The sequence below is a fragment of the Bos taurus genome, chromosome 29 (genome assembly GCF_002263795.3).
Source record: "Bos taurus isolate L1 Dominette 01449 registration number 42190680 breed Hereford chromosome 29, ARS-UCD2.0, whole genome shotgun sequence".
In the NCBI taxonomy this organism is placed as follows: domain Eukaryota; kingdom Metazoa; phylum Chordata; class Mammalia; order Artiodactyla; family Bovidae; genus Bos; species Bos taurus.
The window spans coordinates 13,103,183-13,175,271 of NC_037356.1; positions in this window are offsets into that span (position 1 = coordinate 13,103,183).

Genomic DNA, 72,089 nt, shown 5'->3' on the forward strand with positions numbered 1-72,089 from the left:
AATATATTACAATTTTGAAAAAGTTCACAAAATCAGGCATGAATTTTTTCTGATGATATAACATGTAAAAAAAGAAGGAAGTCTTGCAGTATGTGATGACAAGGGCGAACCTGTAGTGCATTATACTAAATGAAATAAGCAGTCATAGAAGGGGGTCTCAAAGAGTTGGACGCAACTGGGCATGCATGCGTGCATGTGCAGAGATGGACAAACAGTGCGTGTTTCCAATTTCTATGAGGTTTCTAAAATCGTCAAACTCACAGAAGCAGAAAGTAGAATGATGGTTGCCAGGGGCTGGAGGGAGGGAGCAATGGGGTCTTATCGTTTAAATGGTACAAACTTTCAGTTATGCAAGATGAATAAGTTCTAAAGATCTACCCGTACAACAGGTAGGTTGTCTACAATAATGTATTGTGTATACAATAATGTATTGCACACTCAAAATTTTGTTACACAGGTGGATCTCATGTTAAGTGTTCTTACCACAATTAAAAAAGAAAAAGAATGACTGTATCTTCAGTTGGTACTTGTCTTACTCCTTTCAGTAATTAGTGGATGGAATGTCTCAGTATTTGGTAGACAGAATAAACAGAAGTGAAATCTATATCTTTTGTTATTGAAATGGATAAATTATCCAGCTGAAGGTAGGAAATTAAATCATTTCAAGCAGAAAAATAGATGATCTTCTTTCCCTGATGAAATGGTAGGTAGAGCATACGATATACTTGGGAGATGGGTTCATGCTACATCATGGTTTGAGATTTCAGCACCAGTTGTAAAGAGCTCGGTGGGAACGCTTGCATTTCATGCCTCAGTTTTGAGTGGCATCGAAGCTTATTCAAATCAGCATATTGAGTAGGAGAGGGACTAAAGACACTGGGAAAGAGAAAAATCAGGTAGCTGAAGCTACTTCTGTTTTAATTGCTTTAGGAACTGCTGATATTTTTTGGAACAAGGGAAATACAGAGTTACAGAATTGTGTGGCTAGAGAATCTAAAAAATTATTCAATTCAGTTTTCTACCTCACACTTACACCTACCTTCCTGAAACAATTTTGCTTTTCATCTAATCCTTAACTTTTAAAATGACATGACTTCTATGTGTGTGTCTAAGTCACTTCAGTTGTGTCTGACTCTGCTCCTCTGTCCCTGGAATTCTCCAGGCAAGAATACTGGAGTGGTTTGCTATGCCCTCCTCCAGGGAATCTTGCGATCCAGGAATCAAACCCAAGTCTCTTACATCTCCTGCCTTGGCAGGAAGGTCATTTACCACTAGCACTGCCTGGGAAGCCCCAAACACATGAGTCTTTTCAGTAAGAAACTGATCAAGAGTTTTCTCAGCCCTTCCTTTTATATCTCCAGTGATAGGGATTCTACTGCACTTGTGAAATGTTGTTTCAAACTTTTTCTTTCTATTAAGCTTGGGCTTCCCTTGTGGCTCAGCTGGTAAAGAATCTGCCTGCAGTGTGGGAGGCCTGGGTTTGATCCCTGAGTTGGGAAAATCCCCTGGAGAAGGAAAAGGCTACCCATTCCAGTATTCTGGCCTGGAGAATTCCATGGACTGTATAGTCCATGGGGTCTCAAAGAGTCGGACATGACTGAGTGTCAAAGTTTTTCTATTAAGCATATACTATTATGGTGGAGAATATGCATTTGAGACTCCAGCAATCCTAGGTTACTATCCACTGCTCATCAGTCATAAATTATTTAATTCATTATTTAACTTCTCTAAGCCTCTGTTTGGAGAAGGCAATGGCACCCCACTCCAGTACTCTTGCCTGGAAAATCCGGTGGATGGAGGAGCCTGGTGGGCTGCAGTCCATGAGGTCGCTAAGAGTCGGGCACCACTGAGCGACTTCACTTTCACTTTTCACTTTCCTGCATTAGAGAAGGAAATGGCAACCCACTCCAGTGTTCTTTCCTGGAGAATCCCAGGGACCGGGGAGCCTGGTGGGCTGCCTTCTATGGGGTCGCACAGTGTTGTACACGACTGAAGCGACTTAGCAGCAAGCCTCTGTTTCCTCAGCTGTGCAAGGAGCCCTACACGTGCATTGTCAGGATTAAATGAGATGGATCACATAAAGTACTTAATACAGTGCTGGCTAGATAATAAAAGCTTAATAAATATTATCTTATTATTATTGTTAAGAAAATTATTCTCATTATACATTCTAGACCACTAGAGTCTTAGCCACATGGAACAAATCTAATTCATCATTTGTCATAAAGACTTTCATGTATTTGGAGATGATTATCATATTTTTTACGTAGGTAGAGGTAAAGAGGATGAAGTAGATCATTAGAAAATTAATGTTATACAATGGGATTTGATATTCTAACGTTTCCCATTCTTGATATTTATCATAGTCACTATAGTGTATATGTATTTATTGATGTGCCCTGAATATATGTTAATGTCTTCCTTCTTTGCATCATGAAACAGTGATCTGATTCTCAAGAGTAAAAATTTATAGTTAAATGTTTAAGCAGATTGATTTGCCTGAAATTTTAACTAATCCTTTTCTATTATTGGTAGACCATTTTGTTTTTTTTTAAATTGAAGTGTAGTTGATTGATAATGTTGTGTTAGTTTCAGGTGTATAGCAACATGATTCAGTTGTTCATGTATGTGTATGTGTATTCTTTTTAAGACATTTTCTTATAGTTAATTTGCAATGTTGTGTTTAATTTTGCTGTACAGCAAAATGTCTCAGCTATATATATATATACATATATATATATATATTCATTTTCACATATGTATGTATTCTTTTCCATTAGAGGTTATTACCAGATAGCAAATATAGTTCCCTGTGCTATACAGTCAGAGAAGGCAATGGCACCCCACTCCAGTACTCTTGCCTGGAAAATCCCATGGATGGAGGAGCCTGGTAGGCTGCAGTCCATGGGGTCGCTAAGAGTCAGATACGACTGAGCGACTTCACTTTCACTTTTCACTTTCATGCATTGGAGAAGGAACTGGCAACCCACTCCAGTGTTCTTGCCTGGAGAATCCCAGGACAGAGGAGCCTGGTGGGCTTCTGTCTATGGGGTCGCACAGAGTTGGACATGACTGATGCGACTTAGCAGCAGCAGCAGCAGCAGCAGCAGCAGCAGCAGTGCTATACCGTAGATCTATGTTGTTTATTTTATATATAGTAGTGTGTATCTGTTAATTCCAAACTCCTAATTTATGCTCTTTCCCTTTCCCTTTTGGTAACCTTAAGTTTATTTTCTATGTGAGTCTATTCTCTTCTGTAAGTTCATTTGTATCATTTTTAAAGGTTCCACATATAAGTGATATCATAGGATATTTATTTTTCACTGACTGACTTCACTTAGTATGAAAGACCATCCATATTGCTGCAAGTGGTATTATTTCATTGTTTTCTTATGGCTGAGTAATATCCCATTGTATATATGCACCACATCTTTATCCATTCATCTGTCAACAGGCGTTTAGGTGGATACCATGTCTTTGTTGTTCAGTTGCTCAGTTGTGTCCAACTCTTTGCGACACCATGAACAGCAGCATGCCAGGCTTCCCTGTCCTCCATTATCTCTCAGAGTTTGCTCAAACTCATGTCCACTGAGTCACTGATGGTATCCAACTATCTCATCCTCTGTCGCCCCCTTCTCCTCTTGCCCTCAATCTTTCCCAGCATTGGGTTTTTCTCCAGTGAGTTGTCTCTTTGCATCAGGTATCCAAAGTATTGGACTTAGAGCTTCAGCATCAGTCTTTCCAGTGAATATTCAGGGTTGATATCCTTTAGGATTGACTGGTTTGATCTCCTTGCTGTCCAAGGGACTCTCAAGAGTCTTCTCCAGCACCACAGTTCGAAAGCATCAATTCTTTGGTGCTCAGCCTTCTTTATGGTCCAACTCTCATCCATACATGACTACTGGAAAAACCATAGCTTTGACTATACAGACCTTTGTCAGCAAAGTGATGTCTCTGCTTTTTAATACACTGTCTAGATTTGTCATAGCTTTTCCTTCAATGTCTTAGTTATTGAAAACAGTGCTTCTATGAACACTGAGATGCATGTATCTTTTCAAATTAGAGTTTTCATCTTTTCTGGATATATGCCCAGGGGTGGGATTGCTGGATTGTATAGTAACTCTATTTTTAGTTTTTTAAGAAACCCGCATACTGTTCTCCATAGTGGCTGCACCAATTTACATTCCCACCAACAGTGTAGAATGGTTTCCTCTTTTCCACACCCTCTCCAGCATTTATTTGTAGACTTTTTGATGATAGTCATTCTGACTGGTGTGAGGTTATATCTCATTGTGGTTTTGATTTGCATTTCTCTAATAAGTAGTAATGTTGAGTATCTTTTCATGCTGGACAGTTCTTAATAATAACAATGTCCATCTTCACATTTTCCCATTTATGGTATATAGTGCTTGTCTTTTGGATTAGAGAAATTCAGCCTTTTTAGTAGTCTGATATAGCATATTTCAGATATACACAGTCTTTACAATTAGACAGGCATATGGTCTATAACCACTCTGCAGCATATAACCTTGGGCAACTCACCCTTTTAGTTTAGATCTTTACTTTTCCTATTTATAAAATGAGGAGAAAGATCTGTCACACGGTATTTGTGAGATATTATGAGATAATATTTATAGCTGCTGCTGCTAAGTCGCTTCAGTCGTGTCCGACTCTGTGCGACCCCATAGACGGCAGTCCACAGGCTCCCCCGTCCCTGGGATTCTCCAGGCAAGAACACTGGAGTGGGTTGCCATTTCCTTCTCCAATGCATGAAAGTGAAAAGTGAAAGTGAAGTCGCTCAGTCCTGTCCAACTCTTAGCAACCCTGTGGACTGCAGCCCACCAGGCTCCGTCCATGGGATTTTCCAGGCAAGAGTACTGGAGTGGGGTGCCATTGCCTTCTCCATAGTCATAGCTACCCTTTATTAACCACCTATTATATGCTAGATATTATGCATACATATATATTATATTGATCATTCTGAGTTCTACTAATTATTTTGCAAGGTAGGAACTACATTTTCTAAATATGTAATGACCATAGCAGTCAAAGCATTATTTTCCATTGTCTTGCCTTGTTGAAGATTTTTGTAAGAGTTTTTCAGTTTCATGATGTAAAAAGCATCAGTATGGTAGACGGGTTAAGAACAGAAACTCTGTTTCAGACAGTTTGGGTATACAATCTAGCCCTACTATATCTTAGCTGTATAAGCTTGGTCAAATTATTTAACCTTTCTAAGCTTCAACTTGCTTATTTGTAAAGTGGGAATAATAACATTGATACCTCATAGGATTTTATGAGATTAAATTAGATAAGCTATTATAATGCCTGGCACATAGCAAGTTCCATATAATAATAAAAGCTAATACTTTAATTGTATTTACTATGTAACAGATAATATTTGAATTAATCCAAATATATTAAATAATACATTTCTTAATACAGTCTTACTAGGTAGTGTATTACTCAGGGTTCTCGAGAGAGAAACAAAACCCATATGATAGATAGCTAGATAGACATAGAGAAAGAGATAGAAATATATAGAAAGAGATTTATTATGAGGAGTTGGCTCATGTGGTTATGGAGGATGAGTAGTCCCTTGATCTGTTATCCATAAGCTGGAGGCCTAGGAAAGCCAGTGTAATTTTAGTCTAAACCTGAAGGCCTGAGGTGTCAGGAGAACCAATGGTACAAGTCCCAGTCTGAATCTGAAAGCCTGAGAACCAGGAGTACTAATGTCTGAGGGTGGGAGAAGATGGATGTTTCAGCTCAAGCAGGGAGCGATTCAGGCCCTCAGTGGATTGAATCACTGCCGACCCACATTGGTCAGGGTGACTTTCTTACATGGTGCATTGATTCACATGCTCGTCTCTTCCAGAAGCGCCCTCACAGGCACGCCCAGGAATAATGTTTACTAGCTTTTTGGGTATCACTTAGCTCAGTCAAGTCAGCCCATAAAATTAATCAGGCAGGTAACATATTTCCCTTTTTTTATAGAGTGAAAAACAAAGGCACAGATAGATTATATTTCTTGTATCAGATATAAGAGATAGACAAAAAAGGGACTGTATCAAGAATGTGACAGAGAAGGCAATGGCACCCCACTCCAGTACTCTTGCCTGGAAAACCCCATGAATGGAAGAGCCTGGTAGGCTACAGTCCCTGGGGTCGTGAAGAGTTGGACACGACTGAGCGACTTCACTTTCACTTTTCACTTTCATGCATTGGAGAAGGAAATGGCAACCCACTCCAGTGTTCTTGCCTGGAGAATCCCAGGGACGGGGGAGCCTGGTGGGCTGCTGTCTATGGGGTTGCACAGAGTCGGACACGACTGGAGTGACTTAGCAGCAGCAGCAGCGGCAAGAATATGGTGTGTGTGTGTGTGCAGCACTCTATGAATCAGTAAAGAAAGCACAAATAACTTAATAGAAAAAGTGAAATCAGGGAAACAGTAATCCCACATACTGGAGAATATGGAGAAACAAGCTCTCTTAGATGTTGCTATTATATATGTAAACTGGGTCAACCACGTTGGGAAACAGTTTGGTTTTATCTACTTGATTTAAATATTCATGTGCCTTATGATCCAGCAAATCCACGCTGACACATAAATACTCAAGGGAAACTCTTGCATGTGTATAACAGGAGTTCTGCAAGAATGTTTATAGCAACTTTTTTCACAATAGCAAAAATCAAATGGCTCAAATAATCATCAGAAGGAAAATAAGAGAATCTATGGGGGTCTATTCCTTGAATGGACTATTATAGAGCAATCAAAGTGGATGGACTACAGTGACATGCAAAAAGATGGGTGAATATTAACAAATATAATATTAAGTAAAAAAGTGAATCTCAAAATTACTTATAAGCTGGTACATTTAAATTACCTATGAATTTGAAAACAACTAAATAAAATATTTTTTAAAATACATGCAGTTGTAATAAACTTAAAAAAAGAAAGCCAAAGGAGTAGTGTGACACAATGAATTATGACAATTGTCTTGAGTGTGGCAGATATGGAATGTGAATGGTCAAAGTTAGAGGTAGGCTAGTGTCAAGACCCTAACTTTTGTTTTGAGAAGTGAGTTCATCAGGTTCTATGACATTATTAGAAATTAAGTGAATAAACAAGCCATACATGGAGCAATAAGAATGTGTCATCAATGTAGGAATATGATGAATCCATTTTTGTTCATCCAAAAAGAGAGAAAAAAAATCCCAGCTCATTTGGCTCTATAGTCCATAGTCTATGCTATAGACTGCTATGACTTTATTATTGTTATTACTATATTCTAAAATGAAATAGGTTTCTATAGGTTGTTTAAATAATCCAGGTATCAAATATGGTTCTGAGTTCTGAGAATACAGATATAAACAAGACAAACATCATCTCTCATTGAGTTTACATTTTTCAAATTGCATGTGAGCCCGGCAAAGCCACTCAGGTGAAACAGGGTGTCTGATGAAGGGCTTCTGGAAAGGACTTTCCTCCTTTTAATAACAGACAAGAATGGTGTAGTTGTGCTTATTTGGGAAACTGGAAACAGAGAAGCATTTTTCAGTCATTAGAGGAGTTTCTTTGAGAATAAAGCTTACACATTGAGGATGAAAGAACCAAGGTCCACGATAATGTTCAGTAACTGAGTTGACCACTGCAGGAGCCACCTTATTTAGGATTTACAGTAATGCTTCTATGGGATGATAAATTTTCCTTATTGCTTAAGTTATTCAGAGTTGGGCTTTCCATTGATTGCAACCCAAAGGACCCTAGCTGAAAACTAATTTGGTGCTAGGAATGAGATATTCCAAGGAACAGACCCTAAAAGTTTGGAGTTGTTAGGGATAGCTAGAGAATCGTGACTTCCCAATGTCCATAAATATCCCCTTAAAGGGCTTTCATTCTTCCAGAATAGTGATATGAACTTCAAATATAAAATGATGTGGCACAGCCTAAAATTAAGCTTATCGGTTACAGAAAGATGTTACTTTACATGATTAATATAACTGGTGATCATGAGCCCCTGTCAGAAAAGTTGTGATGAGACAAGCTCTAACTGCTCCACTCTGCTGCCTCCCTTTGGCTTCCTTTGCTAAATAAATAAGGAAATGTGTGTTTCTTTTGGTGTTTGTTCATACTCTACCACTCACCAGCTCACCTTGTACTTGGTGCCATGAAAACCACAAAAATGGTAAAAAGACACAGGATCTACAAGTAACTCATACAAAGCTGGGACAATCTGAGTGACCCATAACTGGTGCTCTCAAAATACAATGGAGATTCTGAAGCATGAGAAATCCCATTTGGATGGTAGGAAAGAAAAGGCTTAAGGTTGCACAGCATTTACTTCTCCAAGTTAAACCTCTTGGACATGCTTTCCATACAGTTACAGTTCTCGCTTCAGAGGCAATCCCTGGGAATGAAAAGATCATGCATTTGTAAGTCTGGATAGCTCAATTCTGATTTTCAGTAGTTGTGCTCCAAATTTGCATTATACTTGGATAACCTTTGGAAACTCACTTTGCTTTTCTAAACGTCAGTGTTCTCATGTGAAATGGAAATTTTATATGTATCCTAAAGGCTGGATACCAAAACTAAGTGCTTGGCCCATAGTCGGTTAGGCAACCCTCCCCCCACCTTTACAATGTATTTTTCCTCCATCTTTTTCTGGTTTTACTTGTCTCCCATACTTTCCTCAGATTTTTGTTTTGGCCTTTGAGGCATTCAAGGTTATACATTTCATATTGCTACTAATTTTGCAATCAGTGTGTCCTAACCTCCAGCGTTTCCCACTTGGTTTATTGTAATCTAATCGTAAGCACTTCTGATGCATCCATTCTCAATCAGCTTTTCCCTCTGGTCTTGACATTTCCCTATTGATTGAGAACATCTTTGAGAACATTCCAACTCTTCCAGGTCTAATATGTAGAGAGGATTAGCACCTCACCCACTGAATACTTTCTGCTTCTTCGTCATAGTTCCTTCCCTCTGCGTTGAGCTGGATTTAACACAGGTTTCCAAGGATTCTCTTTGTTGGGAATTGACATTAGATATTTTGCTACACACACACACACACACACACACACACACACACGTATATATATATTTCATGTTTCTAGTCCAGTATTATATGCATCAGACAAATGGGTTGTCTCATTCCTATATTGATCATTATGGGATGGTACTCAAGGAAATAGGTTCAATTTTACCTTTAACAGCTACTCAATTTGTGACCTTATACAAGCTACTTAGCTTCTCTGTAAAATGGAAATGATGATAGCATCTTCTTTAAGGAATTATTGAAAAGGTTAAATGAGTTAACTTTACAGCCTGGCAAAGTGGGTGCTTAAAAAGTATTAGCTATTTTTACTCATCTCTGGTGCATGGGGAACTTTACTAATATGCAATTTTAAAAATTTACTATAAAAAGAGAAGCTAGCATTTATTCAAAAACACGATGTGAAGATCCTGAACAATAACAGTAGCAGCCAGCATTGCTGATCTATACAGTGTATCAGGGGTGTGCTGGGTGCTTTACCTAAATGAACTCAAGTGAGCCGTTTAAAACCCTGAACCAAGGTCATAATTAGCTGGGTACAGATAGCTCACAGTCTAAAATCCTTTAATAACTTTGGGGTCCACCATTCCCATTGTAACTAAGACTTCATCACCACCCAAAAATGTGGATCCAGCTTTAGTGCATGTTTGGTATTATCTGTTCTCTCCTATGCTGTGTCTCCCCAACATAGACTCACAGAGCTTGCTTCCTCCCTAGACTTCAGATTCTTCGTATTAGAAACTCTTTTTAGCATCCTAACTATGCACAGGTGTTTCTCCCATTATTGCTTATGAGTTAAACCTGGTGTTCCACTAGACAAAACGCTTTCCTTGGCATTTTCCTAGTGGATTTGCTCATGGATGGATGCCTCCCTCCAGCAGTCTGGATGGGATGCCAGCAGGGTCCAGCTTCACAAAGGTATGTCCTGACGGTTACTCCTCTGTTCTTGGGGAAAATATTATCTCTGACCTTAGGAGACAGAGGTATGTGGAGAGTGCTGGAGAAACAGAGAGGAGGGTGATGTAGAGGGTGGTCATTTTTGGTCATGGAGTCAGATGGATTTGGAGGGAAACTCTAGTCATCTTTTCTACTAAACTTTATGACCTTGGGTCAGTGAACCTTTTTAAGCTTCAGATACATAATCTATAAAAGTGGTAAAAAGTTAATACCTATTTCACTGGGTTATTGTAAGAGCAAACAGATAATCTGCTTACAGTGCTAAGGACTGTGCTCCCACTTGAGAACACTTCAGTGTCAGTTGCAATTATTATTTTTGTTAGTGTTTTATTACCAATACTATCATTTATTGAGCATCTGACATAAATTAGGCATGGCTAAAGTTGCTTTGTTCGTGACTCTCATTTAAATGTGGCATATATCATGTTTTAATGTTTTTGAGTTTTGCTGTGCAGAAAAATGGGACAGTAGAGGGGATTTGGAAGCTAAGAGAATTTTTTTTTTTTATTTAGTATGGGGGATGTGATAATTTTTATGATGTCAAAATAAACAAGAAGTGAGACAAAAGATACAAGGGAGAAAAGGATAACTGGGGCCACGAGAGAGTGAAATTCAGAGCATATGTAAAGGATAGAGAGAGAGACTGTTGTTAGTAGAAGGAACATTTCATGTTTAAAACAGGGAAGGAGGAAAGGCTGCAGATTAGGTATTTTGGAAGATTAAAAGTGTGGCAGCTCCTGTCAGGTGGCTTCTCTTTTTCTTCCCATGTAAAATAACAAGCAATATGGGTAAAGGATAGGCCTCCCACTCCAGTACTCTTGGGCTTCCCTGGTGGCTCAGGTGGTAAAGAATCCGCCTGCAACATGGGAGACCTGGGTTCGATCCCTGGGTTGGGAAGATCCCCTGGAGAAGGGAGTGGCAATCCACTCCAGTATTCTTGCCTGGCAAATCCCATGGGCAGAGGAGCCTGGTGGGCTATAGTCCATGGGATTGCAGAGAGTTGGAGATGACTGAGTGACTTTTAATTTCTTTGCCGGGCAGTGTTGAGTTTGGGCTTGTTGATCATGAGTGAATGTAGGCTGAAAGCAATTTTCCTGATTAAGTGATACCTTTCAGCAAACTCAGCTATGTGAATGAGGTAGTGAGTGAGAAGGCAGAAGGTCAGGCTCATTCGGGGTTGGTGTGAAGATGATTGAGGTAGATATGGACAAAGGAGTTAGGGATGCTAATATGACCTTCATAATAATAACCATGGGCCATGGTTCTAGCCTGGGGTCTGTGTGATAGAAGGCTGGTGATTAGATAAAAAATGGAGGGGTCAGGGCTTCCCTGGTGTCTCCGTGGTAAAGAATGTAAAGAATGTGCCTGCCAATGCAGAAGACAAGGGTTCGATCCCTGGGTCAGGAAGATCCCACACGCTGTGCGGCAACCAAGCCTGTTCACTACAGCCATTGAGCCTGTGCTCTAGGGCCCTTGCTCTGCAATGAGAGAAGCCGCTGCAATGAGCAGCCCAGGCTTACTGCAGCTATAGAAAGCCCACGCAGCAACGAAGAGCCAGTACAGCCAAAAATAGATGAACAAATAATGAACAAAGCTATACATATATATTAAGTGGAGGGGTCAGTGGACTGGGGATCTCAAATGAGGCTGAAGAATAACTGATGTGGAGGTGCTAGGCCAAATAGGCTGGGAAAGTGGTAGGAGTTTATAGTTGGTGAGTAGGAGATTGAATTTATAATTTTAGAGGTGATACAGTTTCCGGCAATGTCATAGTCCAGACCACATGCAAGGTGAGTGAGGTATAAGCCTTTGTTGTTGGGAGATTGAGCGCTGTTTGTCAGAGCAACAAAGCTGATTAATATGGGGGAGTACAGTGACTTGGACTTCCCCCACCCAAGGAGCCCCTGAGGCTTCAAGGTTCACTGCTCGACAGGCAATGATCCAGGCAAAGCTCCTCACTGGGTAATGAAGTCTCAGTTTCAGGTGTTTTCATTTCTACCAGATACTGGCTTTAAAATGCAGACAATGTCTTTCAGGGAAGTTGTCTTCTGCTTTGTTAACCAGTTCTCTTTTTTCTGCATAAACCCCTAGCACTTAAGAGCAACAGACAACAGACACCATGCCATACGTTTCAACTTAAATAGACTTGAAATCAAATGCTACCTTTTCCATTTACTAGCTGTTTGACTTTAGGCCAGTTAACCTCTCTGTTTCAGCTTTAAAAAAATTTATTGAAGTAGAGTTGATTTACAATATTCTGTTTCTGTTGCACAGCAAAATATTTCAGATATATATACACTTTACTTTTCATATTCTTTTCCACTATGAAACTGAAGCTGCTCAGTTGTGTCCGACTCTTTGCGACCCCATGGACTGTAGCCTACCAGGCTCCTCTGTCCATGTGATTTTCCAGGCAATAATACTGGAGTGGGTTGCCATTTCCTTCTCCAGGAGATCTTCCCGACCCAGGGATTGAACCTGGGTCTCCTGCATTGTAGGCAGACGCTATACCACTACGGTTTCCTATAAACTATTGAATATAGTTTCTTGTGCTATACAGTAATACCTTATTGTTTTTCTATTTTATATATAGTAGTTTGTATCTGCTAATCCTAAACTCCTAATTTATTCTTCTCTGACCCCCTTTCAGATAAAGGAGGCAAAAGAGAAAAGGAAAGATATAAGCCTCTGAATGCAGTTCACTTCAGTTGCTCAGTCGTGTTCCACTCTGCAACCTTGTGGACTGCAGCACTCCAGGCCTCCCTGTCCATCACCAACTCCCAGAGTTTACTCAAACTCATGTCCATTGAGTTGGTGATGCCATCCAACCATCTCATCCTCTGTCGTCTCCTTCTCCTCCTCCCTTCAATATTTCCCAGCATCAGGGTCCTTTCCAATGAGTCAGTTCTTCCCATCAGGTGGCCAAAGTACTGGAGCTTCAGCTGCAGCATCAGTCCTTCCAATGAATATTCAGGACTGATTTCCTTTAGGATGGACTGGTTGGATCTCCTTGCAGTTCAAGGGAGTCTCAAGAGTCTTCTCCAACACCATAGTTCAAAAGCATCAATTCTTCAGCGCTCAGCTTTCTTTTTTTAAAAATTTTATTTTATTTTTAAACTTTACGTAATTGTATTAGTTTTGCCAAATATCAAAATGAATCCGCCACAGGTATACATGTGTTCCCCATCCTGAACCCTCCACCCTCCTCCCTCCCCATACCATCCCTCTGGGTCGTCCCAGTGCTCTAGCCCCAAGCATCCAGTATTGTGCATCGATCCTGGACTGGCATCTCGTTTCATACATGATATTTTACATGTTTCAATGCTATTCTCCCAAATCTTCCCACCTTCTCCCTCTCCCACAGAGTCCATAAGACTGTTCTATACATCAGTGTCTCTTTTGCTGTCTCGTACACAGGGTTATTGTTATCATCTTTCTAAATTCCATATATATGCGTTAGTATACAGTATTGGTGTTTTTCCTTCTGGCTTACTTCACTCTGTATAATAGGCTCCAGTTTCATCCACCTCATTAGAACTGATTCAAATGTTTTCTTTTTAATGGCTGAGTAATACTCAGCTTTCTTTATAATCCAACTCTCACATCCATATATGACTATTGGAAAAAACCATAACTTTGACTAGATGGACCTTTGTTGGCAAAGTAATGTCTCTGCTTTTTAATATGCTGTCTAGGTTGGTCATAGCTTTTCTTCCAAGGAGCAAGCGTCTTTTGATTTCATGGCTGCAGTCACCATCTGCAGTGATTTTGGAGCCCCCCAAAATAAAGTCACTGTTTCCATTGTGTCCCCCTCCATTTGCCATGAAGTGATGGGACCAGATGCCATGATCTTAGTTTTCTGAATGTTGAGTTTCAGGCCAACTTTTTCACTCTGTTCTTTCACTTTCATCAAGAGGCTTTTTAGTTCTTTGCTTTCTGCCATAAGTGTGGTGTCATCTGCGTATCTGAGGTTATGGATACTTCTCCCAGCAGTCTTCCAGTTTGTGCTTCATCCAGTCCAGGATTTCTCATGATGTACTCTGCATATAAGTTAAATAAGCAGGGTGACAATATATAGCCTTGACATACTCCTTTCCTGATTTGGAACAAGTCTGTTGTTCCATGTCCAGTTCTAACTGTTGCTTCCTGACCTGCATATAGGTTTCTCAGGAGGCAGGTCAGGTGGTCTGGTATTCCCATCTCTTAAAGAATTTTCCACAGTTTGTTGTGATCCCCACAGTCAAAGGCTTTGGCATAGTCAATAAAGTAGAAGTAGATGTTTTTCTGGAACTCGCTTGCTTTTTTGATGATCCAGCAGATGTTGGCAATTTGATCTCTGGTTCCTCTGCCTTTTCTAAATCCAGATTGAACATATGAAAGTTCATGGTTCATGTACTGTTGAAGCCTGGCTTGGAGAATTTTGAGCATTACTTTACTAGTGTGTGAGATGAGTGCAATTGTGTGGTAGTTTGAGCATTCTTTGGCATTGCCTTTCTTTGGGATTAGAATAAACACTGATCTTTTCCAGTCCTGTGGCCACTGCTGAGTTTTCCAAATTTGCTGGCATATTTATTGCAACACTTCCACAGCATCATCTTTTAGGATTTGAAGTAGCTCAACTGGAATTCTATTACCTCCACTAGCTTTGTTTATAGTGATGCTTCCTAAGGCTCACTTGGCTTGGGATTCCAGGATGTCTGGCCTAGGTGAGTGATCACACCATCGTGGTTATCTGGATCATGAAGATCTCTTTTGTACAGTTCTTCTGTGTATTCTTGCCATGTCTTCTTAGTATCTTCTCCTTCTGTTAGGTCCATACCATTTCTGTCCTTTATTGAGCCCATCTTTGCATGAAATGTTCCCTTGGTATCTCTAATTTTCTTGAAGAGATCTCTAGTCTTTCCCATTCTGTTGTTTTCCTCTATTTCTTTGCACTGATCACTGAGGAAGGCTTTCTTGTTTCTCCTTGCTATTCTTTGAAACTCTACATTCAAATGGGTATATCTTTTCTTTTCTGAATGCAGAGTTCCCTTGAGTGGATTATACTAAGTGAAATAAGTCAGACAGAGAAAGTCAAACACTGTATGATATCACTTGTAGAATCTGAAAAAGCCAAATTTGTAGAAACAGAATAGAATGAACTCTAGGCCTTTGGGCTGGGTGAAATGGGGCAATGTTGGTCAAAGAGGAGAAACTTCCAGTTAGAAGCTGAGGAAGTTCTGGAAGTGCAACACTTACCTATCCCATGAATAAATGAAGAAAGAATGAAGGTCATAGAAATGGCAGCCACAGTATCATAGTCTTAATTCATATTATGGTCCTAAGGGTAACAAGAGCTTCTGTATCAGGTGCCTGATGGCTATACAAGGTTGATGGTTGTTGTTTTGGTGTCTTTGGTTTAAATGGACAATGCAACTAGGTAGAAATCATGACGGATTATGATCGGCATAGATGCAACCAAGCTTCTTTTGATCTGACACCCTGCTGAGTTCACTCATTTAGGTTAACGGCAGACATTTGACTTTGTGATTCAGGATCTAATCCAATCCTCTATTTTATAATGAGCAAGTTTAAGACTTAGTGTCCACTAAGGGCTTCCCTGGTGGCCCAGGGGTAAAGAATCCACCTGCCAATACGGGAGCCATGGGTTCGATCCCTGGGTCAGGAAGATCCCCTGGAGAAGGAAATGGCAACCCACTCCAGTATTCTTGCCTGGAGAATCCCATGGACAGAGGAGACTGGTGGGCTACAGTCCATGTGGTCACAAAAGAGTCAGTAGAAACTGAGTGTTAGCTGGTCAGCGTGTTCTTGTTTTGTTTTGTTTTTTAAATACAGAAAATGATTTAGATGGGGAACAACACAATTATACAGAAAATCAATGACACAAAATTGTTAAGAAAACTAAGGATTATTCTGGTACCATTCCTTGTTATATTAATTATTAAGCTCTTCATTTAGTCAATACATTGATTCTTCAAATGTTTTAGTGTTTGAATCCCAGTTTAAATAGACCAAAGATAAATAAGACATAGCTTTTCTTAAGGAACATGTCTAACAAAGAAAATAGTGCTAAAATGTCAGATTGACACGGAATAGGTTTTACAATTTAAGGCTGTACAAAGAGCAGTGGATGCCCAATGATGAGTGATAAACTGTAATCACCATGGGAAGCTTCATGAAAGAACCACACTTAATCTAGGTTTTGAGGAATGACTAGTTGGGGAGGGGTGTTGGGGTATGTGTGTGTTGCAATCTATGTGTGACTGACAGGTAGGCTGCAGAATGGGAACTGGAAGTATTTTAATATGGCTGAAACATAAGGATTAAGAAACATATTTAAGAATATAAACATTAAGGGAGGGAGAGTAGTAAGGAAGGAAGAAGCCAGAACATGGAGATCTTATATTCCATGCTTAAGATTTGCACATGATCAAGTGATGGACAGGAGCCCTGGCATGCTGCAGTCCATGGGGTCGCAAAGAGTCAGACAGGACTGAGCAACTGAACTGAAAGTAGGTCTGAGTTTTTAAGCAGGTGAATAACCTGTTTATATTTCTATTTTGGAGCCACACCTTTGAAATCAGTGTGGAGTGTGTCTGGGAAGAGGGAAAGACAGGAGACAGAGCCCAAGCAGCCAAGAGGAAAAGCTGTCAAGTACAAGAGCTGATGAGGCTTTAGTTAAGACAGTGTCAGAGAGCATAGCTGAGAGTAGGTAGAATAGAGTAGGTCACCCAGAGTAGGTCAGAACTGCATTTCTGGACACTGGAGCCTTTCCCAAAATACTAGTGACAGTCCTGTGGTGCTATGGATGGGGCATTGGCGAGTCTGAGAAACTGTGATGAGACCCAGATGGGCAGGGAATGAAAAATCCTGTCTTCATAGGGTTGAGAGAACACTGGTGTCAAGAAATCTCATGTAGGCTGTGAGCCTGAGTTGGGGCTGTGAAAAGGACTCCCCACTTGTTCATAGTTGATGCCACCCCTCCTAAAGCCTCAGTATAGTAGAAAGAACAAGAACTTTGGAATCAGATGGACATGGATTAAAATCTTAGTTTCGCCACTGGTTTTCTGTGGAATCTTAGGTTTACTAATTAATCCTGTTGAACCTCAGATTTTCTTGGATACAAGATAGGTATAAAAAAATTCTTCCTGGCATGATGCTAAGTGAAATGAGTCAGAGAAAGACAAATACCATATGATCTCACTTTTATGTAGAATCCAAAAAAAAAAAAGAACCCCCAAACTGAACTCATAGATAAAAAAAAAAATGGTGATTGCCTAAAGTGAGGCGTCAGGCGTAGTCAAAATGGATAGAGATTGTCAGAAGCTACAAACTTCCAGTTAGAAGATGAGTCTTGGGGATGTAATGTGCAGCATGTTGACTATTGTTAACAATTCTGTATTATATATTTGAAAATTATTCAGAAAGTGTTTTTTTTTTTAATAAAGCTTGTTTGTATTAGAGTGTAACCAATTAACAATATTATGTAAGTTTCAGGTGCAGGACAGAATGACTCAGCCACATGTATACAAATATCCATTCTTTCCCAAGCCCCCTCCCATCCAGGCTCCACATAACACTGAGCAGAGTTCACTGTGCTCTACAGTAGATCCTTGTTGGTTATCCATTTTAAATATAGCAGTGTGTGCATGTCCATCCTAAACTCCCAAACTATCCATTCCTCACATTCTTCCCCCCGATAAGCCATAAGTTCCTTCTCCAAGTCTGTGAGTTTGTTTCCAGTTTGTAAATAAGTTCATTTGTACCATTTCTTTTCAGATTCCACATATAAGGGGTATCATATGATATCTCTTCAGAAAGTAGATCTTAAAAGTTCTTGAGATCAGTCGCTCAGTCATGTCCGACTCTTTGCGACCCCATGAATCGCAGCGTGGCAGGCCTCCCTGTCCATCACCAACTCCCGGAGTTCACTGAGACTCATGTCCATCGAGTCAGTGATGCCATCCAGCCATCTCATCCTCTGTCGTCCCCTTCTCCTCCTGCCCCCAATCCCTCCCAGCATCAGAGTCTTTTCCAATGAGTCAACTCTTCGCATGAGGTGGCCAAAGTACTGGAGTTTCAGCTTTAGCATCATTCCCTCCAAAGAAATCCCAGGGCTGATCTCCTTCAGAATGGACTGGTTGGATCTCCTTGCAGTCCAAGTTCTTACCACAAGAAAAAAAAACCTTACTATGTGTGTTGATGAATATTAACAGATAGTAATCAAACTTTTGGAGAAGGAAATGGCAATCCACTCCAGTGTTCTTGCCTAGAGAATCCCAGGGATGGCAGAGCTTGGTGGGCTGCATTTATGGGGTCTCACAGAGTCGGACATGACTGAAGTGATTTAGCAGTAATCAAACTTTTTGTGATTATTTCACAACATAAACATATCATGCTAGTATTTCTACCTAAAACGAACACAATGTTATATGTCAATTATATGCCAATTAATTTTTCCTCAAAGACTTATTGAAAAGATTAAATAACATTAGATTGTATATAAATTGCTTGTCAGGTTGGTGGGCCTGTAGTGAAGAAGTCTCAAAACATTCACTTAGTTTCTTTTGCCTTGAAAAAAAAAAAAGACACACAACCGGAGAGTTGTGAGTTTAAGTTTTATTCAGGGTCTCACTTAGGACTACAGGCCAGAGCTGGCTCTGAGGAACTGTTCTGAAGAGGTAGAGGGGAACCTGTATATATGTAATGTTTTTAGCTGTGGAATATATGTAGTGAAGAGTACTTCTTGGTGAAAGATTACTGCTAAGCACAAAGGACAGATATCTCAAGGTAATGAGTTTAGTGCTTTTCTATATGTGAGAAGATGCACGAACCTGGAGTCATTGAAATCGTTGTTCCTGAGATGTGTATCTTACTATCTGGGGGTTTATTTATCCAAACACAGAGTGCCTCATCCTGTTTTTCATCCTGAATTCCTCTCAGGGTGCACTTTTGGATGGTGGGTTGAGATTAAATCCATGTAGAACTAGATGGTTTGCAACGCTTTTTTTTTTTTTTTTCTTTCTTTTTCTGCTTCACATTTAATTCTATGATTCCCAGCAGTCAGGAAAGGAGAGAGTAGAGGAGGAAGTTGGTTGAGTGTCTGAGAAGCCTCCGAATTTCAGGCCATGGAGTATGATGATAAAAGCCCTGAGTTGGAAAGGATAAAGCCTGGGGACCAGTCTTGTCCTCCTAACATAGCCTCCTCCTTTCAGTTTAATTGTGGCAGCCACCCTGATCTTCCTGGGTGTCTGAAGGACAATTTGGTCATTTTCAAGGCAAAGTTTAGGTAGCAGTGATGGTACTAAATTTTGTTCCCAGGGCCACTGCATCTTGAGGACACTTAAATGCCTAGTCTAAGAATAGAGGTAGCTCCTAAGAAAAGGAAAAACATGAAAGACATCCTGTGTTTGACAAGGTTTTCCCATGTGAATTTTCAGTTCAGTGGAGTAAAACTTAACTGCACAACTGTGTGTTAGGTGCTGAGAGCCTAACAAAGGATGGCAACACACAGTCCTTGTTCTAGAGAGAAGATTACAGTTCAGAAGCATGCGCTTAGGTCTTAATTCCATAAGCCATTGACTCGGCTCTCCTTTTGCTTCAGCGTGGAAATCAGCTGCTGAGTTACAGCCCTCGGGCTGAGGGTGTTGATTTTGCAGTCTACTGACTACACATTATTCTGACAAAAGCAAGAGGAAAGTGAATTTTCTAGAACTGAATTTCTTAGACTGATGCTGGATTTTCTTTATATATAGGTGTGTGTGTGTATATATATATATATATATGTAAATTTATTTGTTTTTGGCTGCTCTGGGTCTTTGTTGCTGCATGGGCTTTTCTCTAGCTGTGGTGAGTGGAAGCTACCTTCTTGTTGGGGTGTGTGGCTTCTCATTGCACAGCATGGGCTCTAAAGTGAGTTGGCTTCAGTAGTTGCGGTTCCTGGGCTCTAGAGCACAGGCTCAATAGTTGTGATGCACGGGCTTAGTTGCTCCATGGCATGTGGGATCTTCCCAGGTCAGGGGTGAACCCGTCTCCCAAACTGGCAGGTGGATTCTTTACCATTGAGCCACCAGGAAAGCCCGATGCTGGATTATCAAGACCCACGCTCTTTGAGAACAGATGTGACCAGCTCTTTCTGTAGGGCTCCTTCTTGGCTATTAGGGAGTCCCAGTCTCACACATGCCAGTTCTTTTTTCTTTTTGCTGTGAGCTTTACTTACTCTTCTGATGATAAAAATGCCAGGATGGATACATTTCAAGGAAATGAACAGTTTAAAATGTTGCCTGTTTAAAAATTAAAATTAATTTGCCTTGTGAGTTGTGAGTCTCATTTTAATAGCGCCCTGAATAATGCAGGAGCTGCCGAGTTTTTTTGGGGCTTGTGCTCCGCTTTTGGCTGTCTTGCTTGGGAAGCAGCCAGTGCAAAAATGTTTAGCCTGTAAGGCATGAATTCTCCTGGGGTCTGCAGAGCAGGGAATATTAGCGGTATGGGTGTAGAAGGTGCAGTTTAGGAGATTTTCAAGAACAAACTGGAAAAGGTAGGCAGACAGATCCCAAATTGGAGGTTTATCTGAGGCAGACAAGCTGGTCCAAGATGTGGTTGAAGGAGGAGTTTTTTATGGATCATCCATGTCCACTTAAACCTTTTTGTCTCCCTTGAGATCCACAGGATAATGGCTAAACTCCTTAGCATGAAACCCAAGGCCCCTGGGTTCTGGCTCCTGCCCTCTTTCCCATATTCAACTTAGGCACTGCTGCTGCTAAGTCACTTCAGTTGTGTCCGAGTCTGTGCAACCCCATAGACGGCAGCCCACCAGGCTCCCCCGTCCCTGGGATTCTCCAGGCAAGAACACTGGAGTGGGTTGCCATTTCCTTCTCCAGTGCATGAAAGTGAAAAGTGAAAGTGAAGTCGCTCAGTCGTGTCTGACTCTTAGCGACCCCAAGGACAACAGACTTCCAGGCTCCTCCGTCCATGGGATTCTCCAGGCAAGAGTACTGGAGTGGGGTGCCATTGCCTTCTCCAAACTTAGGCACTACTTCTTTGCAATGTGGACCTTGTGCTTTAGCGTCACTGAGCACCTCCAAGTTTCTGAAGGCATCCTGCTCATTTGACCTTCTAAGCCTTTCTGAGTCTGGAAGATAATCCCACCCACCCTTTTCCTTCTGTAAGACCTTTTCCCTTGTCCTTCTTGCTTCAGCTTGTTTGTCATGGCCTTTGAGAGGCCATTCCTGAAACTCTAGGTGGTTTTAGGTACTCTGGCTTGTACCCATTGTCTTGTGCCATCTCCTCTTGTGGCACTCAACTTTCTACACGATCATTGTCTTTGCAAGTCTACTTCTGCCATCAAAACCAAAGCTCCTGGAAGTCAGGAGCTATTTTCTTCACCTGGCCATAGCATACCCTCGTCACATGCCGGTTGCACTGATTGGGAACAGATGGACCTGATACCCTCAGCCTTGAGCCTCTCTATCTCCCCAGGGAGCAGCACAGTATCTGAAATTCCATCACTCCATGCTGCTTTTTGGTTAAGCACGACTTTTTTTTTTCTTCAAAAGCTCCTGGTAGGTGGAGAGCCTACCATGGAACATTGGACCTTGAAGGGCCCTGAAGACTCTTCAGATGCTTTCTCTATTTTATAAGTGAGGAAATGAAGGTCTAGAGAAAAGAAATGACTTGCCCAGACTCACACAGCTTATTAGTATGTAAATCCATGATTAGGGTCTGGGAGTTGTGATTGCAAATTTGATATCTGCTCATGAGTGGTCAGATTTCCTCATGTTAGCAATTACAAGCTCTGGGAGTCTGTGGTAAGGTGATAGTTGAGAACAGGAAAATATTACATAAAAGGAAAAGCAGAGAAGCTCGAAGACAACTACACAGATTTTTCATGCAAAGAGACTCTGGGACAAGACAAACCTACTGGCCAATGTGCTGTGTTGTCATTTTATACCACTCTGAAATGAGAGCTCTCATTACAAGAGGTCAGGAAACTGTCCCATTTTCCTTTGGATTCCCAATACTTAGTTATTAACCTGGCAATGAATAGGTTCTCAGTAAATGTGTAATTCTTGAAAACAGGATCAGAAGAGAAATCAGCACATGATGAGTCTGCTGCTGCTGCTGCTAAGTCGCTTCAGTCGTGTCCGACTCTGTGCGACCCCATAGACGGCAGCCCACCAGGCTCCTGAGTCCCTGGGGTTTTCCAGGCAAGAACACTGGAGTGGGTTGCCATTTCCTTCTCCAATGCATGAAAGTGAAAGAAAGTGAAGTCGCTCCATCGTGTCCGACTCTTAGCGACCCCATGGACTTCGGCCTACCAGGGTCCTCTGTCCATGGGATTTTCCAGGCAAGAGTACTGGAGTGGGGTGCCATTGCCTTCTCCGCACGATTAGTCTAGTTAAAGAATATTTTTAATATTTATTTTAATTCTGAATTTAAATGGAAAAGCTGCTTTTTGGTTCTCTTTTTCATTTAATATAACTATTAAATTACTTTAAGAATTATATTCTTCAAGAATTATATTCTTCCCTCTATTTATTCATATTGTTCAGTCGCTCAGTTGTGTCCGACTCTTTACAACCCCATGAACTGCAGCATGCCAGGCTTCCCTATCCCTTCACCATCTCCCAGACCTAGCTCAAACTCATGTCTTTTGAGTGGGTGATGCCATCCAACCATCTTGTCCTCTGTCGTCCCCTTCTCCTTTTGCTTTCAATCTTTCCCAGCATCAGAGTCTTTTCAAATGAGTCAGCTCTTTGCATCAGGTGGCCAAAGTATTGGAACTTCAGCTTCAGCATTAGTCCTTTCAATGAATATTCAGGATTGATTTCCTTTAGGATGGACTGGTTTGATCTCCTTGCAGTCCAAGAGACTCTCAAGAGTCTTCTCCAACTTATTCATATTTCTGCCTACTAATAAAACTTTAAATTAATTCTCTTGCACAAGCATTTAGGTTCTTTTATCTGGTTTTGGTCTTACAGATCATGATGCTTATGTTCTATGTAATACTCTAGTTCATAGTGTGTTTCTGCAGAAATCCCGGATGGGGCCAAGGGGCACCCTGTTCTCTCTGTTACTAAGGCAGTATCCTACGAAGAAGCCTCAGTCGATATGGGTGACATCTTTCTCATACATCAAAGCCTTCTCACAAACCTTGACAAAAACTTCTCAGAAAGCCTCAGTCCAGAAATGTGAAACCATTGATGAAGAACCATGGAGTAATTCATTCATTTATTTTTATTAGGAAAAAAGTTATCTTGAATACAGGGATTTCTTTTTTGGCCAACCTTTCCATGTTCATCAATTTTCTTTCCTAGAGAACCTGCCCCTAAAAGCTGTATGCAGTTTGTGATGCAGACAGAAAGCAAATGGGGAAGAAAAGAGCTGCCACCAAGGATGGACTTGTGCTTCAGGTGGTCGCTTAGCTCCTCTTGACTCCTGAAAGTGACACATTTTAGGTGTCATCTCTACTTAGGAAATGGTGCTCTGATTCTGAAACCTCTTTATACCTAGTCACAGTCTGAAACAGGAAGTCTTCTTGTTGAGTACCTTCTAAAGACTTTGATAAACACCAGGATGGCTTTTTTTTTTGTCAATTAAAAATATGCATTTCTTAGATGAAACTTGTATAGACTACAATGGTCACTAAATGGTCCATGGTTGCTAAAAACACAACAAAATAACTATACTGTCTTGGGCCACGTTAATTTTGATAGTATTCGCAGTGAAGGAGGTTATGGTGCTTTTCAACCCATTTAAAAACTGACCACAACTTGGGTCATTGCATTCATCTCTGTGATTTGTGATTTTAAGGATACAACGTATTCTTGAAGGAGCATGTTCAGAGGTAAATTGGCATGGGGGAAAAACCTAGATGGTGACCACTGAGAAACATCTGAAGAAACTAGACTTGTACTAATAAATCTTACACTCTTTTTTGCCTTTTGGAAAGAGGGTATACAGAAACATCATTTTACCAACATTCCAAAAAGAACTTGGAGACGGATTGGTTCCATTCATGACTATCTCTGCACCTGGTAACTCCTTGCCTTCCTTATCCCAAAGATCTCAAAATCCTGTTGAGTTCAGCAGCCCCTCTAGAGAGACATCTCCCTGTGCTCCTTTTATATCCAGCTTACTCCTTCAACTCCACCCAGATGAGCAAACATTCATGGAGTGCTACAGTCCTTTGTTTAGGCATCTCCAGATAGGCTGGGAGTGGTACAAGCATGCAAGACATAGGGCACATAGAAGCTTGCGTTCTAGTTCTACTTGCTAGCTGTGCAATCTTAGACATAATCTGAGTCTTGCTTCTTTATCTGTAAAATTAACAAAATAATACATTCTTATGGAAGAAACACAAACTGGAATCAAGATTGCCGGGAGAAATATCAAGAACCTCAGATATGCAGATGACACCACCCTTATGGCAGAAAGTGAAGAGGAACTCAAAAGCCTCTTGATGAAAGTGAAAGTGGAGAGTGAAAAAGTTGGCTTAAAGCTCAACATTCAGAAAACGAAGATCATGGCATCCGGTCCCACCACTTCATGGGAAATAGATGGGGAAACAGTGGAAACAGGGTCAGACTGTTTTCTGGGCTCCAAAATCACTACAGATGGTGACTGCAGCCATGAAATTAAAAGACGCTTACTCCTTGGAAGGAAAGTTATGACCAACCTAGATAGCATATTCAAAAGCAGAGACATTACTTTGCCAACAAAGGTTCGTCTAGTCAAGGCTATGGTTTTTCCAGTGGTCATGTATGGATGTGAGAGTTGGACTGTGAAGAAGGCTGAGCACCAAAGAATTGATGCTTTTGAACTGTGGTGTTGGATAAGACTCTTGAGAGTCCCTTGGACTGCAAGGAGATCCAACCAGTCCATTCTGAAGGAGATCAGCCCTGGGATTTCTTTGGAAGGAATGATGCTAAAGCTGAAACTCAGTACTTTGGCCACCTCATGCAAAGAGTTGACTCATTGGAAAAGATTCTGATGCTGGGAGGGATTGGGGGCAGAAGGAGAAGGGGATGACAGAGGATGAGATGGCTGGATGGCATCACTGACTCGATGGACGTGAGTCCCAGTGAACTCTGGGAGTTGGTGATGGACAGGGAGGCCTGGCGTGCTGCGATTCATGGGGTCGCAAAGAGTCGGAAATGACTGAGCGACTGATCTGATCTGATCTGATGGGATTGTGGTTAGGATTAAATAATGTAACACATCAGAATGTGCTTGAGTTGGTAAATGTCTGGTTTCCTTTTTCAGTTGGGCTATCTGCTATCTAACATTTATTGAATAACTGAAGAAAGCTTCACTTCTATCCACATCTCTCTCTTAAAAATGGGGAGAGAGATGGAAGTGGGGTTCAGGAGGGAGGGGACATGGATGTACCTATGGCTGAGTCTTGTTGGTGTATGACAGAAAACCACAAAATTCTGTAAAGCAATTATCCTTCAATTAAAAAAGTAAAAAAAAAAAACCTCAAACTCTCAGCTTCATCACTCTGTTTCTCTATACTATAAATTTCTATTACAGTGTTGTTTGTTACAGTCATTTAAAAACTAGTCGTATCTACTAAAGCTAATAGCTCATGTTTTTTGGGATTTCCTACTTTGTTAGTAATTCTTAACAGCAACTGTGAAAGTTAGATACAGCTTAGTACTTTGCTTTAAGGGGGAATAAGTGGGAACTTGGTGAGTTTGAGTGATTTACGCCAGGATATGAACCACTGCAAGGCAGAGCCAGGGTTCAAAGCCAAGACATTGTGACTGTAAAGGCCATACTGTTTCTGCAAGAGAGACTTCTGAGTCCTAGGAAAGAGCAACTTTATGTCAAGCCTTTTTGTAATCCTATTACCTAGCGGACTGCCCTGGTAGGGGCACTGTAATAATAGTTTCAATAACAGTTTATTTAATTGGATTGAATTGAACCAAATGATTAACTTATTACTGTCTTTACATTCCTGTTTATAATTCTAATTGTAGGTGTGTTGACTTTATTAAAAAGTCAAAGGATCATTTCCTAGGACTTACCTAGGTCATCTATCTGTTAAATATATTTTTCTACATTTCCAAAGTGATGATAATTTTACAGAAACTTCCAGTAAATTCATGAACTATGTTAAAGTTTAGAGTGATTGAGGCAATACCAGCAAAGAGTCCTGCTGAGAAAATATTGAGACATATATGGAAATAATGATGATTCTTTTTTCAAGTATCAAGGGGTTTGAAAATGGGTTCTTGGAATTTATGGAATCCTATTTATTTTCAAGGAGATTACTATTCAGGGAAGGCACATATCCAAAACAAATTTTAATATTATATTTTCTTTCTTACTGACACAACTACCATCACTAAATAGATGGTAACACCATACTTGAACTTGAATTCCCTCTGTCTCCAACTTGGGAGGTTATCTTGGTGAGGCAGGCTAGCCCAGAGGAAAATTCACTGGCTTTTACATCAGATAGACCTGGAATTTAATTCTCATTCTAATTTTTGTAAACCTCTCATCTGGGTTTCATGCAATAGTCTCCGCCATTCAACCTCTTGCATCACCATGAGAAGGATTCATGTAAATCTCAAGTATAATAATCTGCTTCTCTCTTGCAAAACTTTTTATTTCCCACCACTTCTATAAAGTGAAGCTCAGAGTTCAGAGACTAATATTCAAAAATTCCAGAACTGGACTTTAACTTTCCTTTTGGCATAGTGATTAAAAAGGAGACTTTGGCATTAGCCAGATATGGGATTGATTCCAGGCTGTTCAAATTTTTTTTTTTTTTTTTGCGTATCCATCAAAAATAGTTAAAAAAAGAGTAACTGATTTGCAATGTTACAGTAGTTTCAGGTATACAACATGGTGATTTGATATTTTTATAGATTTTAATTTTAGTTATTATAAAATATTAGACATAGTTCTCTGTGCTGTACATTATATCCTTGGATTCTATTTATTTTATACCTCTTGGTTTGTACCTCTTAATCCCCTTCTACTGTCTTGCCTCTCCTCCCACAGGTAACTGCTTATTTGTTCTATCTATGAGTCTGTTTTTGTTTTGCTATATTCATTTTTTTTTAAGATTCCACATATAAGTGAAAACATATAATATTTGTTCTCTGTCTGCCTTACTTTACTAAGTATAATATTCTCTAGGTCCATCCATGTTGTTGACAAAATTTTATTCCTTTTTAACAGCTGAGTAATATTTCCAATGTATGTATGTAAGTATACATATTGGGTGTATTGGGTATACATACCACTCTTCTTTATCCACACACCACTCTTCTTAATCCATTAATCTGTTGGTGAACACTTAGGCTGCTTCTGTATCTAGGCCAATGTAAATAATGCTTCTATGAACATTGGGGTGCATGGATGTTATTACATTAGTGTTTTCATTTTCTTTGCATGTATATCCAGGAGTGGAATTGCTGGATCATATGTTAGTTCTATTTTTAGTTTTTTGAGGAACCTACATACTGTTTTCAACAGTTGCCTTTTCTCCACATTCTCATTGATGTTTATTACTTGTTATCTTTTTGATAATACCAGTTCTGACTGGTGGGAGGTGATTTCTTCGTGGTTTTGATTTGCATTTCCCTGATAATTAGTGATGTTGAGCATCTTTTCATGTGACTGTGGCCATCTATATAACTTCTTTGGAAAAATATCTACTCAGGTCTTCCTATTTTGAATCAGATTGTGTTTTGATGTTGAATTCTATGAGCTCTTATATTTTGGATATTAATGCCTTATCAGTGATATCTTTTGAAAATATCTTCTGATTTGGAAGGTTGGCTTTAGTTTTGTTGATAGCCTCCCTCGCTGTGCAAACACTGTTTTGCTTTTGCTGCCTTTGCCTGAGGAGACGGATCCAAAAAAATATTGCTAAGACATAAGTCAAAGAGTGTACTGCCTATGTTTTTTCCTGGGAATTTTAAGGTTTCTGGTTTTATATTTAGGTCTTTAATCCACTTTGCGTTTATTTTTGTATATGGTTTTAGAAGTGTTCGAACTTTATCGTTTCATATGTAGCTATCCAGTTTCCCCAACACCATTTATTGAAGAGACTGCCTTTTCCCCATGGTGTGTTTTGGTTTCCTTTCTTGTAGATTGGTCTTAAAAAATGTGTGGTTTTATTTATGGGCTCCCTGTTCTGTTTCTTTGACTTCTGTGTCTGTTTTTGTGTCAGTACCACCCTGTCTTGATTATTCTGCTTAGTAGTATCGTCTGAAGTCAGGGAGCATGATACCTCCAGCTTTGTTCTTCTTTCTCAAGATTGCTTTGGCTATTTGGGGGTGTGGGGATTTTCTCCCCGGGACTTGGAAACGATGAACCTGAAAGAACAACACTGGGACAGTCTCTTGCAAGGACTGACAAATTTATTTCTGCAGTCGAGCCTTTTTATAGAAGCAGGAACAAAGAGCTTAGAGTATATGGCCAGCAGAGCGCGTACAGGGTTAAGACATAATCAGTAAAAGATATTTCAAGGACAGCGCATTCTAAATGACTCAGGTGTTTATCCCATGATCCATTTTCTCAAGCAACGTCTTTAATATTATTAAATCTTGGCGCCAAGCACAGCTAAAAGCAGGAGATGTTTTTCAGCTATCTCAAAGCCTGGGTGCTTCTGGCCCTCTGCCATTTTCCCAAGGACCTTCTCCTTTAAGGCTATTTTGCGCTGCACTTCCCAACGGGGGATTTTTGTGATTCCATATAAACTTTAGTTTTAGTTCTGTAAAAAATTCAAAGGCATTTTGATAGATATTGCCTTGAATCTGTAGATTGCTTTGAGAAGTAAGGATGTTGTACATTATTGATTCTTTTAATCCATGAATGCGGGATGTCATTCCATTTATTCTTTTTTTTTTGGTATACTTATTTTTTTTAATTTAATTTTATTTTTAAACTTTACAATATTGTATTAGTTTTGCCAAATATCAAAATGAATCTGCCACAGGTATACCTGTGTTCTCCATCCTGAACCCTCCTCCCTCCTCCCTCCCCATACCCTCCCTCTGGGTCGTCCCAGTGCACCAGCCCCAAGCATCCAGTATCGTGCATCATTCCATTTATTCATATCCTCTTCAATCCCTTTCACTTCCTTGATGAAGTTTGTGTGTGTATTTTATTATTTTTGATGCAATTGTAAGTGGAATTGTTTTCTTGCGTTCTTTCTGATTAATCATTATGTCTGTATAGAAAAGCAAGATTCCTGTTTGTTAATCTTATATCCTACAGCTTAATTCTTGTATTAGTTCTAATGGTTTTTGTGTATGGAAACTTTAGGCTTTTTAATATATAATATCCTGTCCTTTGAAAGTAGCGGCAGCTTTACTTTTTCTCTTCCAATCTGGGTGACTTCTGCTTCCTTTTCTTGTCTGATTGCTGTGGCTATGACTTCCAAGACTGTGTTAAATATAAACAGAAAGAGTGGGCATCCCTGTCTTGATTGTAGAGGAAAATCTTTCAGTTTTTCACCATAGAGTATGATGTTAGCTGTGGGTTTGTCACAGATAGCCTTTATTATGTTGAGATATGTTCCCACTGTGCCAACTCTGAGTTTACATCATGAATGGGTATTGAATTTTGTCAAATACTTTCTCTGCATTTACCGAGATGATCATGTGATTTTCATCCTTCATTTTATTCATATGTTGTGTCACATTAATTTGTTAATATTCAGCAGTCCTTGCATCCCTGGATTAAACCTCATTTGATCATGGTGTAAGATCCTTCTTGTATATTGTTGAATATATTTTGCTAATATTTTTGAGGATTTTTGTAACTATATTTATCAGGGATATTGACTGGTACTTTTCCTTTTTTGTAGTGTTTTTGTATGGTTTTTGGCATCAGGCTAATGGTAACCTCAGAGAATTGAAAGTGTTTCCTTTTCTTCATTTTTTGGGGAAGAGTTTGAGAAGGATAGATATTAACTCCTTTTTTATGTGTTTGGTAGAATTTCCACCAAGGAACTATCAGATCCTAGACTTTTGTTGGGAGTTTTTTGGTTACTGACTCAATTTTAATACTTGTAACTGGTCTGTTCAGATTTTCCATTTCTTTCTGGTTCAGTCTTTGAAGATTATATGTTTTATCCATTTCTTCTGGTTTGTTCAGTTTGTTGGGATATAACTGTGTAGTATTCTCTTATTGTTTGTATATCTTGATCTTCGTTAGGTGAAACAGTTACTTCTCTGGTCTTGAAGGGCTGTCCTTGTGTGGGAGCATCCCTATGCAGTCTTTGTGCCCAGTGGCTTTTGGTGGGAGACCTGAATCTGAAGTGAGCACAGCCCGAGTCTTCCCCTGGGACAGCTGCCTTGGTGGGAGGTAGCACTGGAATTGGAAGGGCTACAGCCAGAGTCAGGTGTGAACCGGGCTTCTACACTCACTGTCTGTCAGTATCAGGGGCAGGGCTAGGGTTCAATAGGCTGGAGTAGGAACCCCGCGAGAATGGGTATCTCTGGAGTGTGATGGCAGTTTCCACCTTGGTTTTGGACATGGCTAAGGCCTGAGAGTTTGGATCTGCATTTCTTTGCTGATTTTACTTCTCCCTGGTGTGCCTGCCTTGGTTAGAGGCTGAGTTGGAGAGGAAGGGTCGGTGTCTCTGCTCCTCTCAAAGTGTGCACACTCTGATGGTGGTCTTCACCTTGAAGCTAGTTTTGCTGCCTCCAAGTGTGCACTGATGACTGGGAGTAATCAGGGGTGTGCTTGCTCTCTTGAAGAGCCATCTTTCAGCCCTCCAGCAAGCCTCACTGGTTTTCAGATTGGCTAAGGGGGCTCATCTTTTTTGGAGCTAGATGTCAGGGCTGGGGTGCCTAATGTGTGACTAGGACCCCTCACTGCCCAGGGAGGACCCCTGAGCCTGTGTTATCCCCCTCTTCTCATGTGTCCCCCTGCTAGAGGTGCAGCTCTAACTAGATCACTTCTCCTTTACTGGACTCTGTGGGGCTCTTTCTTCAAAGCTTTCATTGTAGAAGACCTGTCTTGCTAGTTCCAAGGTTGATTTCAGGGAGAGTTGCTCTGTATTCAGTCGTCCTTTTGATATGTTTGTGAGGGGAGGTGAGCCCTGTGTCTGTTTCCATCCTGTTGATCTCTCTCCCTCAGGCCCTTGACTTTGGGTTATTTACTTAACCTCATTAAGCTTTAGTTTACTTGTCTGTAAAATAAGGTGATGCTAGTGTCTGTCTTATAAAACTGTTGCAAGAATAGATGCAATATTGCATGTGTTTTAGGGTCATAATTTTATTCTATTAATCATAGGAAGGACTTAATTTTTTTTATAACTAATTTCATCTTCCTCAAAAGCCCTGTGCTATTAGGAAGCTGGAAAGAAGGGTTGTGGGGGAGACTTCTCAGAATTTCCAGTTACTATTATCTCAATTGTCTCCAGTTTAAATAACCTCTTTTATTTTTTTAATTTTTACTTTTTATTGATTTATTATAATGTACTAGTTTCAGGTATACAGCAAAGTGAATCAGTTACATGTATACATATATTTACTCTTTTCTAGATTTTTTTCCCATATAGGCAACTACAGCATTTTGAGTAGAGTTCCCTGGGCTATACAATAGGTCTTTATTAGTTATCTATTTTGCATATAGTAAAAAAAAAAAAAAAAAGAATAAGCTGAAACCTTTTTGTATGTGTATGGCTAATGGGCAAGTTGGCCCTTATAAGTGAGACTGATTTCACAGATGTATGCATTTGTCAAAATTTAGCAACTTGAATATTTTGAACGTCCAATTTATTGTATGTTGATTTTTGCCTTACTGCAGCTGTTCAAAATTGTTTTCATATTTCTCAGAAAAAAATGAACACGTATTTGAAGTCTGCTCTGGATACTAACACAAAAAACCCCCCCAAAAACCCAGCTTGTGGGTGATTGGGTCTCCTTGGAAAATGCTCCTCTTTTAAACCCAGCCTCCTCTGCTCTTGTCCAAGCTGTTCTCTAAGTCTGAGAGACTGGGATTGATGCACCTGTTGCAGCAGGTAGGGGGGGCCTGGCTCCCCACACACAGGCCACTTTATTGAAACGGTTTTGGTTTTGCTTTTTGTTATTCCTTCCACCTTGACATTGGCATAGAGGCCGAAGTTTACGACTGGCTGCCCTCCAGCGGGTGGGCCCCCTGCCGCCTTTCTAGCTGCACCCCTTTCACTGGTGCTGAGAATGTGGCTGGGAACTCTGAAGGCAGCCCGTTCTGTAGCCCTCATCTATAGGGTTGCTGTGCTGTTGCCACAGCATAGCCCATGATCCTGAGAGAAAATCCTGGATTCTATACAACACTGAAGCTGAGGCAGCTTTAGAAATGCTGATTCAGGCTCTTGTCCACCTAAAATGATTCTGTGACCATTTTTACTCCATGTTGAAAAGGGACTACTTTGCATGTTGCCTCTCACCACTGTCCTCAAATTCCCAATGGAGAGCAGAGCACCACTCATATGTTCTGCCCTGAGATTTTGGCTTTTTGACATGGTATCTGCCTCCTTCTTCCTCTTAAATAGAAATTCCACTCTCTTCCTATACTGGAAGGAATAACCTTTTCCTTTTGCTTTGGGCTTGAGGAAAAACACCTCTAAGTTTCTGGTTTCCTCTTTTCCTGGCTATTATCAGTGGAAGGGATATTCCCTTTACATTATGGAAGAATATCTGTGATTTAAGCTTAATTGCACTTCATTCTTGATGTAGGGAACGTGGGGCAATGAAGAACCAGGAATTACCTGTGCTTGGCATATATTTCAAGGCATCATAAGTGCTCAGAAGATTTGGGTTGCTATTAGCTTTTCACCACTCTTACCTTTCAATGCACTTCCCTCTTCTTCCTTGCACACTAAATATAGTATTTTCTACATGAATCTGTATTCAGTTTCATTTTATACCTTCAATAAAAGCAGTTTATTAAACAGATCACAGAGTTTAACTTTTCGATTCTTCTAAGCATATGAAACAAATTTAAAGCCAGGAGAAAGCAAGTTTTTGAGACAATGATAATAGTAAAAATACCTAAAGTTAAAAATGAAGATCTTATGTTCCAGAAACTTTATATTTATTATCTCATTTCATTCTTGCAATGGTCTTCAGTAGATGGGTATTACTACCATTTCATTTTTGGGTATAGTTTAGAGAGGTTGATTTGTATTCACAAGGTCACAAAAATAGGAAGTGATAGGGCCAGAATTAGAATCCAGATTTTCTGATGGCAAAGTTGATACTCTTGTGATTTATTAATTCTCATGTGCCCTGAGAATTAATTCATAATAATAATATTATGAATATTAATAACATATGTTATATATATAATAACATATATATACATAATAACATATAATAACATAATAACAAATTCTTTGTTCATAATATGTGCTCACCTAATTTATGTACCATCTTGACTTTTCCTCACCTTGTGTACTCAGAGCTCAAGGTAGAGACCTTTACTAACTGTCCTTGAAAGCTTCTGAGAATCCTTCATAAACATGCTTTAATTTGTAATTCCTCCCTGTCCTTACCACTACCTGACACCTAGCTCAATTCCACGTTCCTTTAGATTCCCGTTTCTTCCCAAGGTGCAATTAAAATTACCCTTAAATCCTATATATGTTTGTACCTCAGTCAGAGCATATAACCCACTGTTTCCTATGAGGGCCATCTAGGTGTGTGTCTGTCTCTCTAAATTGAATCAGGGTTCCAGGGGTGCAGGGGTGGCATCTTAGTTCCTTGTCTAAATAGATGGAATGAAAAATAAGCCTTTTCTTAACGTGAATGACCTTAATCCCTGGAATAAAAGAAATCCTGAGTCCCTGATGACTACCTGTAGGCACATCTGGTCAAACCAGCTGAATGGTCAGGTCACTGTGAGGGTGAAGTCAGCTTTTAAAAAAAATAGTAAAGTGATGGCAAAAAGTCTGTCACTTGGAAGCTGCCAGGGGCTGGTAGGTGAAGTATGCTATGCCAAGGCCTAATCTGATGATTCATGCATTCATTCTATAGCTATTTATGAGCGTCTTGCTGTGTGCCAGCTACAGTTGTGGATGCGGAGTAAGGATATAATAAGCCAGACCCCTGCTCTCATGGACTTATACCTAGTTGCGGGGGCGAGGAATAGATGATAAATGAGGACAAAATCCGATCATAGTATGTCTTTCGAGGGATGAGGAAGACTAGGGGGAACATTTTTTAGGGAGGAGGTAGAATCAGCATTTCTATTTAACTTTATTGATTTTAGGGTGCTCCTTAGATAGCTGGTTGAAGGTGTCAGGTAGGAGACTGAGGAGGTAACAAGGATTCAACAATGTGAGCTGAATATACAAGTCTGTAGTTTAGGGAGCAGGCAGGGGGCAGAGACGTGGGCTTTGAGTCATGTGTGTATAATTTACCTCGAAATCAGGCCTGGAGAGTGTGGGGAGAAATAAGGTAAGAACAGGGAGTTTGTGACGACCCCTAGGGGTTCCACGACAGAGGATGAGCTTTTGAGCCAGATGTCCATGTTCTGTGTTACACTTTGTAAATACCATATTTCTTTTATTATTGTCCATTTTCAATTAAATGTTGCTTAAATATCCTTCCTAGTTCCAGCTGGGCTGGACCATTATGTGGGAAACAGTGCCTTGTGGGGCCAGCAGGGTGTGGTATTTGCCATTAGAGGAATATTGAGAAGGTAAGAGTGATTTGGCAGGTTCAGAGAAGAGGCATTTTCCAGCTTTCCCTTTACTCCTGGAACTCGTCTCTTGGGATCAATCTCAAAAGACCTGGATATTATTCTATGAAAGGGGCCCTAAGATATAGTATAAATATCATATATATATGTGTGTGTGTGTGTGTGCATATATAGCTATACTCAAAATGTATCATGTCTCTTTTCTAATTAATATCTATCAATGGCTCCCCATTATTCTAATATTAAAACCTCAGTTTCTCAACGTGGTTTAAGGCCTTCTAAATCTCACCACTACTCCCCTCTTGAGTGTTGTCTATGCTACTCTGCTTCTCATACTTTATGCTCCAGTTATACTGGACACGACTGAGCGACTTCCCTTTCACTTTTCACTTTCATGCATTGGAGAAGGAAATGGCACCCCACTCCAGTGTTCTTGCCTGGAGAATCCCAGGGACGGGGGAGCCTGGTGGGCTGCCATCTCTGGGGTCACACAGAGTTGGACACGACTGAAGCGACTTAGCGGCAGCAGCAGCATACTGGGTTGTGTCCTTGAAATCTATGCTGTTCTACGTCTTCTCTGGATTTGGGCTTTTATATGCTTTTCCGTGTATCTGAAATGTTTCTCCCATTCCTCCCTTCACTTGGCTGGTTCTATTCATCCTTCAGGTTTCAGCTTATGCAGACCACATCTCCTTAATCAAGGAAGCCTTCTCTGACTCCCTGGGAAAGGGTCAAGTCTACCTGCTGAATACTCTAAGGTACCCTATAATCTCTACAAAAACACTCAACATACTTTAATGTTAATTGTTCTTTAAATGCCTGTCTTCCCATTATGTTTCAAGACAAACAATGGGTCATTGTCTGTCTCCGATTTATGCCCCATGACCAAGCACAACTCCTGAAAATGAAAAAAGCTCAATACATATTTTGAATCAACAGACAAACGAATGAATGAAATTCTCACTATGCCAGTCCTACTGGGTGCTGTCCTGTGTATCAGGATCAGATCTCCTTCCTGGCTTAGGTTCAAATTTAGTTTCCAAAGACAGAGCATGCAAGACTGTCCCAATTAGTTGGGGTGACAGATTCAGGAAAGTTAAGTGACATCTTTAAGGTTAAATGACTGATAAAGACAGACTGGAAGACACAGTCTGGGCTGTGCTAAGGGCCAACTGCTTCCTCTACTGTGCACTCCATCGAGTGAGTGTTCTTCTCTTCCACCAGAGGGTGTGGTTCCTATTCCCCAGATCCTGGGGCTGCTCTTTCCTCTCCCAGGGGCTGCTCAGAAGACCCTGAGGGCTGGATTACGGGTGCCGGAGGTTGTTCAGTCACTAAGTTGTGTCTGACTCTTTGAGATCCCATGGACTGCAGCACACTGGATTCCTGACCTTCACTGAACCACTAGCCAACTGCAGGGCAAATTCAGGAAAGGACTGAAATCTTCCGCGGTTTCTCAGACTCCATGACTTTGTCTGCACCGTTCCATCTCCTTAAGAAGCCTTCCCTTTCTTCTTGGCCCTGCTTTTCTGTGTCCCAATAGCATCCCGTTCTCATCCCCCTCATCATACATTACCACGTGGTATTGTATTTGTCACTTTCAGGTATCGCCTTCATGACCAAGAGATTGACTAAATGAAGACACATCTTGATCTTAAGGATTCACAGTCAGCTCAAGGCTTTTTCAAAGCAAAACAGGCATGTTAATAAAGTGTACTAGAATAAATGCTACCATACAAATATGCCAATAGTGTAGTGTGGTATAATGGAAATTATGCACATGAGTTCTGATGTCTGACAGCCTGGATTCCAGTCTTGGTTTTACCACTAATTACCTCTGTAGTTTCGGGTAGTAATAGTCCCATGTTTTATTTCCCCTATCTGTAGAATGGGAATAAAAACAACATACATTTCATAGTGTTGTTGAGAAAACTAAATGAGATTAGCTGACGTAAAGTGCTTAGCGTTGTAGCTGGAACATGATAAGTGCTCTATAAACAAGTAAAGAATCTGCCTACAATGCAGGAGACCTGGGTTTGATCTCTGGGTTGGGAAGATCTCCTGGAGAAGGGAATGACAACCCACTCCAGCATTCTTGCCTGGGAAATCCCATGGACAGAGGAGCCTGACAGGCTACAGCCCATGGGGGCATGAATCAGACATGGCTTAGTGACTAACCCTTTCACTTTTTAATGATGATAATAATGTACAGATTTGAGCCTCCAAAAGGCTCCAAATGCCGGCATGCCCAGAAATAGCTTCACAAGGAAGCTGATGCTTGAGTTAATTCTTTTTGAATAATTTGAAAATTTCCAGACAAGGCATGGCTGGGAAGGGTGTGAGGAGTTCTGGGGAGAGGAAACAGCAAGTGCTAAAGCCTAGAAATATGAGAGAGCTTGGCAGTTTGGAAAATTTGAAGTTAAATTTTTATATGGCTAGAACAGAAGGTGCATATGAGGAAAAGCAAGAGAAAAGCTGAAGAGATAGAGGTGGAAAAATTATGAGTCTAATTAAGATATTAATAATTGATTTAGTAAGTAATAGAAACTTATTCACAAGATTTTAGATGGGGAGCATCAATAGTCAGGTAGTTGTCTTAGAAACAAGTCATTCTGGGCTTGGGGCCCTGGCAGGAGGAAGGCTGAGTTCCGGAGCCGGCAGTGCTGTTGGGTCAGGAGGAATGAAGTGGATCAACAAGGCTGATGGACTGATGAGATACAGAGTTGAGGGAGAGAAGGGGACACCCAGGGCACTGATTTTAGTAACCTGGATTTTGAAGAGGCTGAGCCTTGCATGCATTTTGCAGAACCTCTGAAAGCCACTAGGATGGACTGTCAGGAGCATTTGCATTCAAGGATGAAAGAGTCCATATAGAATTTGAACTTTGTATTGAGCAATCCAGACAGCTTTAACTCAGAGCCTGTCAAAGTCCATTTTCTTTTTTTTGCTGTGATGCTGGTGGGGGAAGTCACCCAAAAAGCATCCATGAAAACCAACCAACTCCTCAAAGTACTTACTCCAAAGATAAAGAGAGGGGTCATTGAGATATGATTGTATTTATACCAGACAACATGTACCTATGCACATGTGTACACACGCACACGCGCGCACACACACACACACACACACACACAATTTAGCAAAGAGTCAGTAGTTCAGCAAGGTCTGTAACCTCAGTTAATAAATCCCTCATATCTATACAGTATTCTTTAGTTCTATCTTTTTCCTAATAATTCTTTTTCCTAATAATTTCCTAATAATTCTGGTGTATGAGAGAGACAGGCAGATGTCCTGTTTCACAGGTAAGGAGACTGGACAAATCTTCTAGCCTCTCTGAGAGTCAGTGTGCAGGGGTCCTGAGTGATTGAATTGGCTCTTAGATAAAGTTTGCTGTCTGTCTGTGGAGCTGAAGATGGAACTGCAGCTTCGGAGGCCACATCTAAAACTGTTTACTATTGCAGTGTCAGCAGCTTCTCAGTCTGTTACTCACTATATGGATAAATGATTCTTTTTTTCCTAGTCTTTTTTTATTTTTAAATTTTATTGAAGTATAGTTGATTTACAGTGCTGTGCTTAATTTCTGCTATACAGCAAAGTGACTCATACAGTGCTGTGCTTAATTTCTGCTATACAGCAAAGTGACTCAGTTATGTGTTTATATATGTGTGTGTGTTCTTTTTTATATTCTGCATGTACTAATCCCAAACTCCCAGTCCGTCTTTCTCCCACATCTCCTCCCCTTCAGTAACCGCAAGTTTGTTCTCTTTGTGAGTCTGTTTCTGTTTCATAGGTAAGTTCCATTTGTATCATATTTTATATTCCACATATGAGTGATACCATATAGTATTTGTCTTTCTTCTGCCTTACTTTGCTTAGCATGATAGCCTCTAGGTCCATCCAAGTTGCTGCAAATGAAATTATTTCATTCTTTTGCATGGCTGACTAGTATCCCACTCCAGTGTTCTTGCCTGGAGAATCCCAGGGATGGAGGAGCCTGGTAGGCTGCCATCTATAGGGTCATAGAGTCGGACAAGACCGAAGTGACTCAGCAGCAGCAGCAGTATTCCATTGTATGGACGTGGTACCACGTCCATATCCATTCATCTGTCAATGGACGTTTAGGTCATTTCCATGTCTTGGCTATTGTAAATAGTGCTGCTATGAGCATAAGGGTGCATGTACCTTTTGAAATTATAGTTTTTCTGGAATATGTGCCCAGGAGTGGGATTGCTGGATCATGTGGCAACTCTCTTTTAGTGTTTTGATGAATCTCCATATTGTTTGGAGGTTCCATACTGATGAATCTCCATAGTGGCTGCACCAATTCACATTCCCACCAACAGTAGGAGGCTTCTCTTTTCTCCACACCCTCTCCAACATTTATTATCTGTAGACTTTTTAATGATGGCCATTCTGACTTGTGTGAGGTGGTACCTCATTGTCGTTTTGATTTGCTTTTCTCTAATAATTGTCAATGATGAGCATCATTCCATGTGCCTGTCATCCTTCTGTATGTCGTCTTTGGGCTACCTAGGTGGCTCAGTGGTCTTTTGAGAAATGTCTGTTTCGGTCCTCTGCCCATTTTTGATTGGGTTGTTTGTTTTTCTGTTATTGAGCTGTATGAATTGTTAGTGTATTTTGGAGATTAAACCTTTGTTGCATCATTTGCACATGTGTCCTCCTAGTCTGTAGATTGTCTTTTCACTTTATGGTTGCTGAGTAAAGCTTAAAGGCTTGATTAGTTCCCATCTGTTAATTTATGCTTTTATTTCTATTGTCTTGGGAGACTGACCTAATAAGACAGTGGTACAATTTATGTTTTGTCTATGTTCTCAAAGAATGTTTTGCTTGTGTTCTCTTCTAGGAGTTTTATGGTGTCTTATAGTACGTCTTTAAGCCATTTTAATTTAATTTTGTGCATGGTATGATGGTGTGTTCTAGCTTCACTGATTTACATGCTTCTGTCCACCATTCCCAACACCACTTTTTGAAGAGACTGTCTTATATTCTTATGGTATATTCTTGCTTCCTTTGTCAAAGATTAATTTGTCTATAGGTGTGTGGGTTTCTTCTGGGGTCTCTACTCTGTTCCACTGATCTGTATGTCTGTTTTTGTGCCAGTAGCATGCTATTTTGATTACTGTAGCCTCATAGTGCTGTCTGAAGTATGGGAGGGTTATGCCTCCTGCTTTGTTATTTTTCCTCTGGATGGATTTAATAAAAGCTTCTTTTTGGCAGATGCATGTTGATGTATGGCAAAACCAATACTTTTGTAAATATTGTAAAGTAAAAATAAATAAAAAAATTTCTTTATATTGACTGAAATCTACTACTGTATATCAATAATATGAATATATTGATATATACCCAAACATTTTTTAGTGTGATATTTGTAAGAATCCTTTGGCTGGAAGTGACAGAAGCTGAATGTAATACTTCTGAAGACAAGAGCTTTCAGTGTTCCATGTAACTAGAACGTCTAAGGTGGTTACTGTTCCCTTTAGCCTTGGCTAAATCAGGGGATTCCAATACTCCTCTTTCTCCCTTCCTTTCCTCTTTCTTGTCATCTCATCTTATTTTTCTCCTCCCATCACTTACTCTTTCATCTCTATTTTATTCTGCACTGGATTTATTTACAGGTAATTTTTATTTTTTTAGTTGTAAAGATAGTTTTGGAATCTTGAAATCTGCATGGCTTTTAGCATTTACAATCTCAGCAATAATTGTAGCCATCTCCTAGCATCCATATCACTGTTCTCCAAATCATTGATTGTTCCTACTTGGATCACGTGCCCTTTTGTGAGCAGATGAGTGTGAATAGGGTACTCGGTTGGACAGCTGGGATCAGGAGCCCAGTGCTTTGGTAGGTGAAGTGCCTCTCCCGCCCATTTCCCACTCCCTCCAAGACTGTATGTGAGGGGAATGTTGTCCCTTAAAGAGAAGTAGGTGCTGTGATCAAGAGATAGGAGAGACACACAGAATTCTGCACAGGAAAAGCCCAGAGATACCACACTGTACTCAGGAATTTCATGGATAAGACAGTATTCAAGATGGTAAGACATGGAAGGCTTCCCCTTCTGTCTCTCCTATTCTGTACTCTGTAACTTGGAGAAGTCACCTTTGTCAGACTCGATTTTCTCAACTGCAAAATGAGGATACAGCTCCTCACCCAACTATTGAGTGTGGCTACTGGGAGGGCCTAAGGGAACCCCCGGTGTTCTGTACACAAATGGTGTCTCTGCAGGGGTGGAGAGCTCCAGCACCGATCTCGCCCCTGTCTGCTGCTTCTTGGGGATGGCGTGGATGTTCGGGAACTGTCTGCAGTTCCTGGCATTTCAACAGAGACCCCGTGGAGAGGCAGTGCTTGCTCAAAGGAATCCCTTCCTGATTGTGGATTTATAAGCACTCCGAGGTGGTGGTGGGGAACACTTGGTGTCAAGAATGGCTTCAAGTACCCGTCCTGTGACACTGCCAGGCTATTTCTCTGTTCTACTCGGGAAAGCAGCCCAGTGTGGTGATAAGAGAATGGGGATCTGGAGTCAGAATCAGGTTGTGGGCTGGCTGGTCCCTTCCAGCTAGATGACCTTGGGTTGGTTACTTAAGCTGAGCATCGTTTTCCTATCTATCTGTGCTGATCTGTCTTTTTTCCCAAGTAGCTGTCAAGAACAAAAGAAGCTGTGATGAAGGGGCTGAGGATGAAGACAGAGCTGGGTCTGAGCTCTCCTTGGTTTCCTTATGCAGGGTACACTCAGTGTCACCCAGGCCCCCACAGCACAGTTCTTTCTGTCATTTCCCTGCCCCTCTCCTCACTTTGGTAGGCTTTTGCTGCTAATGGCCTGCATCTGTGATCTTCAGAGGATTGCCAAGTGCTGGAAAGGTACAGCCCTCTGGAGGCCCTTAACCGATGACTAGTATGTCAGTCCAGCTCCCTTGCTGTGAGGGGTGTGACTCTGAGACAAAATCAACTCTGCATCTTTTCCCCGTTGGATTGGAATTTTGTCTGAAATCCCACCCTTGTTTGTCTCTTTCCTCTGGCCTATCCTCCCCACCCCTACTCCCAGCTCAGTTCCTAGTTTCTCCTGGGCGCCCCTCTTTCACCACTGACTTGCACATAATTCTCATCTCGGGAGGAGGGAACTTCATCTGGGCCAACTTAGGGAATGTGATTCACTCACAAGGAAGCTCATTTTCCTCATCTGGAAAAGGAAGGTTGTATCAACTACCACATGTGGTTATGGAATCGTAGTTATTCAGTAAATGGTAGCAATTACTACTAAGGGCATTGTGAGGCCTTCTGCTAGTAGCAGATAGAGGGGTGACTTTTTATTCTGTGTCATAGGAGAATAACCCAGATTGATTGATTCAAACTGATGTTGGGATCCAGCTCTCCAATGCAACTGAATTATTCCTTTAGAATTCTTCTTGTCTGTTATGTGACCCCACTGCCTGCCCTTTCCTGGGGTTCTCTCTGGCTGCTCCTCTGCTTGAGGAAGGACCCTTTTAAGCCATTTGCGGGAATAGCCTTTGCTTCAGTGAGCAGGGATCTCCCTTCCCTTGTTCCCAGATAAAATGTCTGCCGCAGCTTCCCCAGCGAGCCCTGACCAGGCACGCATATCGCTGTCGATGAACTATGGCAGGTCGGTGGGCATGGCCAGGCAGCAAAGACTCCCACGTGCACAGAGCACTCAGACCCTTTGTCTCCAACTTGCTGCTGGCTCGTGGGGAGCTTGTAACAAGAATGTGAGTGCCTGGTTGAACACAGAGGGAGTTGCAGGCTGAAGGGCTGGAGGAAGCTTTGTCTGATCAAACGCTGTGCGTGGCTGCCCTGTTGGAGGTGGGAAGGTTGGAAAATTTGCCCTGTTCACTCAGTTCTGCACCTTGGCTGCCAAACAGCCATGCTTGCTCGGGGCTATGACAAGCCCTTTCTGTAGCTCTGTGTGGGAAGTGACAGCTGCCGAAAAAATATCAGGTGAAAAGAAAAGAGACGAGGATTTCTCTCAAGAAAATGAGCAGGGTTTGAAAGCTGTGCACTCGGTGTGATTAAAAAAAGAAAGACAACAAAAGAACACGGAGCATTACAGCAGAAAGGAGTCTAAGCCAGGGGTCTCCAACCTCTGGGATCTAATGCCTGCTGATCTGAGGTGGAGCTGATGGAATGATAATACAAATGAAGTGCGCAAAGATGTAATGCGCTTGAATCATCCGGAAACCATCACCCACCCCACCCCAATCCGTGGAAGAATTGTCTTCCACGAAACTAGTCCCTGGTGCCAAAAAAGTAGGGGACCACTGGTCTAAGAGGTCATGTAGTCTGATTCAGCACCTTTACAGGCAAAGAAACTGGTGCCCATAGTGATGCCAAAATCTCAGCTCTCCGTGCACTGATGCCAAACAGAAGTATGGAGACCGTTATAGGGAAGAAGGAAAGAGTGGCTTTATTATTTTGCCAGGTAAAGGGGGAACACGACAGTCTGGTGCCTCAAGAACTGTGCCCTCTTCCCTGGGGAATGCCTGTGTGCTAAGTCACTTCAGCCGTGTCTGACTCTTCTTGACTCCATGGGCTGTAGCCCACCAGTCTCCTCTGCCCCTGGGCTTTTCCAGGCAAGGATACTGGAGTGGGTCTCCTCCTCCAGGGTGTCTTCCCAACTCAAGGACTGAAACTGTGTCTCATATATCCCCTGCACTGGCAGGTTCTTTCCCACTAGTGCCACCTGGGATGCCCCTGGGGAATAGGGAGAGGTGATATAGTCAGGCTGGGGTGTGTGGTAAGGATGAAGGCAGTAACAGCCTAGCATTCTTCTTTCTTCTTCAAGGTTTCAAAAGGGTGGGGTGGCTGATGAGATTGGGATCGTGCAGGGTCCCAGGTGGTCTCCTAATCTTGATGAACTTCTCTAGTCTCTTTAATCTTGCCTCAGGTGGTTTCACCAGAAGTCTGACTGAGCAACTGAACTGAACAGGTGGTTCCCTGGCTTTGTTGTTCAGTCTCTCAATCGTCTGGCTGTTTGTGACCCCGTGGACTACAGCACACCAGGCTTCCCTGTCCTTCACTATCTCCTGGAGCCTGCTCAGAGTCATGTCTGTTGAGTTAGTGATGCCATCCAACCATCTCATCCTTCTCCTCCTGCTCTCAGTCTTTCCCAGCATCAGGGTCTTTTCCAATAAGTCGGCTCTTTGTATCAGGTGGCCAAAGAATTGGAGCTTCAGCTTCAGCATCAGTCCTTCCAATGACTATTCAGGGTTGATTTCCTTTAGGATGGACTGGTCTGATCTCCTTGCAGTCTAAGGGACTCTCAAGAGTCTTCTCTAGCACAGCAGTTCGAAAACATCAATTCTTTCTGACTGCTCCTCCCCTAATTAGCAACTTTGAATCTGCCCTTTGGAACTCAGAGAAGATCGTGGAGGCTGGAGTCTTGCCTTCAAGAAAGGGAGATAAAAAGGGCGTCTGTAGCTGGGAGCCTCACAGGGCCTGTTGGCATCAATAGAGGACAATGCTTTGCCCCAAAGTGACATGGTTAGTTAGTATCTGAGAAGGGCTTACAACCCAAATTTAGACAAAGGGGCAAATAATTTTTCTATCACACTCTTCCAGTTCTTTCATTTTACTTCTCCTGCTATGCAGTAAGTAATACCTTACTATTTGGCATGTATGAATTGCGCCCTCACTCTGGGCAAGCTTCATGTCGATGATCCTCTCCAATGCTTACAGCAATCTTATGAGCAGACCTTGTTCCCCTTGATGATGTCGTGAGAGGTGACACAACTTACAGTCACACAGCTAGTAAGTGCTCCAGCCTCTCCTCTGTCTCTCTGATTAGAGAATCGCCCACACTTTGCAAATATGATGCTACCTCTGAGGATTGGCTTCTTGGGTCTATGGAGATGAGGAAAAAAAATTCAGAGGAAAGGAGAATAACTAGGTAAGGCAAGATAGGAGAAGGCTGGAATAAAGCAGTTGACAAACTGTTGGCTGCAGGTGGCCTTTGGATTGCCTGTCAGCCAGAACAAAGGTGTCAGTCGATTTCTTTGGGATGATGGTATGGCTATATAATCTATGGGCTTCAGGTTTAAAGTAAATTTATTATAACTTAAAAAATTGTGCATAAGGAAAGATGCTTAGCATCACTAACCTTCAGTTCAGTTCAGTCGCTCAGTCGTGTCCAACTCTTTGCGACCCCATGAATCACAGCAGGCCAGGCCTCCCTGTCCACCACCATCTCCTGGAGTTCACTCAAACTCACGTCCATTGAGTCGGTGATGCCATCCAGCCATCTCATCCTCTGTCGTCCCCTCTTCCTCCTGCCCCCAATCCCTCCCAGCATCAGAGTCTTTTCCAATGAGTCAACTCTTTGCATGAAGTGGCCAAAGTACTGGAGTTTCAGCTTCAGCATCAGTTCTTCCAAAGAACACTCAGGGCTGATTTCCTTTAGAATGGACTGGTTGGATCTCCTTGCAGTCCAAGGGACTCTCAAGAGTCTTCTCCAACAAAATGCTTCTTCAAAAGCATCAATTCTTCAGCGCTCAGCTTTCTTCACAGTCCAACTCTCACATCCATTCCTGACCACTGTAAAAACCATAGCCTTGACTAGACGGGCCTTTGTTGGCAAAGTAATGTCTCTGCTTTTGAATATGCTATCTAGGTTGGTCATAACTTTTCCTCCAAGGAGTAAGCGTCTTTTATTTATTTATTTATATATTTTTAAAAAATTTTATTTTATTTAACTTTACAATATTGTTTTGGTTTTGCCATATATCAAAATGAATCTGCCACAGGTAAACATGTGTTCCCCATCCTGAACCCTCCTCCCTCCTCCCTCCTCATACCATCCCTCTGGGTCATCCCAGTGCACCAGCCCCAAGCATCCAGTATCATGCATCGAACCTGGACTGGCGACTCGTTTCATACATGATATTATACATATTTCAATGCCATTCTCCCAAATCATCCCACCCTCTCCCTCTCCCACAGAGCCCAAAAGACTGTTCTATACATCAGTGTCTCTTTTGCTGTCTCGTATACAGGGTTATCGTTAGCATCTTTCTAAATTCCATATATATGCGTTAGTATACTGTATTGGTGTTTTTCTTTCTGGCTTACTTCACTGTGTATAATAGGCTCCAGTTTCATCCACCTCATTAGAACTGATTCAAATGTATTCTTTTTAATGGCTGAGTAATACTCCATTGTGTATATGTACCACTGCTTTCTTACCCATTCATCTGCTGATGGACATCTAGGTTGCTTCCATGTCCTGGCTAGTATAAACAGTGCTGTGATGAACATTGGGGTACACGTGTCTCTTTCCCTTCTGGTTTCCTCAGTGTGTATGCCCAGCAGTGGGATTGCTGGATCATAAGGCAGTTCTATTTCCAGTTTTTTTAAGGAATCTCCACACTGTTCTCCATAGTGGCTGTACTAGTTTGCATTCCCACCAACAGTGTAAGAGGGTTCCCTTTTCTCCACACCCTCTCCAGCATTTATTGCTTGTAGACTTTTGGATCGCAGCCATTCTGACTGGCGTGAAATGGTACCTCATAGTGGTTTTGATTTGCATTTCTCTGATAATGAGTGATGTTGAGCATCTTTTCATGTGTTTGTTAGCCATCTGTATGTCTTCTTTGGAGAAATGTCTATTTAGTTCTTTGGCCCACTTTTTGATTGGGTCATTTATTTTTCTGGAGTTGAGCTGTAGGAGTTGCTTGTATATTTTTGAGATTAGTTGTTTGTCTGTTGCTTCATTTGCTATTATTTTCTCCCATTCTGAAGGCTGTCTTTTCACCTTGCTTAGAGCTTCCTTTGATGTGCAGAAGCTTTTAAGTTTAATTAGGTCCCATTTGTTTATTTTTGCTTTTATTTCCAATATTCTGGGAGGTGAGTCATAGAGGATCCGGCTGTGATGTATGTCAGAGAGTGTTTTGCCTATGTTCTCCTCTAGGAGTTTTATAGTTTCTGGTCTTATGTTTAGATCTTTAATCCATTTTGAGTTTATTTTTGTGTATGGTGTTAGAAAGTGCTCTAGCTTCATTCTTTTACAGGTGGTTGACCAGTTTTCCCAGTACCACTTCTTAAAGAGATTGTCTTTAATCCATTGTATATTCTTGCCTCCTTTGTCAAAGATAAGGTGTCCATATGTGCGTGGATTTATCTCTGGGCTTTTATTTTGTTCCATTGATCTATATTTCTGTCTTTGTGCCAGTACCATACTGTCTTGATGACTGTAGCTTTGTAGTAGAGCCTGAAGTCAGGCAGATTGATTCCTCCAATTCCATTCTTCTTTCTTAAGATTGCTTTGGCTATTTGAGGTTTTTTTGTATTTCCATACAAACTGTGAAATTATTTGTTCTAGCTCTGTGAAGAATACTGTTGGTAGCTTGATAGGGATTGCATTGAATCTATAAATTGCTTTGGGTAGTATACTCATTTTCACTATATTGATTCTTCCAATCCATGAACATGGTATATTTCTCCATCTATTAGTGTCCTCTTTGATTTCTTTCACCAGTGTTTTATAGTTTTCTATATAAGGTCTTTAGTTTCTTTAGGTAGATATATTCCTAAGTATTTTATTCTTTTCATTGCAATGGTGAATGGAATTGTTTCCTTAATTTCTCTTTCTATTTTCTCATTATTAGTGTATAGGAATGCAAGGGATTTCTGTGTGTTGGTTTTATATCCTGCAACTTTACTGTATTCATTGATTAGTTCTAGTAATTTTCTGGTGGAGTCTTTAGGGTGTTCTATGTAGAGGATCATGTCATCTGCAAACAGTGAGAGTTTTACTTCTTCTTTTCCAATTTGGATTCCTTTTATTTCTTTTTCTGCTCTGATTGCTGTGGCCAAAACTTCCAAAACTATGTTGAATAGTAATGGTGAAAGTGGGCACCCTTGTCTTGTTCCTGACTTTAGTGGAAATGAGTAAGCGTCTTTTAATTTCATGGCTGCAGTCACCATCTGCAGTGATTTTGGAGCCCCCAAAAATAAAGTCTGACACTGTTTCCACTGTTTCCCCATCTATTTCCCATGAAGTGATAGGACCAGATGCCATGATCTTTGTTTTCTCAATGTTGAGCTTTAAGCCAACTTTTTCACTTTCTTCTTTCACTTTCATCAAGAGGCTTTTGAGTTCCTCTTCACTTTCTGCCATAAGGGTGGTGTCATCTGCATACCTGAGGTTCTTGATATTTCTCCCGGAAATCTTCATTCCAGCTTGTGCTTCCTCCAGCCCAGCATTTCTCATGATGTACTCTGCATATAAGTTAAATAAGCAGACTTACAATATACAGCCTTGACATACTCCTTTTCCTATTTGGAACGAGTCTGTTGTTCCATGTCCAGTTCTAACTGTTGCTTCCTGACTTGCATATAGGTTTCTCAAGAGGCAGGTCAGGTGGTCTGGTATTCCCATCTCTTTCAGAATTTTCCACAGTTTCTTGTGATCCACACGGTCAGAGGCTTTGGCATAGTCAATAAAGCAGAAATAGATGTTTTTCGGGAACTCTCTTGCTTTTTCCATGATCCAGTGGATGTTGCAATTTGATCTCTGGTTCTTTTGCCTTTTCTAAAACCAACTTGAACATATGGAAGTTCACGGTTCATGTATTGCTGAAGCCTGGCTTGGAGAATTTTGAGCATTACTTTACTAGCGTGTGAGATGAGTGCAATTGTGTGGTAGTTTGAGCATTCTTTGGCATTGCCTTTCTTTGGGATTGGAATGAAAGCTGACCTTTTCCAGTCCTGTGGCCACTGCTGAGTTTTCCAAATTTGCTGGCATATTGAGTGCAGCACTTTCACAGAATCATTTTTGAGGATTTGAAATAGCTCAACTGGAATTCCATCACCTCCATTAGCTTTGTTCGTAGTGATGCTTTTTAAGGCCCACTTGACTCACATTCCAGGATGTCTGGCTCTGGGTCAGTGATCTAGGGAAGTACAAATCAAAAACACAAATCAAAACACATCAGAAAGACCACAATAACAAATGTTGGCAGGGATTTGGAGGAAAGGACACACCCAGATACTTTTAGTGGTGGGAATGTACATTGGTACAGCCACTGTGAAAAGAGTATAGAGGTTTCTCAAAAAAACTAAAAATAAGTGTCATGTAAGTTTCTGCAGGAGGAAAGACAGGCAGTTGACAAATGGGAAAACAAATAATACATCACTTTTTATTCTTACACATCCTGAGGTCAGGAGAGTTTTGAGTTTTGGAATGCGAAAACAAAACTAATTTAAAGAAGCTTGTTCTGCCATCCAAAGGAGAGTTGGCAAATCCTACATTCAGAATGCAGTTTTGTTTCTGGAATGGATTACATATGCCAGTAGATAAAGTGCTGTTCTCCATGTGACCACTAGTAAAAACCCAATAAACATAAATAGTGCCTGTATTGCACGCAGTCCCTGATGAGTGATGAAACAGGCAATGAACAGAATGAAATATTTTCAATTCTTGGAAAACATGATATACCAGATTGCCCTGAGGATGAGGAAGAAAATAAATGCTAGTAGTCAGAAGAAAGATGAAAGTGGCTTCAACACATTTTTTTATGGTTATGATTTTTATTTACATTAGATTATATTTTAGAACTGAAACCTTGAAAAGAAGAAAAACACCCAAAATGCTTGCATGTGATCATATCCCTTTAGCATTTTGGCTTGTGTGTTAAAAATTTTTTTTTTTTTTTTTGGTAGGCTGTCCCCTTGTATAATTGTCATCTTATGTGCAATTTCATTCACTGGCTTTTCCAATGAAAATTTCCAATGAAAATATCTTAAACATTTTCTATTTTAGAAAATAGAAATTCTAAGATAGAATATTTTCTATCAGAAAAGATAGCTTCCAAAAAGGAGTTATTAATGATTGCTTGTAGTTATTGAATGGATAGATCATAATTTGTAAGCTTTTTTCCTTCTGTTGAACATTTAGGTTGTTGGTTTGTGAATGGTATTAAATTTTATTAAAACTTCAGCATCTCTTACACTGGCATATCTTTTTTAATCAGGTAATACATTAATCACATTAATGGATTTCTTGATTTTTAAACCATCATTAAATTCCTGATATAGATTCTACTTGGTTGTGATGGATTCTGAATTCCCTTTGCCACAATTTTATTTGGGATTTTTATATCCACATTCATAAAAATGGTTGACTTTAGCTGGCATACTATATAAGCCAGCCTGTCTTGTAAGACAGATCTGGTTTTGAATCATCCACTCCCTAATTTTCTGAACTTGAACAAATAACTTAGCCTTTCTTTTTATCTGTTCTTTTATTTTCTGTTTATTTGGTTGTGTGTTTTGAAAACACTGCTCAAGGGATATGATGCTTAGCTGTGATTAAATGCTCAGTTCTGAAAGATCACCTGAATGTTATATTTGCATGGATCACAGTTATTTTGAAGTTAGGTAGACCCACACTACATTTAAGATTGTGTGAACATTTTTCTTGATTACCCTGTTTTATTTTTTGATTTTCTTAAAAATTTTTTTTTCATTACCCTGTGTTTTAGACAACCAATCTTTCATAGTTGGCAGAACAAGACTCCTGTGGATTATAGCAACCATATGAGAAGGCACAGGCAAATTATTACCAGCATGGGACAATCTGGTGGATCCTAAAGCCTGATCTTCTGACGATCTGCCAGTTTCTTAGGAAGGATTAGTAGGTCTGTCCACCTGGACAAAACCCACACTCACTGGTGATTCTCACCTGTAGCCTCAGATTAGGGAAACATGGTTGTAGGACAAAGAGATTTATAGACTTTTTGGTCACACCGGATCTGTTATTGAGGATCTTGGGAAAATTTTATAACCTTTCTTGACCTCAGTTTTATCACCTGTAATAAAGGTCTAATACCTCTATTACAGGGTTACAAAATATCTTTCAAGTAGTGCTCAATAAGTGGCTGCCCTTCCTTATTTTTATGAATACTCCCTTGACAATGAGCTACTTTCCCCTATATATTAATATTTCTGTGGTTGAGATGTGTCTCAGAATTAATATATTCTGTCAGTGGCCAAACAGAAGAGTTAGTTATTGAATTGTTATGTTGACTGAGATATATGAACTTGTCTACACATGGAGGCTATTTAATCACTTGATAATTTAGTTGAAAGTTTCATATCAGTATCATTACAGGGAGTTTGCATTTTCAGCTTAAATTTGGATCCTAATTATTGGTTTAAATGCCTTCAAAAATACTGCATTATGATGCAGCATTAAAATAAAATACTTTGTCTCTGGAAGAATAATTTACACATGTCAGGCAATGCAATGAAAGCAAAAAGGAACTCCAAAATTTCTCAGAATAGCTCATAAGAATCTTAGAGAAGTTGGGGTGACCAATTTATGTATTTGAAGGAGTGTGGTTTTGGTGGCAAGCAGCTTTCTCTTAAGAACTTTTGGTTCACTTTCAAGAGAAACTGACTAACTTTCAGGATCCCTCCTTCATTTTCAAAAAAAGAATAAAGTTATGAGGGCTATGCAAATTAAACATCAATATTCTTTTTTATGCCTACAAATAACACTATTAGTCCCTGAGATTTGAAAAGGCCATTATCATGGGTGTAGTATATGCAAAGTATATCCAAAACAGCTTCCAAACTTGATTAGGCCACAGAAGAAAAAATTTGGATGAATATCAATTATTGTTAAGTCTAAATAGGTGAATATTTGTGTGATTCTTCTCAACTCAAATCTAATAAAATTGTGTAGTTTGCAGTGGACAGCATATTATATCCTTGCATGTTATGACAGTGTGTGATACTGTGATTCATAACAAGAAATACTTGGTCTTCCTCCTGTTTCTGGCACAGAGCTCCAAAAACCCTTGGAACTTCTTAAGTGTGCACAGTGATAAAGATATTTTTGTTATGTTAATGAAGTGACTTTCTGGCTGCCTCTCAGTCATCTGAGGATGGGGGACTTCTTGCCAGGAAAACCAACTACGTGATTAAATGGCCAATAATTTTTTAAAATATTTTTGTTGGAGTATAGTTGATTTACAATGTTGTGTTAGTTTCAGGTGTACAGCAAAGTGAATCGGTTACATATATACGTATCCACTCTTTTTTAGATTCTTGTCCCATATAGACCATTATAGAGTACTGAGTAGAGTTCCCTGTGCTCTATAGTAGGTCCTTACCAGTTATCTATTTTATATGTAGCAGTGTGTATATATCAAGCCCAATCTCCCAATTTTCCTATGCCCCCACTTGCCCTTGGTAAGCAGAAGTTGTTTTCTACATCTGTAATTCTATTTCTGTTTTGTAGATAGACTCATTTGCACCTTTTTAAGATTCTACATATAAGCAGTTGCTTATATATTTGTTGCTGCAAATGGCATTATTTCATTTTATATGGCTGAGTAATATTCCATTGCATATAGGTACCACATCTTCTTTATCCATTCCTCTGTTGATATACATGTAATAACCATGTCCTGGTTATTGTAAATGTTGCTGCAATAAACATTGGAGTGCGTGTATTCTTTTGAATTATTGTTTTCTCTGGATATATGCCCAGGAATGGAATTGCTAGATCATATGAACTGTACAACAAAGATCTTCATGACCAAGATAATCATGATGGTGTGATCACTCACCTAGAGCCAGACATGCTGGAATGTGAAGTCAAGTGGGCCTTAGAAAGCATCACTACGAACAAAGCTAGTGGAGGTGATGGAATTCCAGTTGAGCTATTTCAAATCCTCAAAAATGATTCTGTGAAAGTGCTGCACTCAATATGCCAGCAAATTTGGAAAACTCAGCAGTGGCCACAGGACTGGAAAAGGTCAGTTTTCATTCCAATCCCAAAGAAAGGCAATGCCAAAGAATGCTCAAACTACCACACAATTGCACTCATCTCACACGCTAGTAAAGTAAGGCTCAAAATTCTCCAAGCCAGGCTTCAGCAATACATGAACCGTGAACTTCCAGATGGTCAAGTTGGTTTTAGAAAAGGCAGAGGAACCAGAGATCAAATTGCCAACATCCGCTGGATCATGGAAAAAAGCAAGAGAGTTCCCGAAAAACATCTATTTCTGCTTTATTGACTATGCCAAAGCCTTTGACCGTGTGGATCACAAGAAACTGTGGAAAATTCTGAAAGACATGGGAATACCAGACCACCTGACCTGCCTCTTGAGAAGCCTGTATGCAGGTCAGGAAGGCAACAGTTAGAACTGGACATGGAACAACAGACTGGTTCCAAATAGGAAAAGGAGTATGTCAAGGCTGTATATTGTCAGTCTGCTTATTTAACTTATATGCAGAGTACATCATGAGAAATGCTGGGCTGGAAGAAGCACAAGCTGGAATCAAGATTGCCAGGAGAAATATCAAGAACCTCAGATATGCAGATGACACCACCCTTATGGCAGAAAGTGAAGAGGAACTCAAAAGCCTCTTGATGAAAGTGAAAGAGGAGAGTGAAAAAGTTGGCTTAAAGCTTAACATTCAGAAAACAAAGATCATGGCATCTGGTCCCATCACTTCATGGGAAATAGATAGGGAAACAGTGGAAACAGTGTCAGACTTTATTTTTTGGGGCTCCAAAATCACTGCAGATGGTGATTGCAGCCATGAAATTAAAAGACACTTACTCCTAGGAAGGAAAGTTATGACCAACCTAGATAGCATATTCAAAAGCAGAGACATTACTTTGCCAACAAAGGTCTGTCTAGTCAAGGCTATAGTTTTTCCAATAGTCATCTATGGATGTGAGAGTTGGACTGTGAAGAAGGCTGAGTGCCAAAGAATTGATGCTTTTGAACTCTGGTGTTGGAGAAGATTTTTGAGAGTCCCTTGGACTGCAAGAGATCCAACCAGTCCATTCTGAAGGAGATCAGCCCTGAGATTTCTTTGGAGGCAATGATGCCGAAACTGAAACTCCAGTACTTTGGCCACCTCATGCGAAGAGTTGACTCATTGGAAAAGTCTCTGATGCTGGGAAGGATTGGGGGCAGGAGGAGAAGGGGATGACAGAGGATGAGATGGCTGGATGGCATCACTGACTCGATGGACGTGAGTCTGAGTGAACTCTGGGAGTTGGTGATGGACAGGGAGGCCTGGCGTGCTGCGATTCATGGCGTCCCAAAGAGTCGGACACGACTGAGCAACTGAACTGATATTATTAAAAAGCAGAAACAGCACTTGACCAAGAAAGGTCCATCTAGTCAAAGCTATGGATTTCCCAGTTGTCATGTATGGACGTGAGAGCTGGACTGTAATGAAGGCTAAGTGCCAAAGAATTGATGCTTTCGGAGTGTGGTGCTGGAGAAGACTCTTGAGAGTCCCTTGGACTACAAGGAGGTCATATCAGTCCATCCTAAAGGAAATCAGTCCTGAATATTCTTTGGAATGACTGCTGCTGAAGCTCCAATACTTTGGATGTGAAGAGCTCACTCATTGGAAGAGACCTTGATGTTGGGAAAGATTGAAGGCAAAAGGAGAAAGGGGATGAGATGGTTAGATAGCATCACCAATTCAGTGAACATTAAGCAAACTCTGGGAGATAGTAGAGGACAGAGGATCCTGGTGTGCTATAGTCCTTGGGGTCACAGAGTTGGACATGACTTAGCAACTGAACAACAATTTCAACAGCAAATGATAGTTCTATTTTTAGTCTTTTAAGGAACCCACATACTGTTCTCCATAGTGGCTCTACCAGTTAACAATCCAACCAACAGTTTAGTAGGGTTCCCTTTTTCCCATACCCTTTCCAGCATTTACTGTTTGTAGATTTTTTTGATGATCCAATGATTAATGATTTAATCATCAGGCTTATACAATGAATCCTCCATAAAAATTCCAAAGGACAGGGTTTGGAGAACTTCTAGGTGAGAGAATGCATGGGAATTTGGGGAACATGGCACTTAGAGAGGGCGTGAAAGCTCTGTACCTTTCTCCATACCTTATCCTATGCATATCTTTCATTCGGCTATTTCTGAATTAAAACTTTTTATAACTTGTTGATCTAGTAACTGCTACTGCTGCTAAGTCGCTTGTGTCCAACTCTGTGCGACCCCATAGACGGCAGCCCACCAGGCTCCCCCATCCCCGGGATTCTCCAGGCAAGAACACTGGAGTGGGTTGCCATTTCCTTCTCCAATGCATGAAAGTGAAAAGTGAAAGTGAAGTCGCTCAGTTGTGTGTGACTCTTAGTGACCCCATGGACTGCAGCCTACCAAGCTCCTCTGTCCATGGGATTTTCCAGGCAAGAGTACTGGAGTGGGGTGCCATTGCCTTCTCCGTGATCTAGTAAACTAGTAGGCAAATGAATTTCTTGAGTTCTGTGAGCTACTCTAGCAACTAAATTGAGATTGTGTGAACCTCTGATCTATAGCCAGTTGGTCAAAAAACACAGGTATTAGCCTGGACTTGCTATTGATACCCGAAGTGTGAGTGTGTACGTGTGTTGGTCAGGGGTGGGTGGGAGGCAGCCCTCAGCCTGTGTAACCTGATGTTATTTCTGAATGGATAGTGTCAGAATTGAGTTGAATTATGGGACACCCAGCTAATGTGTTGAGCATTGCTTATTAGTATGGAAACTGTGCCCCCCTCTCCCCTCAAAAGACGCACTGGAATTGATCAGAACATCTATATACAGTGTAATTAGCTGATTACCTTTGCATCGGTACCTGGACCATGAGAGCAATTTGAATAGCAGTTCGCTGTATTATGTTTCCTTGTAAGTCTGGGTTATATTCACATAGGAAGATTTTCTTTTTTCCTGCTTTTAAAGAGATAACAGAGGTAATGTTTTTCATGCTACCAAGTGCTACAAATTCAAGTGAGCTATTTGATCCTTTTAGGTTTTTGTAGAGTTGCAGAGATGTAAGTGATGTTAAATGTAAAGTTTAAATAGTAATTGCATTGTTTAATGTCTTACCTCTTCTGAAATGCTAGTTATGTACACAAGGTGTAGTATAATCCTATTCAGAAACCGTGGCACCCTAAAGAGTTCTGGCTGGCAGTTCCAACTTCAAAAATCCCTGAGGAGGGCTTTCTACTTTAAGAAGAGTCTTTAAGAAGCATCTGAAGAATCTGGCATAAGTAGTCACTCCTGGGAATTCCCTGGCTGTCCAGTGGTTAATACTTGATGCTTTCACTGCCCAACCCAGGTTCAATCCCTGGTTGGGGGGCTAAGATCCCTCTAGCTGCAAAACAAAAAAGAAAAAAAAAAGTCACTCCTTATTGTATTCCATAGTGCTTATATTCGTGGAAACATGAGACATTAAGAGTTAAGAGTTGAGTTTATTTTGAGAAGGACTGGATAAAGATATTGGGTCCATTTCAATGAGGGATGTCTTCTCAATAACCTCTGTTTCAATCCATCGAGACTTTACATAAATAACATAAGTATTTGCTAACAAGAAATTAACATAAACTGAAATGAATTGTATTAATTATGCTTATAGCTTAAATCAGCATAATCGTATGTTCAGAGATCTCTATAAAACTGAAAAAATCTAAGAAAATGTCTAAAATGTTCTTTCTCCCTCTTCACATTGGCATTAGGATCACCCTTAGGGCTGGGCTAGAGTTTTTGTTTCCCTGGTATGCCCCTTCACAGTTAGAGTTAGCTGGGCTTCCCAGGTGCTGCAATGGTAAAGAATCTGCCTGCCAATGCAGGAAACACAAGAGATGTGGGTTCGATCCCTGGGTTGGGAAGATCCCCTGCAGTAGGAAATGGCAACCTGCTCCAGTGTTCTTGCCTGGGAAATTCCATGGATAGAGGAGCCTGTCAGACTACAGTCCATGATGTTGCAAAAGGGTCAGACACAATTTAGCACCTAATCAACTACAACAACTGATAGTAGAGCATGTTTTGTCTCATTGAACATCATGGAGTATGGGGCAAAGAAAATCAGAGTTGTAGTCAGACAGACCTACATTTTAATCACCTTTCTGTCATATATTACCTGTGGGATGCTGAAAAAATTACTTAACTTTTGAGAGGCTTATTTCCTTATCTGTGAGATGAGATTAACAACACCTTCATGGATTTCCTGTGATATTTTTAAAAGATTTGTTTATTTATTTTTGGTTACACAGAGTCTTTGTTGATGCACATGGATTTCTCTAGTTGTGGCAGTTGGGAGCTACTCTCTAATTGGGGTGTGTGGGCTTCTCACTGCAGTGGCTTTTCTTGTTGCAGAGCATGGGCTCTAGGGGGCATGGGCTCAGTGGTTGCAGTTCCCGGGCCCTGGAGCACAGGCTTAATAGTTGTGGTGCACAGGCTTAGTTGCCCCGAGGCATGTGGGATATTTCCAGATCTGGGATTGAACACACGTCTCCTGCATTGGCAGGCAGATTCTTTACCACTGAGCCACCAGGGACGCCCTCCTGTGACTATTAAAGCAACTTTCTTAAAAACGCATTACCTGGCACACAGTGGGCCCCAAACAAAGGCTTACTTTCTTTCCATTGAATCATTCCCTTCTTCTTAGCCTATAATACATCAAAGTTCATTCTCCAGTGCCAGAGTTTTCAAAGTGTGGTCCCCAGAACACTCGTCATCATGACAGACTGCAGCATTGGCATCACCTAGGGGCTTGTTAGAAATGCAGATTATTGGGCCCTATCACCAACACCTGTATCAGCAATTCTGAGGATGGAACCACGTGATCAGTGTATTTCTCCAGGTGATTCTGGTACATGACACTGCCCTACCATATAGACTGCCTGTCTAGAGTCCAACAATTTTATTTTTATTGTTCGTGTTATCTCTGAAAAAAATGTGAAGGTTACAAGAATTCAGTTCTCCAGTGTAATGCCCAGGTGTTCCCTCTCTTCTTGCTTTTGTCCTGGAGAGTGATGGGATTAAGTGGGCAAGGGAAAATAATGGTGGCTAATTCCAAGATGGAAAACCAGCACCAAATGAAAATACTCTTTGTCCTATTCCTTCTGCAGGGCTTGGACCACCCTGCATTTCTTGGCATTGTCAGATTTTATAATTTCTGCCAATCTAATGGATATGAGATTGCATATAGTTCTAGGTTTAATTTTCATTTTCCTGATTCTAGAGTTTATTGTCTGTTCAGTTATCGATTGGCTGATTGCTTACACTCTTGTAAAATGCTGGTTTTGTCTGTTAGTCATTTTCCTATAAGTCTGCTTAGCTTTTTCATTTTTCAATCTTATTTAGATATAAGTGATACATAACACTGTGTAAGTTTAAGGTGTACAGTGTATTGATATGTATTTCAAAATCATTACCACCTAGCTAACACCCCCAACACATTGCACAGGTTTTTGTGGTGAGATCTACTGAGAAAATTTCAAGTATAAATATATAACTATGATACTGTGACTATAATTACCATGCCAAACTTCAGATTCCCAGAATATTTTCATCTTATAGCTGAAAGTTTGTACCCTTGGTCAGTACCTTCTTATTTCCCCCGTGCCCCATCTTGTGGTATCTACCACTCTACTCTCTTTCTAGGGTTCCACACACAAGTGATAACATACACTATTAGTCTTTTTCTGTCTTATTCCACTTAGCATATTGCCCTCAAGGTCCATAGATTTATCATAAATGGCAAGGATTCCTTCTTTTTCATGGCTGAATAATACTCCATTGTCTATACGTACCACATACATACCAAATTTCACTGAACTGCCTGTCCCTTGCAACTCATTGAGTTTCCTTAAAACAGCTACTTTGAATTCTTTTTTAAGTTGCTGTTCTCCTTGTCTTTGGGTTCCATTACTGAATGATTATTGTGATCCTTTGTTGTCACATTACTTCGATGTTTCATGGTCCTTTGGCTTTTCCACCACTGTCTTCAGAGTTGAATTAGTAGTTACCTTCTTCAGTTTTTTTTTTTTTTTTTACTGACTTCGGGGTAGGAAGTATCTTCCATCTGCCCTGCTAGAGATTCTGGGGGTTTCTTAGACTTGCTGTGGCTACATCTGCTCTAGGCTTGAATGTTTTAAGCTTGCGGCAGAATGTTTAGCCTTGCATACCTTCTCTCCACCCTGCAACAGGCCAGCACTGACAGCCTCTTTTGTTTTCCATAGGTGGAACTACAGCGCAGCTCTGTGGTGTCAAGTTTGCCCACAGATGAGGGCCTGCTTTCTGCAAGTGATCTCTGCTGGTCATTCCTAGAACTCTCCCGCGCCGTGACCTTCAGGAAGGCACACAGGTATCCGCTGCAGAGTTGGGGTATGTGTGATCGAGGCATGAGGGGGGCTGGGAGTGTGGGTGGATCTGCCGGGGGATTGCAGGTGGCTCTTATAGCATTTTGGGGGCAGGCTTCTGGGTGGAGTCCTCCATACACTTAGTAAGCTTAGTGTCCTTTTAATGCCCTATGAGAGTCCTGAGTACTTTCCCAGGCTTCACCTGGCAACCCGCATCCCAAGACCTGGCGCTCCTGACTTAATGCAGTCAGTTTTCAGTATCAGCTTGTATTTCATTTGGGGATTCAACCAACCTTGAATTGAATTTGAATCTACTGTTGGTGGAACCACGGATGCAGAACCCTCTCATGCGGATAGCCAAGCGTAACTGCCATTTCATGTAAGAGACTTGAGCTTCCCTGGATTCTGGGGTCCACAGTGGGTTGGTGGCATCTGCAGATCTGGGGAAGCCAGGTGCTACTCAAGGGCTCTCTTTCCCACGTGGGGAGAAATCAGGGGCCAAGGAAGATGTCTTAGTCCTAAGTTCTGCTGACTTCAGGGAGAGGTGATGTAGGTCAAGTCAGACTGTTTCTTTTACTAAATTTAGCAGGTTCATGTGCTGAGGTACAATGAGGCCAAACAAACTGAAATTTCAGAGCTTGGCGCAGAGAAAGTTGTCTTTGCAGGGCCATGCGAGGAGAGCAAGAGACCAGAGCCCCAAAACACCCCAAATTAATCTAAAGGTTTCAGCAAAGCATTTTCAAAGGCAAAGAGAGGGCAGGGTGAGGTTGGTGGTTGTAAACTTAATTGGTGTCAGAATCCTTTGTTTGCAGCTGTCCAGGTAGATCAGCTCAGGATGCTCCCATAAACCTCCAGTAAGATAAATGTTACCCTGTTTTGCAACTTTTAATCTCCATATGAATGGAAGAATGTTACATTCTTAAAGGTCAGAGCCTTGGGAACTGAGCTATCTTGTATATTTCAGGCTACAGGCAAAATTCTTAACTGGAAGCAAAAGCAATAGAATACAATGGTGAAAGTGAAATAAACAGATCTATTGTGGAGTTAGAAGTTTTCTTTTCCCTATTACATTACCTACTCCACTGCTTCCTGGAGTGGGTTTTTGTTTTGTTTTGTTTTGTTGTTTCTTCTCTGGAAACCTGGACTTCCACAAAGGCTCTCTGCCCCACGGTGGGTGATTGTCTCATGCAGGGTTCTCCGAGGGTCTGGACTTTAGTGGAGAGGGGCTCAGCTGGTTCCTTTCAGGGTTCACAGCTGGTGCCGAGGTCTTTCGGCTTATTACCCAATGCACAGGTGGGTGAGACTTCTCTGGGTTTGTGGGTGTAGGGTACTAAATGCCTCACCTCCCTCATGGACACTTTTGTTTCTAGAAAGATGCTGGTACTTGTTGGAAGGGTGAGTGGACAGAAAGTGAGGGGCACCTTATGAAGCCATGATGCTGTTGTCACTTCCGGCTTAGCTTCTTTGAATGACTCAGAGGAATTCTTTATGTTAGATTTAAACAAATGAATTGCTAATGTGTGACCATTTCTTCACCTCTAAAAACGACAGTATTATATTTTTCAACCTGATATTCTGGATAATTTTTTAGAACAAATATTTTATGCCAGTTCATAGTTTATTTTCAAATTTCCTTTATAGCTTCTTTTGAGTAAGATGCATTAAATATGATGTAATCAAATTTATTAATACTGTTGTGTAAGATTTTGTAGTTCATGGGTTTTGTTGTAAGAAAGTTTTGCCTACATTTTCCCTACTGATCAGTAATAATGCAACTCTGTTTTCCTATAGCATACTAGGATAATGTTTCTTAGCTTTTGTTCTTCCAGATATATTGGGTTGGCCAAAATCTTTGTTCCAGTTTTTCTGTCACGTCTTACAGAAAAACCCAAATGAACTTTTTGGTCAACCCAGTATTTTAAAATTAGCTTGTAAAGTCATATGAAAAACTTGTTGAGATTCGATTAAAATTTGGTAATTTTGGAGAAAACCAACTTTATAATATTGAGTCAAATTTTAAAAATTGAGCCAAATTTCTGTTCTTCTCAAATTAATAGAATAATCATGCTGCTAATGTGTCTGAAGTTTCTTTTGAGTTTTCTAAGTAGATAATCTCAAATCTAGAAGTAACAGACTGCCAGTTACTTTTTTAGCAACAATGACAACAAGAAAAGGGTTTATCTGCAATCAGCAGGATTTGTGATTTGGGGTCTGCAACCATGAAGAGCCATGTGCAAGTCTGTAGCCGAAAAGGAGAGTAGAATTCTTGAGAGAGAAAGGAAGTTGGGAGAGTTATAGTAAATAGAATCCAGGGCTGAATTCTTGCCAGGACTTTGAAAGGGGCCTTTCTCTTCCCTTAGGGCTCTGCTCTTGTGGCAGGATGTTAGAGCTCCCCCTTAATTTCTTATGCGGTGTGATAGTTTTGTTTCTTACATTTCATTGCAATGCTTATATATCTTTTTTCCTTCTTTCTTTCTCTTTCTTTCATCATTATTCTGGATAGTTCCTTAATTGAAATACCAATGATTAACATTGATAACAGGTGTCTTTGTTATCTTCTTGATTTTATTTTATTTCTTCACAATAATTGCGATTTTTTGATGGCATTGTTTCAGTTCCTCTTTGTCATTTTGTATACAGCTTTTTAACAAAATTTTTATTGGAGTATAGTTGGCTTTCAATGTTGTTTCTGTTGCACAACAAAATGTCGTTTTGATTTTAGAGGTGGATGCATTTAACATTTTGCCTTTGAATATGTTTGCTGCAGTGCTACTTATTTTTGTTTGTTTTGGTAGATATCTTTTATCAGTTTCCATCTATTTGCCATGAAGTGATGGGACCGGATGCCATGATCTTCGTTTTCTGAATGTTGAACTTTAAGCCAACTTCTTCACTCTCCTCTTTCACTTTCATCAAGCGGCTCTTTAGTTCTTCTTCACTTTCTGCCATAAGGGTGGTGTCATCTGCATATCTGAGGTTATTGATATTTCTCCCAGCAATCTTGATTCCAGCTTGTGCTTCCTCCAGCCCAGAGTTTCTCATGATGTACTCTGCATATAAGTTAAATAAGCAGGGTGACAATATATAGCCTTGACGTACTCCTTTTTCTGTTTGGAACCAGTCTGTTGTTCCATGTCCAGTTCTAACTGTTGCTTCCTGACCTGCGTACAGGTTTCTCAAGAGGCAGGTCAGGTGGTCTGGTATTCCCATCTCTTTCAGAATTTTCCACAGTTTGTGATCCACACAGTCAAAGGCTTTGGCATAGTCAATAAAGCAGAAATAGATGTTTTTCTGGAACTCTCTTCCTTTTTCCATGATCCAGTGGATGTTGGCAATTTGATCTCTCATTTCTCTGCCTTTTCTAAAACCAGCTTGACCATCTGGAAGTTCACGGTTCATGTATTGCTGAAGCCTGGCTTGGAGAATTTTGAGCATTACTTTACTAGCGTGTGAGATGAGTGCAATTGTGTGGTAGTTTGAGCATTCTTTGGCATTGCCTTTCTTTGGGATTGGAATGTAACCTGACCTTTTCCAGTCCTGTGGCCACTGCTGAGTTTTCCAAATTTGCTGGCATACACAGCACTTTCACAGCATCATCTTTCAGGTCCCATCGCTTCATGGCAAATAGATGGGAAACCGTGGATGACTTTATTTTTCTGGGCTCCAAAATCACTGCAGATGGTGATTGCAGCCATGAAATTAAAAGACGCTTACTCCTTGGAAGGAAAGTTATGACCAACCTAGACAGCGTATTGAAAAGCAGAGACATTACTTTATCAACAAAGGTCCATCTAGTCAAGACTATGGTTTTTCCTGTGGTCATGTATGGATGTGAGAGTTGGACTATAAAGAAAGCTGAGTGCCAAAGAATTGATGCTTTTGAACTGTGGTGTTGGAGAAGACTCTTGAGAGTCCCTTGGACTGCAAGGAGATCCAATCAGTCCATCCTAAAGGAGATCAGTCCTGAATGTTCATTGGTAGGACTGATGCTGAAGCTGAAACTCCAATACTTTGGCTACCTGATGCGAAGAGTTGACTCATTTGAAAAGCCCCTGATGCTGGGAAAGATTGAGGGCAGGAGGAGAAGGGGAAAACAGAGGATGAGATGTTTGGATGGCATCATCGACTCAATGGACATGGATTTGGGTGGACTCTGGGAATTGGTGATGGACAGGGAGGCCTGGTGTGCTATGGTTCATGGGGTCACAAAGAGTTGGACACGACTGAACAACTGAACTGAACTGATTCAATTCCTAATTTGCTGAGAGTTTTAATCAAAAGGAATATTAATTAAAATTGTGTTCTGTGTATCAGTTCAGTTCAGTTGCTGGGTCGTGTCTGATTCTTTGTGACCCCATGGACTGCAGCACACCAGGCTTCCCTGTTCATCACCATCTCCCGGAGCTTGCTCAAACTCATGTCCATCAAGTCCGTGATGCCATCCATCCATCTCATCCTCTGTCATTCCCTTTTCCTCTTGCCTTCAATCTTTTTCAGCATCTGGGTCTTTTCCAATAAGTCAGTTCTTCACATAAGGTGGCCAAAATATTGGAGCTTCAGCTTCAGCATCAGTCCTTCCAATGAATATTCAGGACTGATTTCCTTTAAGACTGACTGGTTTGATCTCCTCGCTGTCCAAGGGACTCTCAAAAGTCTTTTCCAACACCGCAGTTCAAAGTGTTCTGTATATATTTAGGTTTGGTGGATTATGTTAAGGGACTTTTTGCATTCCTAGAACAAAGGAAAATTAGTCATGCTAGCTGGGTTTTTCTTTTCTAACCCTCTTTATGAATTGATGCATTGGGTTTGCTAATTTTGTTTGATTTTAAATTTACCATTAGTGCTATTGTTTTTCCTAGTTTTACTTCCAAAACACTGTTTTACAGTTTATGCACAATAAATGTTTCTTTGGATATTTATCTGACAACTCCAATGTCTAGAATTGATGCTGAGATTTCTCTGGACTCAGGTCTGTTTGACAGCTCAGTTCCAGTTCAAAACTCCACGCATGGTTATTAGTGATCTTCTCTAGTGCCCCATCAATCAAAATCCTATTCACTCATGAGAATCCATGTTGAATTTTTCTCCTTTTAAGGCCTTCCTGGATCTTTTGTGACTAGAAGTAATCACTCATTTTGTAAAATGTTTATTGATATTTCCATTTGGCTCTTAATTATTGCTTCTCTGCTTACCTGTTGTCTCCTTCATAGTTTGCACGGTCCTTTTTAGGAAGGATGGCGTCTTATTTGCCTTTGTACTCCCAATATGAGTCTGATTCCTGTCACATTGAGACAGAATTGGTTAATGAGGGAGGAAAAAACATAGCCAGCTAGTGTTTGAAACTAGTTTTTGCTGACTATGTGACTTTGGCCTAATTGTTTACTGGCCTTGAACTTAGGCTTCATCATCTCTAAAACTGGTGTTGTAACTGACCCATTTCTCATAAGAAAGGGTTAAATGAAGAAGTGTATATAAAATGGCTAGCTTAGAGTAGATTTACTCTACATGTTGGAATACACATGAATTGATCTACAAGAAGCATCTGTTTTTAGTGATAATCCTGGCATATCATTTAGAAGTCATATTATGAGTCAAGGTTTTCCTTTAGAGCCAGAAATAAGGGAAGATGACTCCAGCCTGCACTTGTCAAACATCAACTGTCTGAGGTGTGGCTGGAGCTAATACTGCTTCTCTCTGGGTAATGATTCTTTCATCACATTACTTTTGCTCGGGGAGATACAGGGAGGCCTGGCTGGTGATTCCATCTGGAGCTCCGTTGCACTGGGACATGAAGTTATCTCTAAAGGTGCCAGTTATCTCTAAACACACCTCCAGGTTCTCAGAGAAAGGGAAGGATTAGCACTTATTCAACTCAGGAACATGATTTTGACTAGGCATCCTAATGTTACTGACTATGAAGTATGGAAACAGCGTGTCTAAACATTTATGTAAGACATGATCAATTAGATCAATGCTTATGTAGTAAACAAGTGATTTAAACTTTGGAAGCATGGCTTAGGGAAGACATACCAATATTCCCTTTCTTAGAATTTTTCAGTGTCTCCCAGTGGCCACCCAATGAAGGTGATATTCCAAAGACTCTGATTTATATCACTGCATGACTCATCACACTCTACCTTACCATACTCTCTCACTATTTCTTCCCATATGATCTGCGTTCCTACTTCACATACCTTTCTGTCCCTCCTATGTGTCCATTACTTTGCTGTCCCTGCTTTTACTCAAACAGAATTCCCTCCTTAGAATATTCCAGTGAAACCCATTTTTCTGTACCGAGCTCAAATTTTGCCTTTGTTAGGTAGCCTTCTTTGACCAACAATGAAGAATTACTATTTCACTTAGTTATTGAATAAATAAAGCATTTCAACAATGCTACTATATATACATTGAACTAGGGTCTAAATCTGATTACTTTCAATCAGTTCAGTCCTGCTGGGAGATGAGAAGGCAATAATATTACAGTGTCTGCTGATACAGTCATTAATGGACGGTGAGAATGTAGAGGACAGAAGAACAGTCTGGCTGACCTGTTGACCAGAATACCTACCTGTGACTTTTTCAGTATGGCCATTCCCTATGGGTTGGTCTGGGATTATGGACAGCATGGTGTCTGAGTTCTGAAAGCAGTTGTCCTAAGCAAGAAGAAAACTTACGGCATTTCTTTTAATTGGAAGTCACACAGCATCATCTCTACCATTCTTTTTTGTCAGGCAGTCACAGAGATCTACTCATATTCGAAGAAGTAGACGCAAGACTTTGCTGCTTAGTGGAGAGAGTGCCCTGGTCACATTTTGTTAAGAGTCTGTGGGCTGGGAGATATTGTGGCTATCTTAGATAATAAAAACTGCCACATTACCTTGTTATAATACCTTCTGCTTATTTATCCTGTACACCTCATAAGGAAATTCTTAAATCACAAAGGGTATGTGAATTTCTCTCAAAAGTTACAAACACTGGGCTTGCTAGGGACATGGTGTCCGACCTTGGCGCTGGGCTTGGGGGAGAAGACCCCTGAGGGATGGGATGGGCGGTGGTAGTCTAGAGGAAAGGAGAAAAGTAGACCACAGAGACAGAGAGGAGGGGAACCCAGGGCCAGCCCAGACCTGCTGGGGGCCTTCTATCAAGGGCTGATATATGAAGCCTTGTTTGTCTTAAATTAGGTGTGAATAATTAATTGCCTAGGTAAAGAAATAATGAATTTTTGCTTAAGTTTGATTTGTTAAGCTTAAATAATCAATTTAAATGAATGAATGATTAAAGCTTAAGCCTTATTGATTAAGCTTTATTTACACTTGAGTGGGAATGGGCTTAAGTCAGATGGCTTGTGAGAGGAATTTAGTAGTTTCTAGGGAGAGCATAGGTGCACGAAAGGGGTGAAGGAAACATCCAGGCTGCAGAGTTTCTTGGGACTGGGGCTAGAGGGAAAGGATAACATTTTGACTTCTGAGCCTGGGAGTCAATCTTTTAGCGTTTCGATTGCTTGGATATGCAGTATATAATGTCCCTTAGAATCCAACATTTGTTCCTGGGTTCTTGAGTTTCAGTTCCCTCTTCAGTGTTTAGTAGCAGAGTGAATTCAGAAAAATGAATGGCTGTGTGGGAAACCTTACTTGCCTTATCAACAAAATGGGAATAATAGTAGTATCTCTCTCAAAGAGTTATTATTCAAGATTCAGTATTTTCATGGCATAAAGTTCATACTTAGCACAGTTTCTTGAGCGTTTGTTCTGCATTCAGCCTTTGTATAGCTTATCTCCTGTGTAGTTTTGTGGAAGGTGGTCCAGATTTTCTATCATCCTCCAGGTGGAACTCTTACCCCAGGAAATCATTTTCATGTAGATTTAAAAACAAAACAAAAATGTGTGAGCAGAAGCTTCTGCTTTGGTCACTGAGTGGTTAGAAGAGTCCCAGCCCTAATTACCCAAATGTGTGTAAGGGCCCTCCACTGTACTCGAGTGCTCCTTCACGCCTCACATAATTTGGAGTGCCAGACGGTGACGCTGCTTGCATTGCAATGAGGATAGAGACCCTGGGTGTCCTTTACAGTTTCTTTCCTTAGATTTCTGCTCCGAGTCATGACTAGACAAAACTAAACCTCTAGACTTTCTTCTGGGCACAGCACTTAATGCAAACCAGTTCCTGCTGGCCCAAGCATAGCAGGGGTGAGGCTGGGGAGCAAGGCGGGATCAGGGAAGGTGCAGGTATTTACTTCCTTTTACCAGCTGTGCCACCTGGGTTCCTTCCCTGGGTCGGGAAGATCCCCTGGAGAAGGAAATGGCAACCCACTCCATTATTCTTGCCTGGAGAATCCCATGGGAGGAGGAGCCTGGTGGGCTACAGTCCACGGGGTCGCAAAGAGCCGGACACAACTGAGCAACTTCACTTTCATTCTCACCAGCTGTGCCATCCTGAGCAAATGACTTGACTTCAATGGGTCCTTTTTCTCTTCTGTGAAGTAGAGTAACAGTGCCTCCCTCAAAGGATCGCTGTAGGATTCAGTAAGCAAAGGACAGGTACAGGGCTTGGAGTGCAGTAAGGCTTAATCAGGGTTTTTTCCCATAGTTTCCTGTTCTCTTTGGGGACAGTCATCCCAACAATTCTGCATAAAGAGGAACTTCCTAACCTAGACACCTCTGGAGCTGGGTGTTGTCAGGTCAGGATTATATCCTCCTATGCTAGTTGTAGACTCTGCTCTCAACTTCTTGTGCCTGGGGAGATGTGTAAAATCTACTCTTCTGCTTACGCAGCGGGCTCATTGGCAAGAGTTTGGAAGAAGAGCATAAACAGTAAATGCAGGAGAAGCATAGTTGGAGAGAATCTTTTCAAACTTCTTGAGAGTTTGGTTTGAGTTCAGTTCAGTTGCTCAGTTGTGTCCGACTCTTTGCGACCCCATGGACTGCAGCACACCAGGCCTCCCTGTCCATCACCAACTCCCAGAGTTTACCCAAACTCATGTCCATTGAGTCGGTGATGCCATCCAACCATCTCTGTCGTCCCCTTCTCCTCCCGCCTTCAATCTTTCCCAGCATCAGGGGCTTTTCAAATGAGTCAGCTCTTCTCATCAGGTGGCCAAAGTATTGGAGTTTCAGCTTCACCATCAGTCCTTCCAATAAACATTCAGGACTGATCTCCTTTAGAATGGACCAGTTGAATCTGCTTGCAGTCCAAGGGACTCACAAGAGTCTTCTCCAACACCACAGTTCAAAAGCATGAATTCTTCGGCGCTCAGCTTTCTTTCTAGTCCAACTCGCACATCTATACACAACCACTGGAAAAACCATAGCCTTGACTAGACGGACCTTTGTTGGCAAAGTAATGTCTCTGCTTTTTAGTATGCTGTCTAGGTTGGTCATAACTTTCCTTCCAAGGAGTGAGTGTCTTTTAATTTCATAGCTGCAGTCACCATCTGCAGTGATTTTGACTTAACTTTTTTTTTGTGGGGGTGGCAGGAAGAGTAGGGGGCAAACTAAGCCCTTTCACATTGTGATGAGATTGCAAGGTGTTGCTTCTTCTTGACCTGTCACTTTGGCAGCCTGAAAACCAATTTTTCACTTAAATCACTCAAAGCCACTCCTTTATCTCCTTCCCTTCCTCCCTTTCCTTCCTCTGTCCCTTCCTCTTTTCTCTCTCGCTCACTTGCTTACCCCTGCCCTCCATGGTTTAGTTCCTATGTTAGGCTTGGGATATACTGTATAACCAAGGTAGTATGAGACCATGAGATTCACAGAAGTTATTGTTCAGTTAATTGAAACAATGGCTTAAAGTACCATTAAAATAATACATACACAACTAAAACATTTTATTTTCACTTACAGCAGTCAAGGGCATATTTAATCACCGATCTTTTAGTGTAGGGTCACTTTTTTCTTTGAGTCCACTGATAGGAGGTCCTTGTCATGTTACATGTACAGATCCCACCCACATTGCATTGCTTACAATTTCCAGATTCAATTTCTTTTTTTTTTTTTAATTGGGGTATAGTTGCTTTACAGTGATGTACAACAAAGTAAATCAGCTATATACACACATATATTCCCAACCTCTTCCCCCTGCCCCCAACCCATCTAGATCAACCACAGAGCCCCCAGGTGAGCTCGCTATTCAGCGGGAAACTAAACAGCTCTTTCCCACTCGCTGTCTCTTTTACCAGTGGCAGTGTATATATGTCAATCCCAATCTCCCAATTCATCCAACCCCTCCTTCCCCCCCCCGATTCTGTTTGTTTAAAGTACAGATAAAATTTATATGCTTGCCAAGCAAACCAGATGAGCAGTCTTTAAAAAAATTTGTACATTTTTTTCCTCCTCATTTTTTAAGAACCTTTCTCTCATAGCTAACCTAATAGCATTTCAAAGATGACTCAACTTCATTGAGCCCTTTCCAAACATTCTATTTAGTATTATTGGTATAACAGCTCGCTTTTTGAACCCATATTTAAGGGGCTTATGTCAGCTAATTAAATTACGTATTACAATATCAACTATAATAAACAGAAAAAGATTTGGGAACAAGCATCGCTGGCTCTTGGCAAAGTCACAGCCTAGATGGTGGGAGCAAAAATTATGTGAACACAATGCAAACAGTCGGAAGTGGTCTTGGTCCTCTCTCAGCAGGCTGTGGAGGTGAATGTTTAACTTGAGAGTTGATGAAGTAGAGATCGATTAAAAGAGCTGTTACAGAAGGAGGGTCAGACAAGTAGGCAGGCAGTTCTGATGCAGCATATGTGATAGGTCCGTGCAGCCGTATCCTGGTTTCTGTGGGACATGAGGAGGACAGGTGACCCAACCTGGGGCATCAGAGAAGGACCCAGTACAGTGTTTTACATAGAATGGGCACTCCTTTAATATCTGCCTGAGGAAATGCCTGAGGATATCTGTCCTTGAGATTTATGATTTAGACTGACTCAAAGAGAATTAGGGGGTTCCTGGGTGGCTCAGTGGTTTAGTACCTGCCTGTAACACAAGAGACGTGGGTTTGATCCCTGGGTCGGGAAGATCCCCTGGAGAAGGAAATGGCAACCCATTCCAGCATTCTTGACTGGAGAATCCCATGGACAGAGGAGCCTGGCGGGCTGCAGTCCATGAGGTGGCAAAAAGTTCAGTTCACTTTCAGCTCAGTTCAGTACAGTTTCAGTTCGGTTCAGTTGCTCAGTTGTGTCCGACTCTTTGTGACCCCATGAACTGCAGCACGCCAGGTCTCGCTGTCCATCACCAACTGCCGGAGTTGTCCATTGAGTCGGTGATGCCATCCAGCCATCTCGTCCTCTGTCATACAGTTTAGGACTAAACAACAAGAGAATCAGGCTCACTGTCCTTAGGGGTCAGAGTTCAAGACCTTTCCTTCTCATCTACAAGTTACATGATCATATGAACAATTAACAATCCTGTTTGCTGAGCCCTCTAAGTGTAACCCCTACCACACGGAGTCTGAAGCAGTTACACAATTAGGAATGGGAACTGTGTTTCATAATATTAGAGAAGGAATACCAGGTGGTCTCTGCCTGGAAGAGGCTCTGTTTTTAATTTGCTTGCTAATGAAAAAGTAGCTATGTTGCTCACCTCACCCTCTCAGAAGAACAGAAAGGGATTTAGCACCATGATGTATAATTCAGAATGTTCAGAGAAGAAAATCATGTGAAAAAATGGTAATTAAAGATAACTACTGCTTTTAAATGGTTTTGGTTTCCTTTGTGGCTGAACTAGTAAAGAATCCACCTGCAATGTGGGAGACCTGGGTTCAGTCTCTGGGTTGGGAAGATCCGCTGGAGAAGGACGAGGCTACCCACTCCAGTATTCTGGACTGGAGAATTCCATGGACGGTATAATCCATGGGGTTGCAAAGAGCTGGGCATGACTGAGCGACTCTCAGTTTCACTTTCTTTTTTAAATGGTTTACTCTATGCTCTAAACTCTATTCAGTGCTTTGTTTTTGTTTTAGTGGCTAAGTTGTGTCTGATTTTTTTGAGGCCCATGGACTGTAGTGCACCAGGCTCCTTTGTCCATGGGATTCTCCAGGCAAGATACTGGTGTGGGTTGGCATTCCCTTCTCCAGGAGATCTTCCAGACCCAGGGATTGAACTTGTGGCTCCTGCCACATCTTCTGCATTGCAAGCAGATTCTTTTAGCACTGAGCCATGGGAAAGCCCCATTCAGTACTTTACATATCATCTAACTTAATCTCTACAATACCTGTACTAGATAGCCACTATTATTATGCTTATTTTAGAGAAGAAGAAATAGAAATGTAAAGAAATTAAGTAACTAGGAACACAAGTCCTTTACTATGTATTTTCCAAGGCCCTGTACTTTCTCTTTACACAACCTCTTAGAGTGGACTTGTTCATTGCTAAGTCATGTCCAACTTTTTTTGACCCCATAGACTTCAGCACAGCAGGCTTCTCTGTCCTTCACTGTCTCCCGGAGTTTGCTTAAACTCATGTCCACTGACTCAATGATGCTCTTCAACCATCTCATCCTCTCTTGCTCCCTTCTCCTGCCTTCAATGTTTCCCAGCATCAAGGTGTTTTCCAACGAGTCAGTTCTTCGTATCATGTGGCCAAAATATTGGAGCTTCAGTTTCAGCATCAGTCCTTCCAATGAATATTCAGGGTTGATTTCCTCTAGGATTGATTGGTTTGATCTCCTTGCTGTCCAAAAGACTCTCAAGAGTCTTCTCCAGCAACAATTTGAAAACATCACTTCTTTGGCGCTCAGCCTTCTTTATGGTTCAACTCTCCCATCCATACCTGATACTGGAAAAACCATAGCTTTGACTCTATGGACTTTTGTCAGCAAAGTGATATCTCTTGTAAAAAAATTATTTATGATTTTACTTTTTAATTAACTTTTGACTGCTGGGTCTTTGTTGCTGTGCAGGCTTTTCTCTGCTTGTGGCAAGTGGTGGCTGCTCTCTCGTGGAGCAGTGGGCTTCAGCAGTTGCAGCTCTCAGGCCCTGGAGCTCAGGCTCAGTAGTTGTGGTACACAGGCTTAGTTGCTCCACAGCATGTGGGATCTTCCTAACCCAGGGATCGAACCTGTGTCTCCTGCATTGACAGGCCGATTCTTTACCACTGGGCCACCAGGGAAGCCCTGATGTCTCTGCTTTTTAATACGCTGTCTAGGTTTGTCATAGCTTTTCTTTCAAGGAGCAAGTGTCTTTTAATTTCGTGGCTGCAGTCACTGTCCAAAGTGACTTTAGAGCCCAAGAAAATAAAATCTGGACCTTTTCCCCCATCTGTTTGCCACAAGGTGATG